Source organism: Scleropages formosus, chromosome 4, assembly GCF_900964775.1.
Source record: "Scleropages formosus chromosome 4, fSclFor1.1, whole genome shotgun sequence".
In the NCBI taxonomy this organism is placed as follows: domain Eukaryota; kingdom Metazoa; phylum Chordata; class Actinopteri; order Osteoglossiformes; family Osteoglossidae; genus Scleropages; species Scleropages formosus.
Genome location: NC_041809.1, coordinates 14,100,683 through 14,172,771, shown reverse-complemented (window position 1 = coordinate 14,172,771; position 72,089 = coordinate 14,100,683). Strand labels below are relative to the sequence as shown.

At 43.2% G+C, this 72,089-nt stretch overlaps 1 protein-coding gene and 1 pseudogene across 1 annotated transcript; both read left to right on the top strand.

Moving 5' to 3' along the window:
- The first annotated feature begins 17,755 nt into the window (after positions 1-17,755).
- On the top strand, positions 17,756-46,520 carry LOC108932719 (cholesterol 25-hydroxylase-like protein; annotated as a pseudogene).
- LOC108932828 (actin, aortic smooth muscle-like) lies at positions 45,674-51,480 on the top strand. Its single transcript, XM_018749439.1, has 9 exons — positions 45,674-45,733; positions 47,352-47,513; positions 47,742-47,870; positions 48,754-48,864; positions 49,045-49,129; positions 49,216-49,377; positions 49,493-49,684; positions 50,143-50,324; positions 50,957-51,480. The coding sequence occupies exons 2-9, from the start codon at positions 47,385-47,387 to the stop codon at positions 51,098-51,100; spliced, it is 1,134 nt and encodes a 377-aa protein (XP_018604955.1). The 5' UTR covers positions 45,674-45,733; positions 47,352-47,384; the 3' UTR covers positions 51,101-51,480.
- The last annotated feature ends 20,609 nt before the right edge of the window (positions 51,481-72,089 follow it).

Here is a 72,089-nt window from a genome sequence, read left to right as displayed (position 1 = left end):
TTCATGTTACAATAAATGGTGTAATATCTACATCCAATCTCTGTTTTAGTCCGTTTGAAATCTTTAATAAATATTGATGCGTATACACACACACACACACACACACACACACACACACACTTTCAGAGCCGCTTGTCCCATACAGGGTCGCGGGGAACCGGAGCCTACCCGGCAACTCAGGGCGTAAGGCTAGAGGGGGAGGGGACACACCCAGGACAGGACGCCAGTCCATCCCAAGACACCCCAAGTGGGACTCGAACCCCAGACCCACCGGAGAGGAGGACCCGGTCCAACCCACTGCGCCACTGCACCCCCTTGAGGCCTATATTCCTGTACAAAACATTACAGGAAACACAGGAAACAGTTTTGTGGAAAAACTTGTATACTTTCTTTTTAAAACACAGTATATTATTACTATACAATTTTATTGGGGAAAGCATATTTGGGCCTATCAGTGCTGCCTAAAGGCTACTGCTTAAAGGCAGCACTCATAATTATCCACTTATAATTCACAGTCATACTATGTTATGGGTATGTATCTGTATGTGTTCCTAATCTTTGTGAGACCAATGGGTCATGCACTCATACATCAGTGTTCAAATACAGTCATTTATCAGTACATCAGGAGAGTTACCATTGATTTACAATTTTCATAAATCATTGTAGATTTACTCAACATTTGAGTATTCTGGTTTTTGGTCCGCTACGAAGAACATTTTTACATATTTTTATTTGTAGTATATTATAGAATTAAAGTGCCTTGAAATTGAGTTATTTCTGGCAGCTATGCTGCAATAGTACCAGCTGATCTGTTCAAACATCCCACAAATTCCGAATACGGTGATTTTCACAGTGTGCGTGTTCCATTAATTGGAAGAATGAAGAATAATCTCTGCTTAAAAAACTCAGTTAAAACTCCAGGATAAGTAACCACAGGGGCAGCAAATCCATGCTAAGCAGTCTGTTTCTTTGTTCTCCTGCCTAGAGCTTAAATTGTTTTTACATATGCTGTTACAGTCCTTTTGGCTCTTGTACCCTCCCATCTTAGTGTTGTCGCTGCTGCTGTCATATTCCTCTCTCCATTGCCTTTCTAAAAGCCATCATTGTTGCAGGTCTTTTGAGAGGATGACTTGAAAAGTGAATTTTGTTTACTTATTTTATACCCTCTGACAGCAATGAGATTTGCCAAAAATAATATAAATGTGTATTGCATTTTATATGTGCCTGTAACTATTTGTGAGTAAACAACGCAACGCAAAGCAGAAAAAATTGAATATAATTTATGGGTGGGTACTGATGTAGCAATCGAGAAAAGTGAAGTGCAGTGGTCTTCATTCTAGAACACGGTCAACATTACACATTGTCTGACTCACTTGTCCCATATGGGGTCGCAGGGAGCCAGAGCCTAACCCGGCAACACAGAGCATGAAGTTGGAGGGGGAGGGGACACACCCAGGATGGGACGCCAGTCTGTCGCAAGGCACCCGAAGCGGGACTCGAACCCCAGGCCCACGGAAGAGCAGGACCCAGTCCAACCCACTGTGCCACCGCACCCCCCACATCAACATTACTATATTTATTTAAATATTTACAGTAGTATCTGAGAAAAAGATTTTCCTACCAATGACTGGCTTTAGATTTTTGGAGTAAAGCACTTGTTAATTATTATTTATATGCAGAATTGGCTGTGAACTGATTCAGAACATGGAGGGTGCTGTGGCGCAGCAGGTTTGGCTGGGTCCTGCACTCGGGTGGGTCTGGGGTTTGAGGCCTGCTTGGGGTGCCGTGCGATGGACTGGCGTTCCATCCTGGGTTGGAAATCATTATTATGATTTTCTAATGTGTAGATTTTCAGGTTCCAGTTTTAATATGAGGGTATTCACACATCAGCTGTGACTGGTGGTAGAATTACAGAAATTTCATCTTTGTATTCCAAATCGACAGTTAGCTGGTCATCTGTTCCATAGCTGTTCATCGGCTCTTTATTTTTGCATGGTATTAATAGTTAATGATAAAATGAAAAGTTTATAGTTTCATTACAGAATAATGTAATCTGCTAATATTTTTATTGCCTTAAGGCAATTTTAAATGTAACAGTAATGACTTTCATCGTAAACGTCACAGGCATTCCCACGAGAATAAACGCCTCCGTTTGTATTTCAAATGAGCGCAGCCTCGTCAAATCACTGAGCAGAACAGTTCGTCGCTCTTCGTTCATTGCGCAACTTCATTTTGGCGGGAACAGCCAGCCTGCTCCAAATTCAAGGAGCGGAGGCTTTTGCAGCGTTATCCGAGGAGGGTAAAACTTACAGAAACCAGTGGTTTTGTTACTTTGTTAAAAATGATTATGTTACATTTTTGCAGGAAAATATTGGAGACGTTGAGGGTTATGTACTGCATTGTTGTAGAGTTCATAGGAACGAACCCATCATTGCATTGTGTTTTCAAATGTGCTGGCGCTCATGCAATGCAAGCATTTTACACAGCTTTCAAAGCTCATTTGAGAGCTCTTATATATTTTAAATGTTCTATTTGCATTTCGCTGTGTGGGCGCCAATTTCACAGTGAACCAACTTATATCCCACAGCATATCTCAGACAGAGGGGCAACCTCGCCGAGGTCCTCGGCATGTGCAGTCAGTGGTGGTAAAAATACGTTCTGTGAACGATATGATTTACTGCTCATATGTCCAGGAAACATAGAGCATGTTGGTGAATAGCGTAAGTTACATGTACAGGTAAAGTAATTCTCAGTCTTCTGCAGTCTTTGCATGTGAAGAAATTTCCCAGAGCTCAATGAATGATGCAACAACAAATGAAAGCATTGAATTCCCACAGAATCAATCAATGAGACCTTTCTTAGGAATCATGTATGTTTATTCTACCTAAAATTGCAAGGGCAGCTCCTTCTTCCAGCTTCAACAACACATGACCGCTGGCCACCCAGGGTACAGTAAGACCCAGGCCCTTCTCAAAAGGGATTTCTGGTGGCTGTCTCTACCTGAGGACACACAGGATTACATTCGGGCTTGCCAGGTATGTGCACAAGCCAAACCCTCCAATCAGAAACCCGCTGGACTTCTGGAACCCTGCCAGTGCCGAATCGTCCCTGGTCCCACATTGCACTGATCATGTGCCTATTGAAGGATAGTGGCTCTCATGCTTGGGGGTACGTATTATTTCCCAGTGGGTTTACCTGGAGGTTTGGGTGCTGTGGCCTGGGCTCTGGCTAGGTCCTGGCTGAAGTCCCACTGTACTGGCGCCACAAAACAGGACTGGGGCAGGATGTACTCAGGTTCTCTCTCCTGGGGGGGGGTCTCGGTCATGCGTGAGAGAGCATCCGCTTTGGTGTTTTCACTACCTGGGCGATAAGACAGAGAAAAATTAAAACGAGCGAAGAAGAGAGCTCACCTGGCTTGTCGGGGGTTAAGGCGCTTCGCCTTCTGCAGGTATTCCAGGTTCTTGTGGTCTGTGAGGACCATGAATGGGTGCCGGGCCCCCTCCAGTCAGTGCCTCCATTCCTCGAGGGCCATCTTCACCGCTAGGAGTTCCCAATTCCCGATGTCGTAATTTCTCTTGGCTGGGGACATCTTGCGAGAGAAAAATGTGCATGGATGCAGTTTAGGTGGGTCTCCCAGGCGTTGAGACAGTATGGCTCCCACCCCAGTCTCTGAAGCATCCACCTCCACCACGAACGGGACCTTCGGCTCAAGATGGCGGAGGATGGGTGCGGTGGTGAACTTCTTGAGTAGATTGAAGGCCTGTTGTGCCCTCTCCGTCCAAGAGAACTGGGTTGTTTTTGAGGAGGTCAAGGCTGTCAGAGGTGCAGCCAGAGTACTAAAGCTTCGGATGAAGCGGCAATAGAAGTTAGCGAAACCCAGGAATCGTTCTAAGGCCTTTACTGTGGTTGGTTGAGGCCACTGGAGAATCGCCCTTACCTTCTCAGGATCCATAGCCACCGCCTCCCTGCTCAGGATGAACCCCAGGAAGGATACCTGGGTCTGGTAGAAAAGACATTTTTCCCCTTTAGCGTACAAACGATTCTGCAATAATCGTTGCAGGACCTGCCGAACCAGAGCCACATGTTCATTCATGGTTGACAAGTAGATCAATATGTCATCCAGGTAGACTAGGATCCCTCTATTGATGGGACATGGTTTACAAAAGCTTGGAAGACACTGGGGGCATTTGCGAGACCAAAAGGCATTACCAAATATTCATAATGTCCAAGGGTGGTGCTGAATGCTGTCTTCCATTCATTACCCTCACGTACACGCACCAGATTGTAGGCACTGCGCAGATCTAACTTGGTAAACCACTGGGCTCGGTGGATCTGTTCTAAGGCGGCGGTGATCAGGGGTAGCGGATGAGGACACTTTACCGTGATGTTGTTCAGACCTCGATAGTCGATACAGGGGCGGAGCCCTCCATCTTTCTTTTCCACAAAGGAGAACCCAGCAGCAGCAGGGGAGTTTGACGGTCGGATGATCCCTGCAGCAAGGGCCTCCTTGATGTACTGCTGCATGGCCTGTTGTTCCGGGATGGAGAGAGGATAGATCCATCCTCTAGGGGGCGTTGTTCCAGGGAGCAGGTCAATCGCACAATCCCACGGCCAATGTGGAGGCAGAACTGCAGCTTGTTCCTTACTGAACACCTCAGCCAGGTCTAGATGCTCGTGGGGGATGTGCACCTGTGAAGGAGAATCTGAGCACTCCACTGAAGTAGCTCTGCAGGGAACAGCTGGACAGGACTCACTACATTGTGCTCCCCAAGACACCAAGTCCCCAGTACTCCATGAAAAAACAGGGTCATGCTGGGCTAGCCAAGGAAACCCAAGAATTATGGGGCTCTCTGGGCAAGAGATCAGAAAAAATTAAAGTTGTTCTTGATGACAGGCACCAACCCCAACGTGGAGGGGTTCTGTCTGGGTGTCAACGTAACCTTTTCCTAAAGATTGCCCATCCAGGGTGATCACCTTCATCCGCATTTTACATTGTTGGTAAGGCAGATGGTGTGCGTGAGCAAAGCCGATAGCCATGAAACAGCCTGCAGCCCCTGAATCTACCAACGCTTGGGTTTTAATCAAATGCGGGCCCCAGGAGATGGCCATGGGCAGGGAAAGACGGTCACATTGGAGAGTTCCACTTACCCAGGGTTCCGGAAAAACGGGGCACTGGAGGTGACCGGGTTCTCCACAATAGAGGCAGAGATGATGTTGGACCTGGCACTGCCTTTCAATAGGGGTCAAATGACCCCGGGCGACATTGGTGCGAGGGACCCATTGCTCACAGGTTTCCCTGTCCCGAGTGGAACGGTCCAGAGCAATCACAGCTTCGATGTACTGATCCAGGGTCCCTTTCTCACCCCGGAATACCATCTCCCTACACAGTTTGGAATCCAAACCACACCGGAAACAGGCTAAGAGGGTGTTCTGATCCCAGCCGCTTTTCTCTGCTAGAATCCTAAAGTCCAGAGCATAATCAGCAGCAGGGCGCCGCCCTTGGGTCAGGACAAAAAGATGTTCACTGGCAGTCAAGTCAGAGCAAGGGATTCCAAACACGGAGCGGAAGTGGGCTTTAAAGTCCTCATAGGAGAGCCGAGAACAGCACCCCCATGTGGCTGTAGCCCAATCCAAAGCTCGGTCAGTCAAAAGGGAAATTACATAAACTATACGGCTGAAGTCCATGTAGTCCATGTAATATACGTGGGGCAAACTACAAAACATGAGCTTGCACTGTAGGAGAAAGTCCTCACAGTGAGCAGGAGTGCCATCAAACCTGGTAGGCGGGGCCAGACGCAGGTCTTGTTGGAAGCCCACTTCAGGGAAGAGAGAGGGAGGCGCACGTGTGAGGCGTCCTGTAACTGGCGTTCGGCGTTCGTTTCGGAACACGTCAGTGAGACCGTGCAGGCGAGAAAGGGATTGCGCATGTGCTCTTAACAGCGCGTCCTGAGCTGCGAACAAGCGACAGAGGCGCTTGGAATCTGCTGGATCTGATAATGAGGCGGAACCTTCTGTCAAGGTGTTACCCCAGCGCAGTTGCGTCGGACCAAAGTGCGGAGCACAGGAAGCTTGGTCATGAGGCGGTTCAGTAGACATTGTCGGAAAACAGGCAAAGGGTCACCGATATGCAAACAGAAACCAAAGGGGCAAATCCGAGAATCGTAATCCAAGAGACAGGCGAGTGATCGAGGCAAACCAAAGGGTCAGGGGCGAGGGGGCTGAACAAGGTTCCGCACCTGCGTGTGTTCCGGGCCGTCTTTTTATGCGATCGCTCCCTGAGCCACCGCAGGGGCTCCTTGTTGCACTGAGGGGGGCGTGACAGTCGGTACCATAATAACCCAAGTCCTCAAGAAGTATAGTTAGTTTTATTGAATACCTCTGATTACCTGCAGCAAAGTCATCCAGCTGATCAGTTTATATTAGATCATACGGTTAGTATCCATTACTATTGTATAGGTCTGGCTGTGGAGGGAATCAGATGTACATTTCAGCAATTATGACTTGTATATTGTACTGGGAACTGGATTAATTTTCTGATCTAATGTTTCCAGCCAGCAAACAAATGGACCTTTTTTCAGCTTCATAAAGTAATGTCACTATCAAAGTAGATTTACTAACTAAACTTTTTTAGTTTCCTCAGGTAAAGAGTCTGTAGTGTTGAAATGACACAGAGCTCTGCTGCCTTATCCTCACAAAACTGAACTAGAGCTATGTCTTCATAAAGATTTCTTCCCTAAAGATTTCTCCACTACATTAAACTACATATGGTGTAGGAGTTATACATTCAATATTATTATCAATATTTCAGCTTAATATTACATTATATTATGTGTCAGTGGCTACCCTAGAATGGACTGGCATCCTGTCCAAGGTAACCTTGTATCCTATGCTTTCGGATTCCACATGGACCATGACTTGGACAAGGAGAGTTTATGAGTGTGATTACCAGTCATGCTGGGAAGGACAGTTGTCAGGATTTAACTTCTATATGTATCTTATAGAGCACAGTTATATAGGACAGATTTATTTACATCAGGATGTTCCAGTTTTGGGAGAGAAGGTATCAACAGTTATTTGTATATAACTTTGTTGGGTGAATTTATTAAGTTAATTCAATTAACTAATAACATTGCATCCCAGTCACATGTGAGTCATATACAACTTTTACCTCTCATAAATATGGTTTATTTGATCATTGCCATAAGGCTTCATGACACCCTCTTTACTACACACACTTTCTGAACCGCTTGTCCCATACAGGGTCGCGGGGAGCTGGAGCCTACCCGGCAACACTGGGCGTAAGGCCAGAGGGGGAGGGGACACACCCAGGACAGGACGCCAGTCCGTCGCAAGGCACCCCCAGCGGGACTCGAACCCCAGACCCACTAGAGAGCAGGACCTGGTCCAACCCACTGCACCACCGCACACTCTCCTCCTTACTATCTGAACACAAATTAATCATCTTCTGTTTTCATTCAGTTCTAAGTAGTTTATTCACAGATTGTATTTCTGGTGTATCCATTCAAATCTGGCAAACCAGAGGAAATTACTGGGAGAGACTATAATAAAGGTCAAAGACTATCAAATGCCACATTCAGAAGTTCTCACACACATACACACACACACACACAAACGTACAAGGATGTATACATGAGCAGTATCATGCAGGTAAATGACATATGTAGACCATAATTTCCAACACGAAGTGCAGAATTTGTAGTAATGACTAGGAATTAAATCAGTTAAAAGGTGTAAACAACTTTAGGTGATTTTCTATGTTTCATATTTGCTCTGTGAACAATTATACTGTAATGAACTACCCAATTTTGGATGGGAGCACGATAAACAGAATGCGGTTTCAAACACAACTCAAGGGTTAAAATTTCCAGCTGCTCTTCTAATTTTACTGTTGGATATTTACATTATAATTACTGCTCTTTCATATGGTAAGTAAAAACCTATTGCCTAGCAACAGCTGTCACAGGTTATGTAACTCCTATTGGTCTTCCGTGCTGGCCAGGTTGGCTTGAGGACTGGACTGGTACCTACACTACAGTCTTCCTTCTCAGTGGGTTTTCCCTCATCTGCAGTTCCCTGTTGCTCAGTGCAGTGACACTGCTCTGATGGTGCTGGAAGAGATGCAACTATACAACAAGCTGGGTCCCAAAACTAGATCCCTGGAAGAAAGTGTTTTTTGTAACCTCAGAGTGAACTGTTGTTCTTGCATATCACAAAATAAATTCTAATGTTAAAAGTGCCACAAAATACCATAATGATTGAGGTTTCACTGAAAAAAGTACGCAACTTGAAGTTTTACCAGTTTTTAAAACACACCCACAAAATGAGAATGAGTTTTATTGGCCACGTGTGCTAACACACACAAGGAAGTTCTTGATGCTTCCAGTATTTACAGACAACAAACAGCTGACACAGAATAACAGAATACATATTTATGGAGTATACAAGCACGAGTATAAATAGAAGTATAAATACAAAAAAATGTAAATAAATAAGAAGTAAATTACAAAATTGATGAGATACTGTTGCATTGACCAGAGACCTACAGCGGAGTGTTAACTGTTCATAAGACTGATGGCCTGAGAGAAAAAAAACTGTTCTTGCAACGGGTCATTCTGGTTGACAATGCTCTGTAACGCCTGCCAGGAGGGAGAAGTGTAACGAATTTGTGCCCGGGGTGTGTGGGATCAGTGAAGATTTTGCTCGTGTAACCCTGTAAATATATTGCACAATATATTACATGATTAGCAGATATAACATAAATTAAGGGAAATAACTTTATGATAGAGAGGAATTATTTTTATTTTTTTTCCTCTTAATTTCTTGAGTTGATTGACTGGGTCAACCATCCAATAGGGTGAGAGCACAACTGGAAGTCCCGCCTTCCCACGTGGCAGTTCTGTGGGGAGCGCCGTTTTATTTCAGGCTTGTAACTGAACGTCGTTGAGTAGAGCACACGCGAAACTTTTTGACTGAGTGGGATAAAATTGAAGAATTTGAGGAAATCGTTCCACTGTTGTTTCTGTTGCACACGGATTCGGTCAGTTTTTATTTATTTTTCTGGCGCAACAACGAACTTTTATACGAAGACGTAGATGGCGAGCCACCCGAAGAACCGATGTGTGTGCGTGCCGTAACGAGAAGGCTCGAGGACATCGGTTGCGGGAAATCTGGAGCTTCAGCTGCAAAACAAAGCGGACAATTTTGACTTTTTCCCCTTGGCTTTGATGAGAGCAGTGATGTCCGCAACGCAGCCCAGTTACTCGTCTTTTGTACGTGGGATAACGAAGGAAAGTTTAAGGTTACGGAGGAGCTGGAAGCAATGCGGTCATTCAAAGGGACGACGACAGGAGGCAGGGAGGGAGGGATTTGTTCACGGAGGTAAATGCATAGTCGGACTGGAACTGAATGGGACAAACTGGCAGGTGTTACAGCAGATGGTTGTCCAAATCTGACGGGGAAAAATCTCGCACTTTTGAAGCGGATAAAAGTGACTGAAATTAACCCAGAAACTGGTATTTTTACAATGATTGTATTATATCAGGAGATGTTGTAAGTCAGTGTAAAAATTAATGATTTTGATGTTGTAACTAAAATAGTTAATTTCATCAGGGCATGAGCATTGAATCAGAGATAGTTTGTTGTACTTTCCTTTTTCCCCTGAAGTATGGATACTACACCCAGCGATGTTCAGCTCAAACTCATTTGACCTGCAGTCTGACAGACTATTGACAGAGCACTTTCAGTCAGTATCACTGCTGGATTTTTACTCTTCTCTCAAAGAGGAGAACTTTCCACACATGAGGAGTCATGCTCAGAAGATGTTTGTTCTCTTTGGATCTAGCTACATATGTGAACAAACATTCTCAGTGATGAAGTTCAACAAATCCAGATACAGATCCTCTCTCACTCATGATCACCTGTCTGCTGTCCTTCGCATATCCACCTCAGACATGCAACCAGACTTCAGTGCACTTGTTCAAACCCAAGACAGACTGGATTTTTCTCACTGAACATGAAAAAAGAACCAAAAAACATCAAAAGCACTTATTGCTTTTTGTATAAAGTTAATTAATTGTTGGTCTTTAACATACTGCAAAACATACACATTTTCAGAATTGTTTTTGTGAAGGTTAAAAATATGTTATGCTAAAAATAAAATGAAATAGTGGTGTAATAATTGGCTTTTCTATTTTTTTACTGCTCTATTTGACCTATTCCACATTTTCATACCCTTATTGTAACGTGTATTCTTATGCATAGCAGCTAATCAAAACCATACAATTTACTGCTTTTTATGAAGTGATAAAATTAGTATTGATCAGAATTAAGTTCAGTCTATTGGTTCAGCCCTCAACAACAGTCCTAGTTTTTCGTGTGGCCCCTGGGGAAATTAATTGCCCACCTCTTGTCTAACCCTTAGTTGCTACAATTTGTTTGGTGTGTATTGTAAGTAAATTTATTTTTTTTCCTTGTTGCTTTAAGTTATCAGAGTTCAGTTTCATGTTATTTAAGGTAATGTTTTACTGAAAATAATGTATATATGAGAAAACAAGAGAAACACAGTTTTTGGTAAAGTTTAATAGTTAATTTTAATAATTGCCCAAATCGAGTGGTTCTTTATTTACACCTCCACAGATGAACCTAGTGGCCTAAGAACAAAACATTACACCATGTGTTACACGTGTGTTACACTTGCCTGCTTCCTCATTCTGGACTTGTAAGGCATGAGTGCAGCAATGATTGTTTCAGCCATCTTGACTGTCCTTTGTAACCTATTTCTGTCCATTCTGTTAGCTGTGCCAAAGCAGACAGTTATAGCAGTGCACAGGACAAACTGAATGACAGCTGAGTAGAACTGGATCAGCAGTTCCTGTGGCAGGTTGAACTTCTTCAGTTGGCAAAGGAAGTACATCCGCTGTTGGGCCTTTTTCATGATGGAGTCAATATAGGTGTCCCACCTTAGCTCCTGGGAGATTGTAGGACACAGGAACCTGAATGACTCCACAGCTGACACGGTACTGTTGAGAATGGTGAGGGGGAGGAGTGCTGGGGAGGTCCTCCTGAGGTCCAGAATAATCTCCACTGTTTTGAGCGTGTTCAGCTCCAGGTTGTTTCGACTGCACCAGCAAGCCAGGTGTTCAGCCTCCCTCCTGTATGCAGATTTGTCACCATCCTGGATGAGGCTAACTGTAGTGTCATCTGCAAACTTCACAGAGGAGTCCTTGGAGGTGCAGTCATTTGTGTACAGGAAGAAGAATAGTGGGGAGAGCACACATCCCTGAAGAGCACCAGCACTGACTGTGCAGGTGCTGGAAGTGAATTTTCCCCAGCCTCACCAGTTGCTGTCTGCCTGTCATGAAGTTGGTGATCCACTGACAGATGGTAGCGGGCACAGAAAACTGCATCAGTTTGATCTGAAGGAGGTCTGGGATGATGGTGTTGAATGCCGAAATGAAGTCCACAAATAGGACCCTTGCATAAGTCCCTAGTCTGTCAAGGTGTTGCAGGAGAAAATGCAGTCCTGTGCTGACTGCATCATCCACTAACCTGTTTGCCCTCTAGACAAACTGGAGGGGATTCAGCAGGGGTCCAGTGATGTCATTCAGGTAGGCCAACATCAGTCTCTCAAAAGACTTCATGACCACAGATATCAAAGCAACATGTCTGAAGTCATTTAGCTCTGAGATTTTGGATTTCTTTGGGACTGGGATGATGGTGGAGCATTTGAAGCAGGAGGGGATTTTGCACTGCTCCAGTAATCTGTTGAAGATCTAGGTGAAGATGACTTTCAGACAGGCAGGAGAGATGCCGTCAGGGCCTGGTGCTTTCCTTGTCTTCTGTTTCTAGAAGACCCAGCATATATCCTCTTCACAGATCCTTAGAGTAGTTTGAGTAACAAGGGGTGGGAGGGCAGGAGATGTTGATGGTCATATGGAGAAAAAACGATGCTTTCAGTCCAAGGACCCCTTTTTCTGAAGGACCTGCATGTCAAGCCAGTCTGCTTAGCACCCCTCTGGCTTTTCAGGAAAATATACAACACAATGATTGTAAATATAAGAATATACATTTTAAGAATTGATTAGCCTACAGCTATATGTGTTGGTAAAAGTCACATTGTTACAACATTATTTAGTTCTTTAAACAAGAAATAATGTTAAAATGATATTGTGGAGGGGGCATGGTGGCGCAGTGGGTTGGACCGGGTCCTGCTCTCCGGTGGGTCTGGGGTTCAAGTCCCGCATGGGTTGCCTTGCGACGGACTGGCGTCCCGTCCTGGGTGTGTCCCCTCCCCCTCCAGCCTTACGCCCTCTGTTGCCGGGTAGGCTCCGGTTCCCCGCGACCCCGTATGGGACAAGCGGTTCAGAAAATGTGTGTGTGTGATATTGTGGATAGAACAGAGGGTATCTATAGCCGCAATGCACTATTAGGTCTGAAGATGGCAGTGTGACCTCAGGATAAATTCTGTTTCAGCCTCCTGTGTGTATTTTATGGATAATGCTGAGAAAAAAGCATTTGCCACCTATTCGACTTTCTCTGTTTTTGCACCTTTTGACATTAAATTTTAGCAGGTCTTTTCTGCAGTTCTTTTAATTCAGTTCAATTCAATTCATTTTTATAGAGCCCTCTTCTCACACAGTGACACAGAGCTTGAACACAGGCATAGAGCAAGGAAACAAAGGAACTACAGAACTAGCATAAAACATTATCAACGCTTTCATAAAGCTGTAAGTATGCCTACTGGCCATGGAGGAAAGGAACAAAAAACTCCCAACTGAAAGTCGAGGGAGAAAAAATACGTCTGGGGGTCCAGGTGCCAGTGGCTGCCCATCCCTCCTGATCATTCAAGATTAAATAGGACTTCTAAGTCAGTTTACAGATTACACTGGCATTGTTGCTGTATGGTAGCTTGATTTCCCAGTTCAGCAAAGTATGTCTTGTCCATCATGGTGGTTGGTCGTCATCTTCAGTCAGCATGGAATGCTTCTGTAACAGTCGGCCGGCCTCCTCAGGGCTTATTTTAGGGGAACAATGTTCAACAAGAAGAAATGGTTAGTAATTTATAACTTAAAGAAATACATTTAATATGTATTTTGATACAGAGGTGGGAAAAACTAAAACACAGCCAAATGAAATTACATTTTGTGGTGACATGCCCAAGTAAACATGCAAGTCTTTAGTCTGGATTTGAAGACTGATACAGACAGGGCATTTATAACACTAACAGGTAGAGTATTAGTTACTATTATGCCCAATCCTATATATTACGTGTACCCTATTAGTAGGCGATTACTATTATTAAGTTCTATTAGTATACAAATATAGCCCAAAAGAGGAAAGGTGTTATTTTTATGTCTTTTATGTAGTGTGCGAAATCATTTGTGTAATTGTAGGTATGAAACAGTAACTACTTCTTCACTGTACATAACTGTGACACCTTTAGCTGCAATGACTGCAACTAAATGCCTTCTATTGCTGTTGACCATGGTATCACATCACAACAGTTCTGGCCTACTCCTATATGCAAAACCTTTTTTGATTGCATGTAAATGCTTTGACTAAGTCGTGCTTCCTTCAGTTCAGAGGCATAGCTAAAATGCGGCAATTCCTTTGTAGACGGGATTCTGAGAAACTGGTTCATGCTTTTCTTTCCAGCAGGCTGGATTACTGTAATGCTTTATTGTCAGGTTGTCCATACCAGACTGTATCCAGGCTACAGCTGGTACAAAATGCTGCTGAGAGAATTGTCACTAGAACTAGTGTGACCATATAACACCTGTACTTAAATCGTTGCATTGGCTCCCGGTCGCTTATAGAGTTGATTATAAAATCCTACTTCTGACCTATAAGGCAATACATGGCATTGCTCCGGCTTACCTTCGTGAGATCATTAATTTTGACATCCCAGGACGATATCTTCGTTCATTAGATGCAGGTTACCTTAAAGTACCTGTGATCAGTAAGACCTCAGTAGGAGGTTGCGCCTTTAGTTATAGAGCACCTAAACTATGGAATAGTCTACCAGTTACTGTCAGAAATGCCCCGTCTGTTTCTGTTTTCAAATCCCGACTAAAGACTTACATGACTTAAGCACTTTGTGTCACTGCGTGAGAAAAGCGCTCTATAAAAAATAAAAGTAATAACAATAATGTTCACTCAGGCATTCCACCTCATAATGTAATTCCTCCTGCCTTGGTTGTTTATCACCTTTATAAAAATGCATATTAAATTTACTTAAGTAATAAATTACTCTGTTCTACCTTCTCGCTGAGCACTATCTCGCTACATAAGACCTGAGGAGGCTGGCCGGTGGTGACAGACAAATCCCGTGCTGACAGAGGATGATGTCCATCTGCCATGACGATCGAGACGTTCCGTGCCGAGCTGGGAATCCAAGATGCCATTTATCAACATTATCATTATTACTTGTTGCACACTGGCTTACAAACTGTTACTTTCTAGAATGCCCAGGAGGGGTGGGCAACCACTGGCCCATGGACCCCAGAATTTTTTTCTCCTCAACCTTCAGTTGGGAGTTTTTGTTCCTTTCCCGGTGTCCAGTAGGTATAATTATAGCTCTATAATAAGTTCTTCATTATGGTAGCCATTAGTCGACTGTCTTCTTTGTTTGTATCTGTTTTTCTTGCTTTATGCTTGAGTAAAGCGCTCTATGTCACTGCGTGAGAAGAGCGCTCTATAAAAATAAATAAATAAATTGCTCTATTTGCATGCTTTTGAGCAAAAGCTGCTCTTTCCAGGTCTTTCCACAACAATTCTGCCGGATTCAGGGTATGACTTAAACTAAGTAATGGAATATTCTAGTTCAGTTCAGCCATTCTGACGTTTACTTGCTTGTTTCATTGAGATCATTGTCTTACTGGATGACTCAGAGTTACTGCAAAGGGTTATATTACTCAGTGATTATAAAATGTTAACCCTGCCATTAAATTACCACATATTTTCAGGCTTATCATAAACCTGCATATCAAGGTGAAAACACACTAAATTAAGATGCACACACACACAGTCTGAAACCGCTCATCCTGAGCAGGGTCACAGCAAGCCAGAGCCTAACCTGACAACATAGGGCATAAGGCTGAAGGGGGAGGGGTCACACCCAGGACAGGATGCCAGTCTGTCACAAGGCACCCCAAGCAGGACTCAAACCCCATACCCACCAGAGAGCAGGACCCAGCCAAGCCCGCTGCGCCACTGCATCCCCCAAATTGATTTAAATCAGTAGAAAATATACAAACTATCTTGACATACAATGCAAAAATATATGACAAACTGAATAATGAAACTGGTGGATTAAACTAAATAGAGAGTGTCAGTTGGATGGAGGAATCACAGTTAGAACATTTGGGTAAAAGTTTTTTCTTTTGTTTCAAATATATTCACAATTTGTTAACAGCTACATGATTCTGACATCATAAGATATCCTAAATTAAGTCTAAATATTTCAGTCTGAAAGATTTATAGAAAAATGCATTTTCTTTGCAAGCTACAACTATACTGTGAATTTTTGTATTTTACGGTAAACAGTTTTGCAATACTGTCATACGATTATGCTATACCGTGGGAAACAATATTCTGTTCTTCTGTGCTGTTTATTTTTTGTACTGCCATTTTTTCTCCTGTATACTGAATTCTTTTTTCACAGAATTCTACAGTGGTTTTCGTCCGAACTACACTTTGAAATCGGGTCTTTTCTCGTGCTGCTCTCTTTTCCTACCTTTTTTGTAAGAAAGGAAATAAAGAAAAAAAGAAAAAAGTGTATGTGTAGAAACAATATGAAAGGGTAGGAGTTCTCCAGGCTCTCACTGGGGCCTGTGAAGTAATAATAGCAGAAGTATGCCACAGATGTTCCCATCACTCACAAAGGTTTTTCTCCACAGTTTAAAGAGAGGAAATCTGCTGTGATGTTCATTTAATCTGTTTCATGTTTACAATTCCTACTCAGTGATTCTTAATCATAAGATTTACTGTAAAGTCAAAGATGTGTGTGAAACATAATAAAACTTCTAAATACATAAACCAATAATGAGATATTAAGAAATAATACATACAGCCCTTAAAGTGAAAAAATGAACTAATCAACGATCTAATGATTTGATGTTCAATGTAATTGTGAGTGCTTGATTTTTCAGAATATATTGTCAATAAACACAATACAATAATCTAGCAGTTTTGTAGTTTTGAAATCTGTTGTGTAAAAAAAAAGTGTGATTCAATGTCACGTCCCTCGCAGCCAGCACATTGGTGACACCTGCCTTTTCCTAACAGAAACGAGTATAAAGAGGGACGCCGAGGAAGCCTGGATGTGGAACCTTGTTTGGTTACCCTTGTTGCCTCTCCGGTAGTGTTACAGCGAACCTTTTCCGATATCGACCTTTGTTTCGTATTTCCTGGTCACGCTCTTTGTCTAGCCGTCTGTGCTACGTTTGCTGATCGCCTGACCTACGCCTGTCCCACGACTTTTTTTGGATTACATTTGGCTTTGTTAAACATCTTTTCACGAAACTCTGCGCTCGAGTCCATCCTCGTTAAAGCGAAACCATGACATTCAATATGTCAAATGAATACAGAAAAACATACCACACGAAAAATGTCAGATCCAAACTGTTTACTGCCTTACACTTCAGTTGCTGAAATCCAGATTTCGAAACTGATCACCTGATTCTCAAATCTGTTATATTCTGTTTGCGAGCAATACTGAAAGCAAGAATGAGATGCCATACCTCTGTGTGAGTATTACATTTATCTTAGAGCACTGCTGTTTATTGAGCAGAGTAAATGCAACATGAAAAGTAGGTTTCCCATTGCTGTTTCCTCATCATGGTTTATATGTTTACTTCAGTAATTAAACAATACAAGTATTATTCCCCATGATTACATATTCATTAATAAAGCTGAGGTAAATTTAACAGAATGAAGTTAATGAGATGAAACATTATCATTATCATTCACTGAACAACTATATGTTCCTGGCCAGGGCAAGCAGTGCATGACATCTTGAAAGGTCACCATACTACTTTGTACATATAACCCATCTTGTTTTCCAGGCACACTTCAGCACCATATTTTCACAGCTCAAAAAAAAAAAAAACAGACCATGGGGGTTTAGAGGAGACTATGCGTGTTATCATTTGGAACAATGTGACAATATACAAATTTCTTCCAAGATTGGCTCAGTGGCCCTCCACTGTTACAACTTAGTAGCAGGTAGCAATTAGAGCCATTGCTTTGTGGTCTGAAGACTAGGTTTTCAGTCTGCAGTGATGTTTCAGTACCCTTGAGCAAGGTTCCTACCCTGAACTGATACAGTAAAAATGTCCTGAGTTATAAATAGGTAACTAACTGTAAGTAGCTTAGAACAATAAGCGCATCATGGTAAACTGCCTTGAACAAAAGCATCAGCTAAATATTGGGGGGGAAGTAATACATAATAAGACTATGTAATTTCAGTATTATTTATAACTGTACATTAATTCACAAAACTTGGTGGGAAAACTTTCATTATTAAAATGTCGTAGCTCATCTGTCTCCAGTGGCTTTGTGTAGCTGCTCATATCCAGTTCAAAACTCTGGTAAGAGCCTATAAGACAGTCAAAGAATCAGCACTCCAAATACTTAGAGAACCTGATCAGTTTCCACACCATAGCAGGAGTGCTGCAATTCTCCATCTGTGCTCACTTGCCTGACCCACTCAGAGGGGGTCCAGAATTCAAAGCCTATGGATCCTGGCCCCCAAATGAAGAAAGTAATCCCTCTCTCCTTCAGGACTGCTGAATCCCTTCCAGCATTGAAGAAGGGTTGCACAACCTATCTTTTCCAGACCCATTTCTGCCCTGACCTCTTTAAATCTACATAAATATATCGAACAGCAACTGCTATGAGTATCTATATATTTAATGTGTAACTCTTATTTCTGTAGACAGCTACAGTATGTGTTTAATGTGCTTAATAATGTGTACTAGGAAAACTGCTATGAAAATCTGTGCTTTAGAGAAAAGCTAAATAAATCAATGTAATGTAAATGTAAATATAAATAAATACAGGCACTCTAAGTGCCTTACTGTGGTGTGTAAAGGAGTCTGAAGTGGGATAATAAGGAAATCATTCCATTCTCTGGTGAAAGAATTAAGTGCTCGTTTAAATTTGGTGGGTTAGCCAGAGCTTAAAATAAACAGTTGGAAACAACTGCCTTGTTCTTTGATTCAGATTCACGTGCTGTAAGTAGTGCATCTAGCAGTGTAAGTCACCTTGGTGAATAAGGTGTGTGGGCTGATAACACTACATAGTATCCATTGGAAGTCGCTTTGCCATTGGAGGCGTTTTCCAAAATAAGTGTAATGTAAATGTAATGTGATGTAATGCTTCACAGTAGAATGATGCTGCAGAAACTCTGGGACTATATTTGAATATATAATGAGTATCTTAAATCTCCCTTTTTGCAGTCCTGTTTTCGCTTGCCTTCTACCTGAGCTTCTGTCTATATTTTGTGGTTTTGGGCATTCTCTCCTGTAAGGTAACATTTCTGAAGTAGTACAAGATACAGGTTTTCACATATGCCTCATGGACCTTGACATGAAGCTGTCTGAAGTGATCTCTCTACAACCACAGTGTTCATCTTCCCCGTGACCCTGCTGCATTGGTATCTGAGGTTGGCAATCTACCCTGCCGAAGCTCCTGGTCTCCTCCAACTCACCTGAGATTTGACAGCCTGCCTGTTGCTCTTTGACTTCCAGGATTTTGTCTGGCATTTGGTTCATTATATGTCTCCTGGCTATACAACACTTTCCACAGGGTCCACCACAAGTACACATCCATGTTTGCCTTCACCACGGAAAATGCTGGAGCCTGGGAGACTCTGTGCATGGGGTTTTTTTGCAGCAGTGAACCCCATGTTGCTTTGCTGTCATCCCCTAACAGAGATTCTATTCTATGTGTTAAATATTTTGCTCTTGATGAAGGACCACTCTGGCTATGACTTCCCTTGGTCCACTCAAAGACTGGCTCCATTTGGACTGTATGGAGGAGCAGTACACTACAGTATCCATCACCAGAAGTTTACGTACAATTATGCACCATGCTTTACACTTTGGGACAAACTATTTGGCACCTTATACTCTTACAGGAGACCTGCACAGCTGCGATCAAAAGCAGATACGCTAAACAGCAGATACACTAAAATATCAGGTTTAATTACATTTTTTCAATGTTTATAAACTTTACAAAGATCTGTTATTTATTAAATGGTAATGCTGAATTGTATTGAAATTATGGGTAATTCTTGAAGTGAACCTGAACTTTCCACTTTGTATTTTATATAGAGTAATACAGTATGTTACCATATCACAGTTAGAATGTGTGCATCTAATATGTAAAACCTTGGACTCCAGTGGGTCCAAGGTTCAAGTCCTGCTTGGGGTGCCTTGCGATGGACTGGCATCCTGTCCTGGGTGTGTCCCCTCCCCCTACAGCCTTTTGCCCTGCATTGCCACATTAGGCTCCGGCTCCTTGTGACCCCGTATGGGACAAGTGGTTCAGACAGTGTGTGTGTGTTTTGTCAAATCAAAGCCACCTGCAGCTAAGACACCACCAAAAAAATCAGCAGCATAATACAGCTTGATATCCATCCATCATCCACCCATTCTCAATAACTGCTTGCCCGATGTAGGGTCGAGGTGGTCCAGAGCCTATTCTGGAAAAATCAGTGCATAGATATAATCTGGACAGGATGACAGTCTTACACAGGGCAATCTCAAACACTCATTCCCTCATACCTGCAGATACTAAGGCCAAGTTACAGCCAACAATTCACCTGAAACAGGTCTTTAGACTGTAGGAAAATCCAGAGCGTAGAGGAAATGCACATGAACACTGGGAGGACATACAAATTCTGCACAAACTGAGCTGGATTTGAGACCATATCCAAATTCACCTATATTCCCAGAAATAACATGACAACCTAAGAGCAGACTCAGTTTGCAAAATGGAAAAAAATTAACATTTCACTATTTTTCCTTATTTTTTGAAATGCTTCAGAAAATGTATATATGATTGGTGTTACAACCAGAGATAAATTACTTTCTTACTGGAAAAATACTTAAAAGCATTTGTGTACATAAACATTTGTCCTTTTTGAGCATAATAATTAAGATTGATAAGGTCTCAAGAACTTGAATAAATTTTTAATAATTTTTACTTTTTTACAAACTACAGTTTATTATAAATTTATACAGATTCTGTATATCAAGGAGTGGGATGGGCCAAATACACACACACATATATTGTCTGAAACCACTTGTCCCATATGGCGTCGCGGGGAGCCAGAGCCGAACCTGGCAGCACAGGGTGTAAGCCTGGAGGGGGAAGGGGCACACCCAAAACGGGGCACCAGTCCGTCGCAAGGCACCCCAACCAGGACTCGAACCCCAGACCCACTGGAGAGCAGGACCCAGTCCCACCCACTGTGCCACTGCACCCCCTCCCTGGGCTAAATACATTTACATGAAAATACAGAGAAATCAGAGATTGTTAACTAACAACTTTGAATGACTACAAAAAAAAAAAAACGCAATATTGTATGTTTCAGGATACAGTGATCACACAGTATGATAACTATTGACAAAATCACACCAATTTTTACCACAAATGGTATAAGTTTCAAGCGTACAGATTGTGTCAAGGATTTGGGTGTCCTGTTAGATAGCTGTCATTTGTATCTCAAGTAAATGCTTTGACTAAGTTGTACTGTCTTCACTTAAGAAACATAGCTAAATTACAGCAATTCCTGTGTAGACAGGATGCTGAGAAATTGGTTCATGTTTTTGTTTCAAGCAGGCTAGACTACTGTAATGCTTTATTATCGTGTTTTCCATACCACACTGTATCCAGGCTGCGGTTGGTACAAAATGCTGCTGCGAGAATTGTCACTAGAACTAGGAAGTATGACCATATAACACCAGTACTTAAATCATTGGCTCCCAGTCACATTTAGAGTCAATTATAAAATCCTACTTTTGACCACAGTACATAGCATTGCTCCAGCTTACCATTGTGAGATTATTGATTGTAATATCCCAGGATGAAATCATCGTTCATTGGATGCAGGTTACCTTAAAGTACCTGTGATCAGTAAGACCTCAGTAGGAGGTCACACCTTTAGTTATCCATGCAACCATTCATTTTCTTACCCACTTGTCCTATTAGGGTCGCGGTGGCAATAAAGAGAGCGGAGCAGCCCAGATAAGTTCCCCGCAACTTCCTCCAGCTCAACCTGGGGGTTCCCCAGCTGCTCCCAGGCCAACTGGGAGATATAATCTGTCAAGCTGGTCCTGAGCCAACCTCCAGGTCTCATCCCAGTTGGCCGTGCCTGGTATACCCCCAAAGGGAGGCGCCGCATTACTGCTGCCACTGCACCCAGTCTGCAGCCAATCTCACGCTCCCTTCTCCCCTGACTAGTGAATAAGACCCCAAGATACTTAAACTCCTCCACCTGGGGCAGATTTTCTCCCCTTACCTGAAGGGGGCATACCATCCTTTTCTGAGAGAACCATGGACTCAGACTTGGAGGTGCTGATCCTCATACCAGCCACTTCAAAGTCTGCTGCAAACCATTTCAATGCATGCTGGAGGCATCCGTGTGACAGTGCCAGATGGACAACATCATCTGCAAAAAGCAAAGACATCACCTTCCAGCCCCCACGCAGAATGCCCTCCTGACCTCGGCTGCACCTTGATATCCTGTCTATGAAAACCACAAACAGGAATGAGGACAAAGCACAACCTTGCTGGAGTCCAACAACCACACTGAATGAGTTTGAGTTAATGCTAAGTATGCGGACACAGCTGTCACTCCGTGTGTACAAAGGCCGAATGGCCCACAATAGTGGCCCTAGCACCCCATGCTCCCGAAGCACCTTCCACAAATTTTTTTTCGGAGAACCCGGTCATAAGCCTTTTCCAAGTCCACAAAACACATATAGACTGAATTATCAAACTCCCATACCCCCTCAATTATCTGTGAGAGGGTAAAAAGCTAGTCCACTGTTACACGGCCAGGACAGAATCTGCATTGTTCCTCTTCAATCCGAGGTTCAACTATCGATCGGAGCTTCCTTTCCAGCACCCTGGCATAGACTTTCCCAGGGAGGATGAGAAATGTGACACCCGAGAGTTAGCACACACTCTCTGGTCCCCTTTCCTGAAGATAGGGAGCACCACCACAGTTCAATCCAAAGGCACTGTCCCTGAGGTCCATGCAACATTGCAGAGGCCTGCCAGCCATAACAGCCTCACAACATCCAGGGCCTTAAGCAGTTCCGGGCAAATCTCATCCATCTCCGGTGCCTTGCCACTGTGGAGCTTTCCAACTACCTCAGTGACTTCCACCAGGAAAATGGACTCTAATACCCCGGAAGCCTCTGGCCCTGACTTCTGTAAGGGAAGCATATCTGGGACACCAGTCCTCGCAAAAAGTTCTCTCAGCACTGTTATAGTCTGGGCAGTGGCTGTGGAAGACATGCTAAGCATTTCTGGTCACTTTGAACATGCATTGACAACCACCAGAAATGTAGTGCCCATGAAAGGTCCTGCAATGTGAACACGAATCCTTTGTCACGGCACAGCAGACCATTCCCAAGGGTGCAACGGTACAGGTTTTGGCATATTTTGACCCTATTGGCATCCTGGGCAATGCATGGCGAGCTACTCGATCTGCTGATCGATTCCTGGCAACCATACAAAACTTGTAGCGAGTGATTTCATCTTCACCACTAGGTGACCTAGGTGACCAGCATGAAGCTCTTCCAAGACTTGAGCTCACAACTTCGGAGGTATAATGACCCTTAATCCCCACATCCGTCTAGCGTCGTTTCATCTCAGCGCTGATAGAACTGCGGGAACTGCATTTTCTGTTCTACAGTCCAGCCAGTTTGAGTAGCTGTGTACACTCAGGACAACGTTGGATCTCTCCTGGTTTCCCTCTGAATCATTTCAGCTGTCACAGGGGAACTCTCAAGCTGAGCAAGAGTAAAAACATCCAGGGGAGTGCTTCCTTTTGCAGGATTTCCATCATCACCATCTATCTAATGGTAGACGTGATAGTCCATCAGCATTTACATGACTTTTGCACTCAATCTGGTATCTATGTCTTCCCAAAAACAATGCCCACCACTACATTTGTCGGTGCTGTGAAAAAAATATTTGCCCCTCCCTGATTTTTTATTTTTTTGCATATTTGTCACAGTTAAATGATTGAGATCATCAAACAAATTTTAATATTACACAAAAATAACCCGAGTAAATACAAAATGCAGTTTTTAAATGATGATTTCATTTATTAAGGGAAAAAAGCTGTCCAAACCTACCTGGCCCCATGTGAAAAAGTAATTCCCCCCCCCCCCCCCTTGTTAAATTATGAATGCACTGTGATTAACCACATTTTTTGGAAAGCTGAGTTAAATTTCACTTGCTGCACCCAGGCCTGATTACTGCCAGACCTGTTGAATCAAGAAATCACTTAAACAGAATCTGTCTGACAAAGTGAAGCATATCTCAAAAAGCAACACATCATGTCGCGATCTAAAGAAATTCAAGAACAGATGAGAAACAAAGAAATTGACATGTATCAATCTGGAAAGGGTACAAAGCCATTTCTAAGGCTTTGGGACTCCAGCGAACCACGGTGAGAGCCATTATCCACAAATGGAGAAAACTTGGAACAGTGGTGAACCATCCCAGGAGTGGCTGGCCTGCCAAAATTACTCCAAGAGCGCAACGACGACTCATCCAGGAGCTCATAAAAGAACCCAGAACAACATCTAAAGAACTGCAGGCCTCACTTGCCTCAGTTAAGGTCAGTGTTCATGATTCAACAATAAGAAAGAGACTGGGCAAAAATGGCATCCATGGATGAGTTCCAAGGCGACAGCCACTGCTGACCAAAAAGAAAACAAAGGCTTGTCTCACATTTGCCAAAAAACATCTTGATTATCCCCAAGACTTTTGGGCAAATATTCTGTGGACTGATGAGACAAAAGTTGAACTTTTTTGGAAGGTGTACGTCCCGTTACATCTGGCGTAAAACTTACACAAAATTTCATAAAAAGAACATTATACCAACAGTCAAACATGGTGGTGGTAGTGAGCTGGGGCTGCTTTGCAGCTTCAAGACCTGAACGACTTGCCATAACTGATGGAACCATGAATTCTGCGCTCTACCAGAAAATCCTGAAGGAGAATGTTCGGCCATCAGTTCGTGACCTCAAGCTCAAGTGCACTTGGATTATGCAGCAGGACAATGATCCGAAACACACCAGCAAGTGCACCTCTGAATGGCTCAAAAAAACACAAAATTAAGGTTTTGGAGTGGCCTAGTCCGGACTTAAATCTGATTGAGATGCTGTGGCACGACCTTAAACAGGTCGTTCATGTTCGAAAACCCTCCAATGTGGCTGAATTAAAACAATTCTGCAAAGAAGAGTGGGCCAAAATTCCTCCACAACGATGTGAAAGACTCATTGCCAGTTATCACAAACGCTTGATTGCAGTTGTTGCCGCTAAGGGTGGCACAACCAGTTTTTAGGTTTAGGGGGCAATTACTTTTTCACATAGGGCCAGGTAGGTTTGGACAGCTTTTTTCCCTTAATGAATGAAATCATCATTTAAAAACTGCATTTTTGTATTTACTCGAGTTATCTTTGTGTAATATTAAAATTTGATGATCTCAATCATTTAACTGTGACAAGCAAAAAAATAAAAAAAAAAAAAATCAGGAAGGGGGCAAATACTTTTTCACGGCACTGTAAGGCATGTAGAAAACCTAGTTAGGTCTTGTACTGTAGCTAACTATTTACTGTATTCAGCTTTACCTTATAACTTCAGTGTGTTACTCGTATATTCAGTTTTTAAAGTGAGCCAGATCCAAGAGTGGAGCAATACAGTTATTCAAAGATGAAGCTGAAATGGTCTTAGCACTTGACTTGAAACATAATGCACTGTTTCCATAAATAGCTAAAAGGCAAAAGCATGCATTTATAGTTCAAGTCTGAGGTTTATTGTCATAAGTACAAGTACCGTGTACAAAGTACTATGAAATTCTTGCTTGAGTACTTTACCACAGACTATAGAAACACAATAGATAGTACTACACAAAAAAATGCTAGTAACAATAACAAGAAATAATAATAAATAGCCAGAATACTTACAAGTGACAATGCAAGTGATGTGCTTAGAGGGATCAGTGCAAATTCTAGTTGCAAGAGGTGGCACATCAGTGAGTGTTGAACACTCTTACAGCAATGGGGTAAAAGCTGTTCCTGAACCTAGCACTGCAGGTTTGAATAGACCTAAACTGCTTTCCAGAGGGCAGAGAAAAGAAAAGTGCTCATGCAGGGTGACTGTGATCCTCCATGATTCATTTTGTCTTTCTGCAACAGCATGTGGGGTAGGTGTCCTATACTGCTGATAGCTGTGTTCCGATGATTTTCTGAGCTGTTTTGGCTACCCTCTGTAGGGCTTTCTTGTCCTGTATGGAGCAGCTGCCACACCAGGATGTAATACACCCTATGAGGATGGGCTCCACAGCACACCTGTAGAAAGTGGTAAGGACTGTAGTGGACATTCTGGCTTTCTTCAGACACCTGAGGAAGTGGAGACGTTGATGGGCCTTTTTGATGATGGATGCTGTGCTGTGTGCTCAATGTTATATGTGACTCACTATGTTATATGTGGCTCAGTATGTTATATTGTGACTGTTTATGGAAGAAGCAATGACAGGAATAGGTCTTATATGATTCCATCACATTTTTGCTTAGATAAATGCATTGTGTCTTTGTAAACCAACCCTCAGTAAAAGTACACATTCATATACATCTTAGATGTATCTTTTCATTTAGTACACTTTTTTCAGCCAAGTTCAGCATTGTCACATTTTCTGCTATATTAATAAATGAATGCATCACATCCTTAATATTTTGCAGTTAAATTCTTCCATAAGCATCTTAACTGTTGTAAATGCTACAAGGCTACATTCTGTCTTCTCTACTGTTCTCTCAGCAACTCTATGCATTGTCAAGAAGCTCTTGCCCTGAGTGGGGTCGTAGCGAGCCAGAGTCTACCCGGCAACACAGGGCACAAGGCTGAGCATACCCAGGATGGGACGCCAGTCCATTGCAAGGCACCCAAGCAGAGCTCAAACCCCAGACCCACCACAGCAGGCACTGGCTGAACCCACCCAACCATCATGCCACCCTCTGAGCAACTCAATCTTCTGAAGTTTTGTTGCCCATGTCTTAATCTAGGCAATACACTGCAAACATTGACACTTTTTCAAACACCTTCCTCCATCTCCCTGGAAATGAAGGCTTTGGGACTGTGTAGTTGGTAGAGGTTAGCACTATTGCCTTGGGACCTAAAGGTTGTCAGTTTAAATCCCTCTTCCTACTGTAGTACCTTTGAGCACCATTCTTACCTTAAATTGTTCCAGTGGAGTTACCAGCTGTATAAATGGGTAAACAACTGTAAGTATTTAACATTGGAAGTTGCTTTGGAGAAAAGTGTGAGCTAAATGAATAAATGTTTCTCTTTAAGTTCATGTGGCTCTCCAGTAAACATCTTGTTAACACTAAAATGGTATGATAGCAGTAAAACCATCATGCAAATACTTCCTCCACTATTTTCTTGTGAAGTTCCACAGAGACAACAGTCTAAGCATCACCAAATTGTCCAGCACTCATTTCGCAACTTAAGGGCAAACTACAGCTTGTTAATACATCAGAAGAGAAAGATGATCTACTGTCTGCTGAGAATGTACACATTTTTAGAGCATGTTAGTATGTTTGTTGTTGACTTTTTTGACTCAGGAATTACTTTTGTCAGAACACTCAAGAAAATGCAGGATAAGATAAAAGCTGCCCACCACCCAAAACTGTCTTCCTGAGTATGCTACTGTAGGGAAGAAGACCTCCATCTGAAATTTCAGTTTCCAGCTGGTTTGTCTCTACTTCTACAGAGGGAAAAAGAAATAAAAAGTGGTGAAATTTTTTTTGATTTTTGTCTGCTGTATAGCTGATAGTGCATACACTAGAGCTCAAATCCAAAAACTTTTGTGTGTAAAAAAAGTAGCATTTGTCTTTTTTTTATTTCCCTGGTAGGAAATTCCAAAACAAAGCATTGCTCAGCTAAAGAATAATTTTGTGATATTGTTTCTAATTCCATTGTTGTTTATTGTTCTGAGATAGTTTACTTTTGCATTATGAATAATCCACACTGAGGGATCTGGATGTACTGAAGACATGTAGAGGAGAAACACACACATACACATTTTCAGAACCACTCATCCCATACGGGGTCACGGGGAACCGGAGCCTAACCCGGCAACTCAGGGCGTAAGGGACACACCCAGGACGGGACGCCAGTCTGTCGCAAGGCACCCCAAGCAGGACTCGAACCCCAGACCCACCGAAGAGCAGGACTGTGGTCCAACCCACTGCGCCACCTCACCCCCGCTAGAGTAGAAACAGATATTTCAATTCAGTTCAATTTATTTTTATAGAGCGCTCTTCTCACACAGTGACACAGAACGATTTGACACAGGCTTAAGGCAAGAAAAATAAATACATCAGATTAAGAAATAAAAAGACAGTGGACTACCAGCTATCATAATACAGTGGGTTGGACCGGATCCTGCTCTCTGGTGGGTCTGGGGTTTGAGTCCTGCTTGGGGTGCCTTGTGACGGACTCGTGTCCCATCCTGGGTGTGTCCCCTCCCTCTCCAGCCTTACGCCCTGAGTTGCTGGGTTAGGCTCCGGCTCCCCATGACCCCGTATGGGACAAGCGGTTCAGAAAGTGTGTGTGTGTGTGTGTGTGTGTGTGTGTGTGTGTGAGTGTGTGTGTGAGTGAGTGAGTGAGAGTGAGTGAGCGAGCGAGCGAGCGTAGACATTGATCAAACTATTTTTGAGTATAATTCAGTTCTAAAATTCACCCTAGACTCTGCGGACCACCAAAAACTAAACTTATTTGAACTGTAAGAAACATGCCGTGGTTCAACGAATCAACTTGTGCAATAAAGTCAGAATGTCATAAAATAGAGCGTAAATAGTGTTCAACTAAATAATCTTTCATGATGAAGCTTGGTCCGATTGCCTAAAAAATATGAAAAGCACAAATTCCTTGAGAAAAGGGGACTCTCCGGTTCCCTTTCTTAAAGATAGGAACCACCACCTTAGTTTGCCAATCCAAGGGCACAATCCCCGAGGTCCATGCAACATTGCAGAGGCGTGTCAACCATGACAGCCCTGCAACATCCAGGGCCTTAAGCATTTACGGGCAGATCTCATCCACCCCCGGTGCTTTGCCACTGTGGAGCTTACCAACTACTTCAGTGACTTCCACCAGGGAAATGGACTCTGACAGCCTGAAAGCCTCTGGCCCTGACTCCTGTAAGGGAGGCATATCACTCGGGTTTAAGAGTTCTTCAAAGTGGTCCTTCCACCTCCTGACAATGTCCTCATCAGAGGTCAGAGTTTCTCCACTCCTGCTAAACACAGCCTGAGCGAAACTCCTCCAACCCCTTCTGAGCTGCCGGATGTTCTCCAGAACCTCTTTGAAGCCGACCGATAGTCGTTTTCCATGGCCTCTCCAAACTCCTCCCGTGCCCGGGATTTTGCTTCTGCAACTGCAGCCGCTGCTGCCTTTTTCGCCTGCCGGTACTTGTCTGCTGAGTCAGGAGTCCCCAGAGCCAACCAGGCCCTAAAGGCCTCCTTCTTCAGCTTGACGGCTTCCCTCACCACCGGTGTCCACCAGTGGGATCTCGGGTTGCTGCCCTGGCTGGCACCAACAAGCTTTTGGCCACAGCTGTGCCTGGTTGTTTCCACAATGGAGGTTTTGAACAGGGACTGTTCAGACTCCATATCCCCTACCTCCTCCGGGACATGGGAGAAGCTCTCATGGAGGTGTGAGTTAAAATCATTCCGGACAAGGTCCTCTGACAGTCGTTCCCAGCACACCCTCATTAAACATCTGGACCTACCGGGTCTGTCCATCAGTTTTCCCCGCCATCTGATCCAACTCACCACCAGATGTTGATCAGTTGATAGCTCAGCACCTCTCTTCACCTGAGTGTCCAGAACATGTGGATTCAAGTCAGAAGAAATGACTACAAAGTCCATCATTGACCTTTGGCCCAAGGAGCTCTGGTACCAAGTACACTTATGAGCATCCTTGTGTTCAAACATGGTGTTCGTTATGGACAAACCATGACTAACACAGAAGTCCAATAACATTTCACCATTCAGGTTCGGATCAGGCAGGCCGTTCTTTCCAGTCACTCCCCTCCAGATTTCCCAGTCATTGCCAACGTGAGCGTTGAAGTCCCCCAGCAGGACTATGGAGTCTGTAGGTGGGGCCCTGTCCAAAACCCCTCCCACCTTCTCCAAGAAGGCCAAATACTCTGAACTGCTGTTTGGTGCATACGCACACACAACAGTCAAAGTTTTCCTCTCTGCGACCCTAAGTCGTATTGAGGCAACCCTTTCATTCACCGGGGCAAGCTCCAACTGTATGGCAGCCAGCTGGGGGCTTGTGAGTATCCCCACACCCGCACAGCGCCTCTTTCCTCATGCAACTCCTGAGTAGGAGAGGGACCACCCCTTATCGAGGAGTTTGGTTCCAGAGCCAACACTGTGAGTGGAGATGAGCCCAACTATATCTGGTTGGTATTTCTCAACCTCCCGCACCAGTTCCGGCTCCTTCCCTCCAAGTGAGGTGACATTCCACGTACCAAGAGCCAGTTTTCTTCGTGAGGGGCTGTGACACCATGCGCTACCCCGCCCCCTCCCACCACCAGGTATACATAGCACCGGACCCCCATGCTGGACCTTGCAGGTGGTGAGACCACATGGCCCCCCCACGATGCCTTTTCGGGCTGAGCCCGGCCAGGCTACGTGGGCTGCCCGGCAACTAGGTGCTCGCCTAGGAACACTACCCCCAGGCCTGGCTCCAGGGGTAGGCCCTGGTGACCCTATTCCGGGCAGAGTAAACGTTCTCTTGTTTACTTTTTTCATGGAGGTTTTTGGATCGTGTTAGTCTGGATCTTCACTCCAGACCTGTTTGCCTTGGGAGACCCTACCAGGAGCATAATGCTCCCGATGACATAGCTCTGGAGATCCCTAGATCATACAAGCCCTTCCGCCACGCCAAGGCCCCGATCCAGGAAGGGCTTATGTGATCTAGGGATCTTACAACTGTGGTGTTTTACACCAAGAACGAATCCTTGAGAGTTTTGTAAAAGAAAGGTTCCTGCCAGCCTGTAGGGTGTAAGTTGACAAAGGATAATTGTTATTGGTTAGTTCCTAAAAGAAGCGGGAACCGTTATTGGCGGCACTATATATAACGGGGGTGTTTTCGCGCAAAAAAAGCAGATGAGGTTCCGCGGTGTGAAGTGAGTTTGTGACGCGAGCTACTGTTCTTAATAAACTCTTTGTTTTCCACACTTCAAGTGTTCCAGTGCTTTGTTTCAGGGAAACCTCCAAAGAACGGTGTACCTTCCTTTTCGGACACCACAGTTTTGGCGACGAGGATGGGATGTTTTACCGTAAAGAAACAGAGTTATGAGTAATGCCAGTGAAGCCTGGGACAGAGATATTAGTGCGGAAGAGTGACGACGGACAGAGCTGGTCGAAAATGACTTTTGGGAAGCCCGAGGATTTCCACTTCGACGAAAGTGAGGAACAATTCGATGCTTATTTGGAAAGGCTCGAGCAGTATTTTGCGGCAAACGGATTGGAAGACACCGAAGAAAAGACAAAAGCGGTATTTCTGACGATTGTGGGGAAAAGGACTCACAGTCTGCTAATGGACTTATGCACACCCTTAAAACCCGTGCAAAAGACTTTCACGGAGATGATTGAGCTGCTGAAAAACCACTATGTCCCCCGGACAAATTTCATTGCGGACAGATGCAAGTTTCACTCCAGGAATCAACGGGATGGCGAATCGATAAGTGAGTACGTTGCGAATTTGAGAAAATTGTCAGCGACATGCAAGTTTGGACAGTTTTTAGATGAGGCTTTACGCGATAGATTCGTGTGTGGCATGAAAAGTGCTGAGCTCAGAGACCGTCTTTTAAATGCAGCACATTCTAAAGACGTACCCTTTGCACTTGCAATAGAAATGGGGCTGGCATTTGAAGTGACTGTAAAGAGTTCGCAACAGTTTTCCCAAAACACTTTTAAAACACATGGACTAGTGGAAAAGAAGGGTTCCAGAAAGGCAAAAGATGCCATTGTGGAACTGTGCTACAGATGTAACGGTAAGGGGCACAAGCCCGATGCTTGCAGGTTCAAAGATGTTAATTGCCACGTGTGTGGAAAAAGGGGACATGTTGCGCGAGCCTGCCGAACGCGTTCGGAAGGGCAAGATGACGCCAAGCAAGCCATGTTGAAGCGGACGAAGCACCTGGATGCCGCCACGTTGCAGGACCACGTTTCACCGTATCCGAGATCGCCGCTCACCGCGAGGAGCAATGAACTCGGTGCATCGGATTGCATCGCACACGAGCGCGGACACGGAGGAGGAGATTACCACGCACTCCAACTACAGGAAGCCGAACTTGCCCGCACTGCTACGGAGTCACGAGTCAGTGATGGTCCCAAAGAAAGTGACATACAAGGGACAGAATTGTTTGCTATTGACACGAATGTGCACAAAGTAAACAAGGCTTACTGTGTTTATGTCCGAATTAATAATGTGCGAGTGAAAATGGAGGTAGATACGGGGGCAGCTGTTTCTGTCATTTCAGAGAAATTGTACCACCGTAGATTTTACAAGGTGAAACTAGCTCCAGCTAACTGTGTTTTGAAAACATACAGTAAAGAGTCCTTAGAGCTTAAGGGTAAAATCACAGTGAGAGTGAAAAGTAAGGAACAAACACACATGCTAGACTTGATGGTTGGAAAAGGTAATGGGCCTTCTCTAATGGGTAGAGACTGGATTTGTCACCTGAATCTGGATTGGTCACGCATAAACAAAGTGACTAGTGAGACCGTGGAGCAGTTGTGTGACAGATATTCGTCTGTGTTTCAACCAAATTTAGGGATGCTTAAGGGAATCAGTGCTAAACTCCATGTAGTGAAAGAGGCGGTGCCAAAATTTTGCAAGCCACGCACTGTGCCCTATGCTTTGCGGGATAGCGTTGAACAGGAGTTATGTAAGCTAGAAGCAGAAGGTGTAATCTCTCCTGTCAGTTACAGTGAATGGGCAGCACCCATTGTGTGTATTCCCAAAAAGGACAATAGTGTAAGGATATGTGGAGACTACAAGGTTACTATTAACCCTTGGTTGGAAGTAGAGCAGTATCCTTTACCTCGAACACAGGATTTGTTTGCTAAGTTGTCAGGAGGTCAAAGATTCACTAAATTAGATTTGTCTCAAGCTTATCAACAAGTACCACTAGAGGAAAGCTCCAAAAGATACCTTACCATAAATACACCAAAAGGGTTGTATACCTATAATAGGCTACCTTATGGGGTTGCTAGTGCTCCAGCCATTTTTCAGAAAATTATGGATCAAGTACTACAGGGCATGGATGGTGTAATATGTTATCTTGATGATATCTTGATCACAGGAAGTGATACGGAAAAGCACATGACAGCTTTGGAAGGAGTTTTAAAGAGATTGAAAGCATATAATCTCAGAGTCAGACAAGAAAAATGCTCTTTTTTCCAAAGCAGTGTATCCTACTTAGGGCATGTCATTGATATGGAGGGTATTCACCCCATGAAAGAAAAGATTGATGCCATAGAAAGGGCTGCTGTTCCCACAAATGTGACAGAACTCAGGTCTTTCTTAGCGTTGTTAAATTATTATGGCAAGTTCATTCCTAATCTTTCCACCATCATACAGCCCATGACAGAGTTGTTGCATAAAGATGTGAACTGGGAATGGTCAAAGAAATGTCAGGCAGCTTTTGAGAATGCAAAAAGACATTTAATGTCCCATCAAGTTCTGATTCATTTCAACGCTGAGTTACCTTTAGTCTTATCGTGTGATGCATCTCCTGTAGGAGTGGGTGCACTACTCTCCCACAGAATGCGTGATGGTGGTAAGAGGCCTATTGCCTTTGCTTCAAGGATGCTGACAAAAACTGAGCGCAACTACTCGCAAATCGAAAAAGAGGCTTTAGGATTGGTATTTGGAGTAATGAAATTCCATGATTATCTGTTTGGAAGACAGTTTACCTTAGTAACAGATCATAAGCCCCTGCTGAAAATTCTAGGTCCTAAAACAGGGATACCTACTCTCGCTGCAGCTAGAATGCAAAGATGGTCTTTGATCTTGTCTGCATACAAGTATGAAATCCAGTACAAGAGATCAGAACAGCATGGAAATGCTGATGCCTTGTCGAGGTTACCCATGAACGATGATAATGCTATTAGGTCTAATCCAGTGTATAGGGTGTCTTATCTCGAAGAATTACCTGTCACTGCAAACGAAATAGCCCAAGAAACGGAGGCTGACCCTGTGCTCAAAAGGGTTAAGGAACATGTAATGTGTGGGTGGCCAAAGCATATATCTGAAGAAGTACTAAAGCCATACTTTTCCAAGAAATTTGACCTGTCCGTGGAAAATGGTTGTCTTCTTTGGGGGTATCGTGTAGTAATACCTGAAAAATTGCGTGACAGATTACTGGCAGAACTTCATGACAGTCATTGGGGTATGGTAAAGATGAAATCGTTGACCAGAAGTTTTTTTTGGTGGCCTGCTCTTGATATGGACATTGAAAATGTAGTTAGTCAGTGTGACGTGTGTTAGCAGCAGCGTAGCATGCCTGCTCCTGTTCCTGTACATACATGGAAATGGTCATCGGGACCCTGGGAGCGAATCCACTTAGATTTTGCTGAGGATCACCAGCAGTTGTTTTTGGTAGTAATGGATGCTTATGCTAGATGGCCTGAGATTGTTCCTATGCAATCAACTACTTTTTAAAATTGTGTGTTGGTTGTTTTGTTGGCGGTTGATAAGTATTGTAAATATTTTGTTCTCTTAAGGGTAGTAAGAGATTGGAAGCTACAGGGGAGGCGCTGTGGTGTTTTACACCAAGAACGAATCCTTGAGAGTTTTGTAAAAGAAAGGCTCCTGCCAGCCTGTAGGGTGTAAGTTGACAAAGGATAATTGTTATTGGTTAGTTCCTAAAAGAAGCGGGAACCGTTATTGGCGGCACTATATATAACGGGGGTGTTTTCGCGCAAAAAAAGCAGATGAGGTTCCGCGGTGTGAAGTGAGTTTGTGACGCGAGCTACTGTTCTTAATAAACTCTTTGTTTTCCACACTTCAAGTGTTCCAATGCTTTGTTTCAGGGAAACCTCCAAAGAACGGTGTACCTTCCTTTTCGGACACCACAACAACTTACAACATGTTTAACTCTTTCTTTTACATTGACAAACACTGAGTCATTAATTATCTTATACAACACAAAAACACATAACATGTGCTGCTAGTATCATTCATTAGTCACTGCTGCTAACTAGTGTGGTGGGAGAAATAAACAAACACTCCAAAGAATCAGACAGAGACTGAATGCTTTATTATCGAATGCATGCACACGGGTGAGCCTCTCTAATAGAGTCACACCTTAGCATCTAAGCAAGCAGATATTATACAGCTTTTGTCACGCACACCAGGCAGGACCCCCTTCCTTTAGGCAAAACAACCGAATCTGCTTCTCCCCGCTTCTCAGGGAGAGCAGGAAGCAGCCCTCCCGGTGAGTACAGTTTCACAATACAGCTATAAGTCTTAGGGAACCTTCCTATATCACTCTGACCTGTCTTCTTCCTTCCTTGCACACAGTACATATCATATATTCTGTAAGCAGCTGCATAAGCATAAACACAGACTTAGTTTGACGCAATCGCAATCCATAATCACACAGGAGCACATATGCTAGGTCACAGTGACCTTGCACAACAGTTTCAATACAAGCAAAATAACTGGAACAAAGATAACAAATTTAAATTTTCATTCCACACTAGCGATTAACTTTAATGCTAACTTAACATTGAAAATGCTAGACAGGCTAACGCTGTTAGCATCACCTGTTTTCTTTTTTAAGTTTACCACACACTTAGCAACCGTTGCAAATAACCACTACATGTAAGTTTAAGAGTGAGTATTACTTAGAGAGGTATGTTCCTTAGAGTTCAGCAGAGAAAGAAAAATGAGTGAGGAGTGGAAAACCACAGCTTTGCTTCTAAACTTTCTTCAGTACATAACTACGGTAAGTCTACATGAACGAATGAACAAACACACAAACACTTTCTGAACCGCTCGTCCCATACGGGGTCGCGGGGTGCCGGAGCCTAACCCGGCAACTCAGGGCGTAAGGATGGAGGGGGAGGGGACACACCCAGGACGGGACGCCAGTCCATCGCGAGGCACCCCAAGCAGAACTTGAACCCCAGACCCACGGGAGAGCAGGACCTGGTCCAACCCACTGCGCCACTGCGCCCCCCTCATGAACAAACAGCGCAACACAATCAACATTCAAACAACTCTCTTAAAGAGACAGCACACTCCCTGCCTGGTATAACGTACTATACCACTATGTTCCTTTTAGAAGCAACACTACTCCTGAGACGGGTCTTGAATACATCCTGGGGGAGCCACCTTTAACCACTCTCACTTCCACTTTACTGACCTTATTGTCTTGACCAGGAAAGGTATTTACTACAAGTCCCATAGGCCATTCATTCCTTTTGGCCAGGAACATAACGTCTCCAACTTGTAGGTTAGATTGGTCCGCTTGCCATTTCCTTCTTGGCTGGAATGTTGCAAGGTACTCTTGACGTCATCTCTCCAGAATGAATCAGCAAGGCTCTGGACTTGCTTCCACTGACTCTGGTAGAGAACCTTAAGGTCAAAGTCTCCTGAAGGAGCGGACACGGAGTCGATCTTTTGTGTTAAAAGCATGGCAGGAGTGAGCACAGTGGACATGTCTGGATCCGATGATACAGGAACTATTGGCCGTGCATTCATTATGGCCGCAACATCTGCTAACAACGTAACGAGAACTTCATATGAAAGACTGGGTGAATGCACCTTAAGCAGCATGGCATCTAAAATGTGACGGGCGATCCCTATCATTCTTTCCCACACTCCCCCCATGTGGGAAGAGTGTAGAAGATTGAAGTCCCAAGTACAGCCCTGGTCTTTGAGGTAAGACTGAAGCTCTGCATTCTCTGGTGTTATACCAAGTTCCTTGCATGCACCAATGAAGTTTGTCCCACGGTCCGAATGAAAGAGCTTTGCTGAACCTCTGATTGCAGTGAATCTTCTAAGTGCATTTATGAAGCTTGATGTAGATAAAGATTCATCTACCTCCATATGTACTGCTCTTGTGAACAGATAAACATGATGGCCCAGCGCCTACTTTCTGAGAGACCTCCTCTGGTACGGCGAGCACAGATGGTCCATGGCCTAAATACACCTAACCCAACTTGTGTGAATGCAGGAGCTTGAGTGAGACGATCCGCAGGTAAGTCAAACATTTTTTGTTTTTCTATGTCTCCTCTTAACCTCCTACTGATAACACATTTGTGTATGATACTCAATACCAGTCTTTTTCCTCCCAGGATCCACAGCCTGGCAGACTTGATGGCCCCTTCAGTGATGTGCCTACTCTGGTGTGCAACTCGTCCATGGTAATACTGCACCAGCAAGATAGTGATCTGGTTGTTCTTAGGAATAATTATGGGATGTTTCTCCTGACAAGGAATTCCAGCTAAGGACATGCGACCACCAGTCCTCACCACACTGTCTGTATCCAAGATAGGATCCAGCTTTCTGAGAGGGCTGTGTTTTGGGATAATCCCTCCTTTGGACATTTTCTTGATTTCCTCTTTAAAGGCCTCTTGTTGTACACTCCGGACAATCACTGTCCTTGTCTGCATAAGCCTATCTGCTTTTGGTGTCTCTCCCTCTGGGGCTCTTGAACAGGATTTGACCTTCTGAATAAGCTTGGATATTCCATGTGTAAGTAACTTCCAGCTGGAAAAGCATTCAAATCTGTGTGAACCAAACAGAGTACCATACCATCTTCCTCCGCTATCCGGGGCCAGGTTGTGGGGGCAGCAGTCCAAGCAGAGTCCTCCAGACTTCCCTCTCCCCGCACACCTCCTCCAGTTCCCCTGGGGAAACCCCAAGGCATTCCCAGGACAGTCAGGAGACGTAGTCTCTCCAACGTGTCCTGGGTCTGCCCCGAGGCCTCCTCCCAGTGGGACATGCCCGGAACACCTCACCAGGGAGGCGTCCAGGAGGCATCCGGAACAGATGCCCGAGCCACCTCAACTGGCTCCTCTTGATGCGGAGGAGCAGCGGCTCTATTCCGAGCTCCTCCCGGGTGACTGAGCTCCTCACCCTATCCCTAAGGGTGAGCCCAGCCACTCTGCGGAGGAAACTCATTTCTGCCGCTTGTATCCACGATCTCATTCTTTCGGTCATGATCCAGAGCTCATGACCATAGGTGAGGGTAGGAACGTAGATCGACCGGTAAATTGAGAGCTTCGCCTTAAGACTCAGCTCCCTCTTCACCACAACAGACCGGTACAATGACCGCATTACTGCGGACGCCGCACCGATCTGTCCGTCAACCTGCCGCTCCATTTTTCCCCTCACTCGTGAACAAGACCCCGAGATACTTAAACTCCTCCACTTGAGGGAGCGGCTCCCCCCTAACCCGGAGGGGGCAATCCACCTTTTTCCAACTGAGAACCATGGCCTCGGATTTGGAGGTGCTGATTCTCATCCCCGCCGCTTCGCACTCGGCTGCAAACCTCCCCAGTGCACGCTGCAAGTCTTGATTTGATGAAGCCAACAGGACCACATTGTCCGCAAAAAGCAGAGACGAGATCCCGCGGCCACCAAAACAGACACCCTCCGTTCCCTGGCTGCGCACATAAATTCTGTCCATGAAGATAATGAACAGAATCGGTGACAAAGGGCAGCCCTGGCGGAGTCCAACATGCACCGGGAACAGGTCTGACTTACTGCCGGCAATGCGAACCAAGCTCCTGCTCTGGTCATACAGGGAACGGACAGCCCGTAGCAGCGAGCCCCGAACGCCATAATCCCGAAGCACCTCCCACAGGATGCCACGAGGGACACGGTCAAATGCCTTCTCCAGGTCCACAAAACACATATGGACTGGTTGGGCAAACTCCCACGAACCCTCCAACACCCTAGTGAGGGTATAGAGCTGGTCCAGTGTTGCACGGCCAGGGCGAAAACCGCATTGCTCCTCCTGGATCCGAGGTTCGACTATCGGTCGGATTCTCCTTTTCAGTACCCTGGCATAGACTTTCCCAGGAGGCTAAGGAGTGTGATCCCCCTATAGTTGGAACACAATCTCCGGTCCCCCTTCTTAAAAAGAGGGACCACCATCCCGGTCTGCCAGTCCAGAGGCACGGTTCCCGAGTTCCACGCAATGCTGTAGAGGCATGTCAGCCAAAGACAGCCCCACAACATCCAGAGACTTGAGAAACTCGGGGCGGATCTCATCCACCCCCGGAGCCTTGCCACCGAGGAGTTTTTTGACTACCTCAGCAACTTCAGCCAGGGTAATGGACGAGTCCCCCTCCAAGTTCCCAGCCTCAGCTTCCTCTATGGAAGGCGTGTCGGAGAGATTGAGGAGATCCTCAAAGTACTCTTTCCACCGCCTGAGGACATCCTCAGCTGAGGTCAGCAACGCACCACTTCCACTGTAAACAGTGTTTGTGGAACACCGCTTCCCCCTTCTGAGTCGCCGGATGGTTTGCCAGAATCTCTTTGAGGCCACACCGAACTCTTCCCAAGCCCGAGTTTTTGCCGCGGTGACTGCCAGAGCCGCGCTCCGTTTGGCCCGTCCGTACCCGTCAGCTGCTTCAGGAGTCCCATGAGCCAGCCAGGCCCGATAGAACTCCTTCTTCAGCTTGAGGGCATCCCCTACCTCCGGTGTCCACCACCGTGTTCGGGGATTGCCGCCGCGACAGGCGCCGGAGACCTTACGGCGCAGCTCCAAACCACCGCCCCGGCAGTGGAGGTGTGGAACATAGTCCATTTGGATATTGAGCACTGGTGCCAAGTGCACTGATGGACACCCTTATGCATGAACATGGTGTTCGTTATGGATAAACCGTGACTTGCACAGAAATCCAATACCAACTCACCACTCGGGTTCAGATCAGGGAGGCCATTCCTCCCAGTCACGCCCCTCCAGGTGTCACTGTCGCTGCCCACGTGGGCGTTCAAGTCCCCCCAGTAGAACGACAGAGTCCCCAGTGGGAGCGCTTTCCAGCACTCCCAGGGACTCCAAAAAGGCCGGGTACTCTACACTGCCGCTAGGCACACAAGCACAAACGACAGTGAGAGACCGTTCCCTGACCCGAAGACGCAGGGAGATGACCCTCTCATTCACCGGGATAGACTCCAACACATGGCGGCTGAACTGGGGGCCTACTAATAAGCTCACACCCGCGCGCCGCCTCTCACCCTGGGCAACGTCAGAATAGTGGAGAGTCCACCCTGAAACAGCACTTACACGTGTTGTTAATGACATTCTCATTTCTTCTGATGCTGGTCAGATCTCTATTCTTATGTTACTAGACTTGAGTGCTGCGTTTGATACTGTAGAGCATAGTATCCTACTGAGTAGACTTGGAAACCTGGTTGGACTAAGAGATACCGTTCTGAAGTGGTTTGAATCGTATTTAGCTAACCGTGAACAATTTGTATTGAAATCTGACGACTGCACCCCCTCCATCTCTACTATGGTTCAGGATGGTGTGCCACAGAGCTCTGTGTTGGGTACATTACTGTTCTCACTTTATGTGTTACCACTGGGTGACATTATTTGCAAACACAATGTGAATTTCCATTCATATGTCGATGACACACAGCTTTATGTATCGTTAAGCCTGATGATCAATCACATGTGGTGTCTGTAACTCATTGTTTTAGCAATATAAAATTATGGATGAGTAAAATTGTTTTTATCTCTAAATGCCAGTAAAACAGAGGTACTTGTGGTGGGTGGTGATGCTAAAACTCTCGACATAATCATGCCAGTCTTTACAACAAATGGTATTACCTTCAAGCGTTGTGTCAAGGATTTGGGTGTCCTGCTGGATGGAAAACTGTCATTTGTATCTCATGTAAATGCTTTGACTAAGTCATGCTTCCTTCAGTTAAGGAGCATAGCTAAAATGCGGCGATTCCTTTGTAGATGGGATTCTGAGAAACTGGTCCATGCTTTTGTTTCAAGCAGGCTGGATTACTGTAATGCTTTATTGTCAGGTTGTCCATACCAGGCTACAGTTGGTACAAAATGCTGCTGAGAGAATTGTCACTAGAATTAGTGTGACCATATAACACCTGTACTTGAATTGTTGCATTGGCTCCCGGTCGCTTATAGAGTTGATGATAAAATGCTACTTCTGACCTATAAGGCAATACATGGCATTGCTCCGGCTTACCTTTGTGAGATCATTAATTTTGACATCCCAGGACGATATCTTCGTTCATTAGATGCAGGTTAGCTTAAAGTACCTGTGATCAATAAGACCTCAGTAGGAGGTTGCGCCTTTAGTTATAGAGCACCTAAACTATGGAATAGTCTACCAGTTACTGTCAGAAATGCCCCATCTGTTTCTGTTTTCAAATCCCGACTGAAGACTTACATGTTCACTCAGGCATTCCACCTCGTAATTTAATTCCTCCTGCCTTGGTTGTTTTTTATCACCTTTATAAAAATGCATATTAAATTTACTTAAAAAATTACTAACTCTGTTCTACCATCTTGTTGAGCACTACCTCGCTACATAAGACCTGAGGAGGCTGGCCAGTGGTGACAGACGAATCCTGTGCTGACAGAGGATGATGTCCATCTGCCATGACGATCGAGATGTTCCATGCCAAGCTGGGGATCCAAGATGCCGTTTATCAACATGATCATTATTGCTTGTTACACACTGGCTTACAAACTGTTACTTTCTAGAATGCCCAGGAGGGGTGGGCAACCACTGGCCTGTGGACCCCCAGAGGTTTTTTTCTCTCTCAACCTTCAGTCGGGAGTTTTTGTTCCTTTCCCCGGTGGCCGGTAGGTATATTTATAGCTTTATAACATGGTCTTCTTCATGGTAGCCATTAGTCGACTGTTTTTTTTGTTTGTATCTGTTTTTCTTGCTTTATGCCTGTGTTAAAGCACTCTGTGTCACTGCTTGAGAAGAGTGCTCTATAAAAATAAATTGAATTGAATTGAATATTCTTTTTAGTCTGTTGTTTTGAAATTGCTGCATGGTCTCCCAGTTACACTTAGAGCTGATTTTAAAATCCTACTTCTGACTTATAAGGTAGTACATGGCATTGCGCCGGTTTTCATTTGTGAGATTATAGATTCTTACATTCCAAGACGATATCTTCACTCATTGGATGCGGGTTATCTTAAAGTACCCGTGATCAATAAGACCTCAGTAGGAGGGCGTGCCTTTAGCTATAGAGCACCTAAACTGTGGAATAGTCTACCAGTTACTCTCAGGAAGTGATTCTGGAAGTGATGAGTTTTCAGACCCTTTTTAAATCTTGTTTCAGCAGTTCTGAGTGAGAGGGGGAGGTCATTTCACCACAATGGAGCCAGAACCAAGAACCTCCATGCTTTACCTTTCATGCATGGGGCCACCAGATGAGAAGATGTAGAAAAGTGTAGAAGTCTGGTTAGGGTGTAGCAGTTGATCAGGTCTTGTAGATAGCTGGAAGTAGTTCTTCAGCATAATATACCATTTGTCCAACAACAGCTCATAGTGCTTCAGATCTATCCTAGAAGGAAGGAAGGAAGGGCTACAGGGAACTATAGAATCCTGAATGTGTGCAGACCATCTTTAACTTATGGTTAAAGTGGTTTCCATGCTCTTGGTAAAATCACTTACTGTAGGTATTTCCAACATAAAACCCCTTACTGTATATGTTGTATATTACATGACTGTTAAATTACATGAGTGTTAAAGCCAGAACCTCAAGGCTGAAAAACAATTTTTACCCACAGGCCATCAGGCTTGTGAACAACACCCATCCACTGCTCCTCCACCTATCACAGCAGACACAGTTCACCCTCTGATCCTGAGAGGTGTCAACTACCCCCCATCCCTCCCACACACACATACACATCCGCATTGCCAATAACATCAGAGACCACAGGCAACCTCCCCATACCTTGTGTACACAAATACACACCCCCCTTCAACTGTGAATAGATCCAATCTACCTCTGCAGGACTTTGCACATTTACGACTTCCATGTTTACATTGCGCACTGCACACTTTATATATGTAAAAAACCTGATTTCTTAGATTTTTGCACTAATAGTAATTTTTGTAATTTGTGACTTTGCACTAATAGTAATTTTTGTAAATTTGTGATTTATGCCTTGTGTTTTCCTTGTTTTCCTTGTGTTTTTCTTTCCTTATGTCCTTCTAATTTATGTCATAGGCTGCTGAGAGGATTCACAGAGTAAGAATCTCATTGTATGGTGTAACGAACTGTTTACTGTACACATGACAATAAACTCTTGAATCTTGAATCTTGACTATGCTATTTTACACCACAAATGGTATTTCTTGGCAGATATCACATACCTGATTTAACGCAATGCTTTACAAACTTAGAGGAAGGGTAATATTATTACTTGCTTCAACAAAACAACATTTCAAAATTACATTATTTTGTTATCATAAAATAATACTGACACAGTTATACTCAAAACACTGGTCTTGAATTATAACTTGGCAAACATCCCATTACTTGGTTTTCAGTTAAATGCCCCATCTAGGGATTAACAGTAAATGAGAAAAACAATGAGGTCCCACACACATAGGTAGAAAAAAGAAAGCTCCCAGGCGAAGATCCCTGTTGTCAGAAGATGGGAGAAATTCCAGTGTGAGTTGAGTCGGGCAGTTGGACGATGCCTGAGCTGCATTGGGGCTGAGGCTGCAGGAGTCCTAGTACTCAGCTGCTTTTCCATTTTCGGTCATGCCAATCGTGCATTTTTGGCAAACATCCATCCACTCTTTGCCTTTCTGAACCGCTACTGATTTTACCAGTAACGACAATACTGGGTCAGAAGAAACACAAAAAAATTACAATTTATAGTTACTGATGCAGAAAAACACTGCAAGACTGCTACACTAGAGCTATTTGTTCCAAAATTGTGGTCTTGGATTTGTGAATCTTAAACTCAGACTCACACACAGGGTCATATACATGTGAGATGTCAAATAATAAGGGTGCTCTACTGAATGGATGCCCTAGTGATTAAATTTTATTAATTAAGAGTAAATGCTATAATTGCAAAACCTAGCAGGACATTTTTGTTATATTGAGCCATTTATTAACCCTGGAATTGCTCTAGAAAAACAGTGACCTAATAGATGAAATGCCAAAAAATATCTTAAAAGACAGCTAAAGCTACTCTCCTGACAAAACACAAAGATAATAAGCAGACTACAACTATGCACCTTTAAACATAACAAGCAAATAAATAAATCTCAAAATTATTTTGGGGATTTCTGCCAGTTTGTCAAATGAGAGGTGATAGTTCATGGTCCAATTTTATGTTAGTTATAATCTTAAAGTTTTTTAATCCAAAAGCAAATTGGTTCCAAATTTTATGTAATACATTATCACACCTCTGTTATTGCCCAGTAGAATATAGATTACAATTCGTGTAAAGAAAAAAAAAAAAAACTATTTTTTGCTGTATGATCTTTGAGATTATCATTACTTACTATATGTAAATCAATATACAACAACTTTCTTATGAGTTGCTATAATATGAACAGAATAAACTGCATTCCAATATTACACTTTCTGTCAGCAATCAGTTTCCCTTGCCTTAAAATGCCTTGAAAAGAAAAAGGAGTCCACCCTGATTCCCATCATTAATGGACAGGTCCTTTTTAGGAATAGACCTAAAGCTGACGCACACATTTTAAGTGGGAGTTTTCCTTTGAAATGAAGATATTGTTGTATATGCTAATTAACTTCTCTTCATTAAATTTTAATAACTAATGTAAAAAATATATATTTTCCCTTGAATGAAAACAGTATTTTAAGAATATGGTATTATTGTCATCAATATAAATTACTGAGTATCATCAGGAGTACCTGGTATAAAGAATGTACAGGCTTCCAGAAATAGCAAACTATGAAAACAGCTTGCCTAACAGGGTATAAGGAGAGATTCATTATAATGATAAAGTAAGGTAATGTTGGTGATGTCTGGCATCAGCTAACTTTTCCTCATGTATGGGTTCTGGCTGGTGAGACAGTAGACACTTTGGAACAGAGCAGGGCTATGCAAGTCAGTAGAGGGTGTGGCAGTTGTACAGTGCTCCAGTCCTGTGCTGGTAGTGTTTCTTGTTCTACCTTAACTGAAATCTTGTAAGGTCCCCCAGCTAAACTGCACACGTATTTTTAAATATATATGTTTATTAAAAAAAAAAAAACTAGGAAGGTGATTAGGAATCGGCAATACTCTGATAAAGTTTTACACAGCTACTTGTGTGATGACGGAGCTTATGGAGAATGAAACAAACTAACTGTACTTAAGAATCACACATCTGCAGCTATGTCTCCTTCTCCTAAGGTAATGCACAAATTGTATTTCCTATGAAATGTACGTCACTTTAGGGAAAAGCATCTGCTAAATAAATGTAAATGTAAATGTTACAGTATTACTTTTATATGACTAATATTGGAACCAAAACTTAATGCAAGTATAGTTTCTGTAACTAAATGTAGTCTTTTAATCCAGTCAAAACTGTAATGCTACTAAATTAATTACAATATATTCCCTTTTATGCTGTTTCATATTTTAAAAACTTTTTATCACTGGTCACAGAGTTCAAATTTACACTTATTGAATCCAGTTCCATCTTCTTAAGATCTGTCAGAAAGCCAGCATGAAGATTTTTTCATACCTAAACCAAAAGGAGTATCATGGGTGGGGGCTCTGTGGACCTTGTAAGTCTTTCCACAATGACATCAGTCTGGCGTGTGCTCACGTTGTTTAGAGTATCCCTCCAATTGCCATACATTGCCTTTAAGAGGGTATTCTTATGATGATCATGACTAAACACATTATTCCATTGATTGTTGCAAACTTTCACTTAATCACCCTTACTCTCAAAAATAAAGGTGTTTTACCAAAACCTTGTGTCCTGGTTCATAGGAAACATTGAGTATACAAACAATGTTTTGTGTATTATCATTAGACTTGGGCTTCATTGAACCTGAAACACCTATTCTGATTAGCACTGAGTGTTCAGTTATCATACTCAAGTGATGTTAACATTTAGTCTGTAAGTGCAATTTGCTGTATGCTGAAATGATGAGTCCCCAAGTAGATGAGAAGTGTCAGTAGTTTTGGGATACAAGGCTGTTGTTGCATGTTTATATTCCAGTAATGGTGAGATTCCCTGCTCCTACATTAAAAAGCCACTGGAATGCATTGGGTGAAAGACTTGGGATATTCACTCAACAGCCCTATAAGGTATTGCTGGATGGAACCTCCTTGTTTGGGATATGGGAGGAGAGTGAGGGAGCAGAGAGCTACATAAACAGTACCCTGGCAGATGTTCCATACACCATCCCAGAGCAGCAAGCCCCGGCCAAGCACTTTGAGGTAGGTGTCACATACCTTGGTCTTGTAGCTTGCATTAAAGCTGAAAAAAATTCACCTGCAGTGCTGTTTGATTTTGCACTTCTTAAACCTCCAGCTCAGTAAGAGCCTTTCCTTTAACGCAGGCTTCTTTTCACAATACGTTTGATTTCATTGCTGCATTTAGTAGTTTTAAAATCATGTCAGGCTGTTACCTGAGGATGTAGTACACTTAATGCATGCAGTTTTTTGTCCATGCAAGACTGGTCATTATGTGTGTTTAGGTACTTGTTCATTTGTGACATTTTTCTAATTTATTACACTGAAAAAGGTTTCCTGTGAGTTTCTTTGGCAGAGCAAATTGTACAATGTTAATGTTAAATTTTGGCAACTATTAAGCTCATAGATCAAAGGTTACTTTCCCTTTGTTACTAAATGTGCAGGTTATATTCTTTTCATATCTATTATGGGTTGTCAAAAGATATTTTGGCAATCTTTGCTTGTACTGAAATATGCTAACCAGAAGTTGGTAATAATTATGGTGATTTTCAGTATGTTCTGTAAACAAAGAATGCATTTTAAGATGCATTTTAAAATTCACTTTAATATTAATATTATTATTACTGTTATATATTTAACTGGGTCCTTTGTCAAATGCTACTTAAAGTTTCAGGATTGTTACATTTGGCTGCAATTTTCCAGAGCAGTGTTTGCACCGAAATGTTATGAAGACAGCACACTTCAGGGTGGGAATCCTGAGGATCTAAGGACTGTTTGCTCTTGGCAGGCAGAAGCTGTTCAGCTGGTATAGGACACAATGTTGCTTGGATGTTTTGGCTTACACGGGGTTACACTGCAGGGTTTATCACTAAATATGGTTCTTCAGCATTCCTGTTAGCGTTTTTGCTCTCCCAGCCTCTTTTTTTCATTTTTTTTTTTTTTGGTGTGCTGGAAGAAAGCAGGGCCAAAAGGAGGGAGAGTGCATCCAGCCAAAAAAAAAGAGCAGACCACAGCATTCCCAAATTAGGAAGTTTTCCCATGTTACAAAATCATTCATTCGGGAGAAGGACAGTCTGTCTTGTACTAGCAGCATACTGAAACCACATTTATGGAACAACTGGAAAAATGTATAAAGCAAAGATATACATTTTCTAATTACAAAAAAACTCAACTAGACAGTTTGTATATCCTAATTTATATACTAAATTACATCTTATGGAGACTTTCAATATACCTCATTATAGAATACATTGAAGTATTCTAAAAGATGTGCTGTGTCTTAACATGTCTCAATTCAAATTCAAAGCTTCTATGAAATTCATATCACTATCATATAACAAATACAATTAATAGACTCATCAATAGAAATTATTTACTGATATTTCAAGGAAAACATTGTATTTTAATTCACTAAGCATTGGGTTTGTATATTTAATAACTTGTAGGAATAAGAATTTGTTTTAAAGTGAGTGAAGATTTGTTCCAGGAGTACACTTTCTTTTGGGGTAATAAGGCAGTGCTGCTGAGGAGTATCTAAGGCCTTTGCACCATTTTTACAAAGCCAGACTCAAAGAAATGTCCTTGTACTGTCACACAAAGTGCAGGGTGAGAGTAACTTGGTGGGACTATGATTCCATTTCAGATTGTTTGTGGCTGAGCAAGGAGCGAAGTAACAATGTGCGACGAGGAAGAGAGCACAGCAATTGTGTGTGACAATGGATCAGGTCTCTGTAAGGCTGGCTTCGCCGGGGATGATGCCCCCAGAGCTGTGTTCCCCTCCATCGTGGGGCGCCCCAGACATCAGGTGGGAACTTGTGGGTGCCCATTATGGGAAGATTTTATGATAGTGCTCCTAAGGAATGTTTCCAGTTAGTACCCAAGTACATTTTTACTGTCAGGCCTTTCCACCATGCATTTTGTTGTGTTTTATATGATTAGCATGGAACCCTCTTCTATTACATTTCCAAGTGCCCTTTTCATCTGACTCCAAGGTACCTGGTTTAAGTAATTTCTGAACTCTGTCTCTCTTCAGGGTGTGATGGTGGGAATGGGTCAAAAAGACAGTTATGTAGGTGACGAAGCACAGAGCAAAAGAGGTATCCTGACCCTGAAGTATCCCATTGAACATGGCATCATTACAAACTGGGACGATATGGAAAAAGTATGTTCACTATTGCTTGTGTTCTGCTAACTGGCTTAATTTAGCTGGCTTCTCAAGGCAACATGAGGAGGAAATGCCATGAAAAAAATGACAATAGATGTTCCCCATGAGACAGGAATGAGAAACAAATTGGTATTTCAAATGGGAACAATTGAAAGGTTTTTATTTTTTGTAAGGAAGATAATATTAGCAAGAGTGGTTCTAATAAATATATTTAAAGTAGTTTTCCAAATGCAGAAACTATCATTAAGAAGAGCAATTTACATTTTATTTTTAATGCAATCGATATATAGCTTGACACTTTGGAGAAAACATATTTATTGATACTTGATACTAGGCAGCATGGTGGTGCTGTGGCATGTGGGACTTGGCTGGATCCCGCTCTCTGGTGGGTCTGGGGTTTGAGTACTGCTTAGGGTGCCTTACAACAGGCTGGCGTCCCGTCCTGGGTGTGTCCCCTCCCCCTTCGGCCTTGCACCCTGTGTTGCTGGGTTATGCTCCAGTTCGTTGCAACCCTGCTCAGGATAAGCAGTTTCAGCATGTGTGTGTGAATATTTGATACTATCAGAAAGTTTTTGTGTATATAGAACAGTGAGAGTAAGACTTTACATTAGCAGATCATATACTGAGAGGAAAATGTTTGACTTACATCATGGAAAACAAATGCTGAACATGTAGAATATATAAGAATGAGGTTACTGCGGCGTGTAACTTGAGGTGTTTTTAAAAATGTATATTCCAATAATTGTAGTTCTAAAGTACATGTGAGGATTCAGATTTCCAAAAAAGACAAATATGTCTTCACCAAGATTTCTCACACTCTGCAGTTTTCCTCTGATCCTTGGTTTTATTGCTCAACACATGTGTTTGTGCTGACTGTCAGATCTGGCACCACTCATTTTACAATGAGCTCCGTGTTGCCCCTGAGGAGCACCCCACTCTACTCACAGAGGCCCCCCTGAACCCTAAAGCTAACAGGGAGAAGATGACACAGGTATTTATTTCTCTCAGAAGGATTTTGTACACATTTCACATTTATTTTCCTCTAAATAGTATATTTAAAAGTTGTTATTGTACATTGCATTAGTATGAATAACTTTGTCACAGGAATTTGAACAGTTTTGTGTTGAAATTAATTGTTTGTAGCTCATATAGATATGGGTGCTTGTTTCAGATTATGTTTGAGACCTTCAACGTACCAGCCATGTATGTGGCCATTCAGGCAGTGCTGTCCTTGTACGCCTCTGGCCGCACCACAGGTGAGCCTAGCCTTGGCCATGGACATACCAGTCTGTCTTTCATCGGTCATTCAAAAACTCACAAGACTGTGGGACTTTCTCAACAGGCATTGTCCTTGACTCTGGTGATGGTGTCACCCACAATGTTCCCATTTACGAGGGGTATGCTCTGCCCCATGCCATCATGCGTCTGGATCTGGCTGGCCGTGATCTCACAGACTACCTCATGAAGATCCTGACTGAACGGGGCTACTCATTTGTAACCACAGGTAAGTAAGATCTTTGTGGAAATATCAGAACCAGATGAGGAGTGCAAAGTGTAGCCCAGCAGCCGTTATGTACTGGGTGTCTTCTAACAGTTCTTATGTTCTCTCCTGCATACAGCGGAAAGAGAAATTGTCCGTGACATCAAGGAGAAGCTGTGCTATGTTGCTTTGGATTTTGAGAATGAGATGGCAACTGCTGCCACCTCGTCCTCCCTGGAGAAGAGTTATGAGTTGCCTGATGGTCAGGTCATCACCATTGGCAACGAGAGGTTCCGCTGTCCGGAGACCCTCTTCCAGCCATCTTTCATTGGTACAGATTCTTTTCAACGTTCAGTACACAGCTGTGAATGTTACTATTAAACGTTGTTAAAGGTTATGAAAGTATTCTAGAATTATTTTATATAAAACAATTTTTGTACAAAGCAGAACATTTTAAAAAGACTAAAGATTTTCAGGTAGCTTGAAGAAGAGGATCTGTTTTAAGTTACCTTATGGCCAGATTATAAAGCATTTAATAGGCCTGTTGGTGACCAGGTCTGAAAATTTCTCTGGCAATGATTGGACACTTAGTTTTACATTAATGTCTAAGGATAAAATGAATGATGTGATGCTCATGTAATTTTAAACTGTGGTTATATTATGAATAATACAAAAACTGTGAGTCAAAGTTTTGGACAGAAATTCCACAAACATGCATTGATGTGAACATGTCTGTAACTTTCAGTTTTAAATTCCTGATATTGGTTTGTTTTTTTTTGTGATCACCAGGTATGGAATCTGCAGGAATTCATGAAACCACTTACAACAGCATTATGAAGTGTGATATTGACATCCGTAAGGATCTCTATGCCAACAACGTCCTGTCTGGAGGTACCACTATGTACCCAGGAATTGCTGACAGGATGCAGAAGGAAATCACTGCTCTGGCCCCCAGCACTATGAAGATCAAGGCATGTATTTACACATCCTACAGTTTTACAAACAGACACACTTGCTGAAGCTGCTTGTAACAAGTGGGGTGGCAGCAAGCTGGAGCCTAACCCAGCAACAGAGGGCGTAGGGCTGGAAGGGGAGGGGACACACCTAGGATGGGACACCAGTCCATCACAAGGCACTCCAAGTGGGACTCAAACCCCAGACCCACCAGAAAGGAAGACCTGGCCAAACCTGCTGTGCCACCTCACCCCCAAGTTTTACACCCCCAAAGGAAATAATACTCATATTTGTATTGTGGAATTGCAGCAGCAGCAGCTATGTAAAACCACTTGATTCAAAGCAATTTAAATAGCAGAAATATTATTATATATTTATAATAATATAATAAAATACATCTTACACATTTAGACTGCTGGGACAAGCAGTTCAGAGAAAGTACTTTGCTTGGTGACCCATTAGTTGATCACGTTGATGAACTTGAATAAATAGAATTTTTACTTAAATAATTTCAAAATGAGTGTAAGGTATTGTAAAAGTTATGCACCACATTATAAAAATAAGTAGTAAGGATTTGTCCGTATGAGTCTTTCAAAATGTAACAACCAATGCCTAAAACTTACCTTGAATGGCCTTTTTATAATCCTAGATCATCGCTCCACCTGAGCGCAAGTATTCTGTCTGGATTGGTGGTTCCATCCTGGCCTCCCTCTCCACCTTTCAGCAGATGTGGATTAGCAAACAAGAGTACGACGAAGCCGGTCCTTCCATTGTCCACCGCAAATGCTTTTAAAAAGAATGGCCAAAAGCCTTGCTTTATTTGCGCCCATTATCTTGCTCTGTTGCCTGTAAACTGAATGTACCTTTTGTTCCTGTCTTCCATTCCAATGTCTATGCACTGCCTGCGACTTAATGTTTTTGATGAATAAAGTTTGAAAGTACTGGCATTATGAAACCTACATGCCATTTCAGTGGGAAAGTTTATAGTAGAGTCACTGCTCTTGCTTCCTCACTTATGAGAAAAAAAGATCACTATGTCTGTATTATGTAAAAAGTCCATGGACTTGCAAGTCCTGCATGTCTTCTGTCACTGCTATACACGGTCAGTTATGGATTTAATGGATGGAAACATTGTGAGCATCCCAAGAAGGAATAAAATTATTCTAAAAATGAGCTATGATTTTTTTAATGCTATTATAATATTCATATGTCCTTTAAAAATCACAATGTAATTGTAACACAAACCATTTCTTCTAAACAGTACACAATTAATCAAAACAGCACTTCTTTCACTGACGAATCCTCATTTGTTAATTTATCAGAGAAGGAACAAGCATGTACTTTTAACATACACAAAGTATAGCAGCAACCATGCTGTCAGTGGAGTTACTGAAAAAAGGCTCCAGAGACAGAACGGTAGAAAAACACTCACTGAGGACACGCACTCAGCCAAAGATCTAGAACAAGTAGAACAACAAGGAGGTCAGCAATAACGCCACAATTCCCCCCAGCGGTTTACAACTTAACTATGTACACTCACAGCAACTGCAGTATATCATGGGAAGCTGTAGCTTGCCCTCACTGTTGCTACATTGCCCCCGCCAAGGATTGACCATACTTGCGATTCATAGCCAGTTCACCAAGGCTCTATGTCAAGGGTGTCTGTTTCGCTACCATTTCGATACTGATGTATGCAGGATCTCAGATCTGTGTGCTGCCACCTCACACCATGCAAGTCATTCAGTCCTTTGCTGGAGTTGTATATCCATGTGGTCCAGACCTGGGTCCTGTTCTGCAGTGCTGTCTGGTGCCCTTCCTGGTTGGGTCCTTGTCCAGGTGCCCCAGCATGGGAATGATCACACATATCACCAGGGTGACTCCCCAAGTCTCATGGGGTCTGCTCTGCCCCCGCAACCTCTGTGCCTGTACTTTCTCTCTCACTTGCTGCCTTCAGTGCCTGGCAACAGTGCATGTGCTTGGCTGTCAGCGTAAGCAGCTCACAATGCGACTATGGTCTGATGTCCAGCAGGACCATCAGCACCTTGCCTTTCAATGCAAGGCCCAGCTACCATTGCTGCACCCCAGCCTCTTTAACCTTTACTATAACTAAATCTAAAGAATGTAAGTGAAACTGAATTTACCAAAAATTAGCAAAAGCTAATGCATATCACCTACTGCAGTCAAAGGCAGGTTGTTGATGTTCTATACATCATATTATATATCAAAGTCGGAATGAGCTGCTGTGGCTACATACTGGTAGGACAGCTATAAGCAAGTTGCAGCAGATAAGGGAAGAGATTATTGTGGTGTGATGAGATTGATATATTTGAGAAATTGGCAGGATCTGGTACCAAAACGACAGGAAAAGAAAGGTAATAGTTTTGGTAGCAGATGATGTCAAGGTTCTTCCTGCTTTCACAACTGTGCAACAGACAGGGATTCTCTTAAACCTGCCTTTATTGGCTGTACATACAACAAAACAAAAAAAAAAAAAGTACGGTAGACAAAGTACTGTTGGATACTTAGAAAAGTTTTGCTACAAAAACGGATACTACTGCTTCTGTGAAATTGGTTTTATTTCACTAACAGTGATACAAACATTTCATTACCTAAAACACTGAAGAGGAAATGTCATTTATAGCACCTACAGAGTAACAGTCACATTTTGTGAAAAGTATTGTTATCCATAGGACTTCTACACTGAGTTGACTTTTTTAAGGAATAAAATAACCTGGAAAATTAAAACATTCCACAGAAATAAATATATTTCAATGATACATCCATGTTTAGTAAGAACCTAAGTAACTAATACAGGGTTATATTTATTTATTTGTTTAGCTGGCACTTTTCTCCACAGCAACTTACAATGTTAAGCTACCTGCAATTATTTACCCACTTATAAATCTGGGTGGTTTTAACAGATCAATTAAGAGGACAGTTATCTTGTCCAAGGCCATTACAGCTGGAGGGGAGATTCAAACCCACAACCTTTGGGTCCAAAAACAGCAGCCATAACAATTAGACTACCAGCTACCCCCTAGTCCTGCTGTTCTAAAGCCTATCCCAGGAGACATAGGGTGTTAGGCAGTTTACACAGCGGAGAGGACACCATCGCCCATCTCAGTCAAATCACACACACACACAAATACACAGAAAAAAGGCAATTTAGAGCCACTAATTCACCTACATCACATGACTTTGGACTGTGAAAGGAAACCAGGGCACTTGGAGGACACCAGTGCAAACACAAAGAGTACGTGGAAAATTTTCAAAAATCGTAAATATAAATTGGTGGTGTGGCATTTTTAAATCAGTATATTCTTCAGCCGGGGGGAGCGGTGGTGCAGCAGGCTTGTCTGGATTCACTCTCTGGTGGGTGTGAGGTTTGATTCCTGCTTGGAGGTGCCTTGCAATGGACTGGTGTCCTGTCCTGGGTGTGTCCCCTCCCCCTCCAGCATTGCACCCTGTGTTGCCAGGCTAGGCTCCGGTTCACTGCAACCCCACATGAGACAAGCAGTTTCAGACAATGTGTGTGTGTATGTTCTTCAGTACAACACTTGCATATAATTACTGTATTTACCATTCTTTAAAAAAAAAGAAACACTGAAAAAAGAATATTAGAACTTTGCAAATCATGTTTTTTTTTTTTTTTTTTACTTATTCGAGTTTAATTGCTCCTTTAAAGGACATAAAACAGGCAAAGGTAGGACAAAGAAGGAAGATATAGGCCTGTAGTGTGTCAGGCTGGCCAACAGGGAGCGACATCTAGGTGTACAGTGTGGAAATATGGCAGACCAAAGTAATCTGGAAGCAATTTAAATAGCCATACAGCACAAAGTATGCATCTTCTAATACATACTTCACATATCTTCTTTTTCTCAACATAACTCTAATGTCTTTGTTGGAAAAAGTGCACCCTGCCTGTCAATGAATATATACATTATATTACATTTTATATACATTTGTTTAGTTTAGTTTTAGTTTAGTTTCAACTTTATTGTCATAGGTACAAGTACCGTGTACAAGTATCATGAAATTCTTCTTGAATGCTTCTCCAGAGACTATGGATAGACAGAGACAATAGAAATACTGCACAAACAAAACAATGTCAATGACAGTGAGTAAAGCAATAGCAATAACAATAAATAACAGTAACGGTAATAACAATAATATCAGCAGACAGCCAGAGAACTCAGAACAAGAGAATGAGAATGAGAATACTTAAGTGACAGTGTAATTTACCAGTGTGCTTGGGAGGAACAGTCTAGCTCTAGTTACTAAAGGTGGCACATTGGTGAGTGTTGCATACTCTTACAGCAGTGGGGTAAAAGCTGTTCCTGTACCTAGCAGTGCGGGTTTTAATAGACCTGAGCCGCTTTGCAGATGGTAGAGAAGAAAAAAGTGCCCGTGCGGGGTGACTGTGATTTTTCATGATGCGCATTGTCTTTCTGAGGCAGTGTGTGGTGTAGGTGTCCTGGACTGCTGGTAGCTGTGTGCCGATGATTTCCTGAGCTGTTTTGACCACCCTCTCTAGGGCTTTCTTGTCCAGTATGGAGCAGCTGCCACACCAGGATGTAATACACCCTGTGAGGACGGACTCCACAGCACACCTGTAGAAAGTGGTGAGGACTGTAGTGGACATCCAGGCTTTCTTCAGACACCTGAGGAAGTGGAGGCGTTGATGGGTCTTTTTGATGGTTGATGCTGTGTGCTCAGTCCATGTGAGTTTCGCAGTGAGTGTGACCCTTAGGAATCTGAAGGTGTTGACCCTCTCTACAATGTCCCCTCCTATGCAGATAGGTGCTTGAACCGTATCCTGTCTCCTAAAGTCAATCACCAGCTCCTTAGTTTTACTGACATTGAAAGACAGATTGTTGTCCTGGCACCACTCCGCCAAGAGTGTCACCTACTCTCTGTAGGATCTCTCATCGTTGTTGGTGATCAGACCCACAATGGTGGTATTGTCAGCAAACTTTATGATGGTGTTGGAGCTGTGACTGGCCACACAGTCATGTGTAAACAAGGAATACAGAACTGGGCTCAGGATGCTTCCCTGTGGAGTGCCAGTGTTGAGGATCAGTGGGGAGGAGGTATTTTTGCCAATCTGCACACGCTGGGGTCTGTTGGTGAGAAAATCCGGGATCCAGGTGCACAATGTTGCACTCAGCCCCAGACCTAGCAGTTTCTGGATCAGCTCAGTCAGGATGACAGCGTTAAATGCCGAGCTATAGTCTACAAATAATACCTTGCATAGCAGTTTTTATTGTCCAGGTGAGCCAGAGTGGTGTGAAGGGTGCGTGATATTTCGTTTTCAGTGGATCTGTTGTGGTGGTAGGCAAACTGCAGTGGGTCCAAAATGTCTGTGATGGTATCCTTAATGTGTCCCAACACCAGCCTCTCAAAGCATTTCATTGCAGTGGGGGTCAGTGCCACTGGGCGACAGTCATTAAGGCAGCTTACTTTGTTTTTCTTAGGAACGGGGATAATGGTGGTGTTTTTGAAACAGATGGGTAGAATTGAGCTTTTTAAGGAGGTGTTAAATATCTCCGTGAAGATAGCAGCCAGTTGCTCACTGCATGTTTTTAAAACTCGCCCTGAAATTCCGTCTGGACCAGCAGCTTTGCAGATATTGACACGGCTAAAAGTTTTTCTCACTTGTGCTGCAGAGATGGTGAGACTAGCATTATCATGCAGCGCCGTAGGGATTCACACCGGTGGGTCTTCGTTCGCGAGCTCGCAATGGCCATAAAACGTGTTCAGTTCGTCAGGGAGAGACGCAGCGGCACCTGTCAATGTCTGCGTCTGTGGTTTATAATCTGTTAAAGTTTAGATTCCCTGCCACATCCTACGTGTGTCTTGAGTGCAGTTAAACTGTGATTCCACCTTCCTCCTGCATTCCCGTTTCGTGCTGGCGATGGCTTTGTGGAGCTAATACTGACTCTTCTTGTACGCGTCCATGTCTCTGGACTGAAACATGCAGGTACGTGCACGGATCTTATTTCGGATTTCGGCGGCAATCCACGGTTTTTGGTTGGGGAATGAGTGGATTGTTTTATGTGGTATGCAGACACTTACATAGTACCGGATGAAGTCCGTGACCACTGTGGCATCCTCATCCAGATTGGAGGATGAGTTTTTGAACATGTCCCAGTCCACGGAGTCAAAGCAGTCCTGGAGCCTTTCCTCCACTTCTGGTGTCCAGCGCATTTGGGTATAATAGCAACCTAAAAATAGCAACCTGATACATTACTTGCTAACAGGACCAAACTCCGGACTGCATACTGACAATGATGAAAATCCAAGACTCACATGAACCTGGATGTCTACAGGATGTCACCACTGGCACGGTGGCACTGTGAGTAGCACTACTGTCTCACAGTTCCTGGGTGGTGTGAGAAGACATGGGTTTGATAACTGCTCAGTCTGTGTGGAGTTTGCATGTTTTCACTGTGTGGGTTTCCTCCCACAGTCCAAATACATGCTGTTCAGGTTCACCCATAGTATGTGAGTGACAGAGAGAGTGTGTTCCACTGGTGTATGGATGAGCAACCCATTGTAAGTAGTGTATCTAACAGTGTAAGTCACCTTAGTGAGTAAGGTGTTTGGGCTGATAACACTACATAAAGTTTCTCTCAACATATTGAAGCCACAATCTGGACCTCCAGATAATTCCTGCATAACATCCACAGGATCCATCATTACCACCCAACTACTTGTCCAGGCTATGGAGACATCCCGTCTGGACTACTGCAAATCTTTCTTGTGTGGCCTTCATGCTACTGCCATCAAACTGCTACAGTTGATACAGAATGCTGCCGCCTGAGTTTTGCCTGACTTGCCGAAGCGTTCCCATGTAGCTCCTCCACTCATTTCTCTGCACTGGCTTCCTATAACTGCCCAGATAAAATTTAAGACCCTGGTTATGGCCTACAAATGCATCAGTAGAACTGCTCCTAGCTATTTACAAGACCTGATCAATCGCTACACTCCAACCAGACTGCTTTGTTCTTCTACTTCTGCTTGGTGGTCCCGTGCATGAAAAGTAAAGCACAGAGGTTTTCGGTTCTGGCTCTGTTGTGGTGGAACTATCTCCCCCTCTCACTCGGAACTGCTGAAAATCTGTCCACATTTTAAAAGGGTCTGAAAACTCACCTCTTCCAGAGTCACTTTGCCCATGATGTCTTAAGCTCATGTAAGGTGCAAATGTTTATGCACCATAACTTTATGATCATGTGGATAAGCCTTTACACAGCCGCTACTCCTGTATTGTACATAAATGCTTGTGTATCTCAAAAAAAAATGTGCAATTAAATTTACTTAAGAATCACACGCCTGCAGCTTTGTTTCTCTTTCTCCGAATGTAATGCACAAATTGTATTCTCTGAGATGTACGTTGCTGTGGAGAAAAGCATCTGCTAAATGAATAATGTAAATGCAATACATTTAGTGCTTTCCTTTAGAATTATATTCACAGCTGGGTAACTTTACCAGAGCAATTTAGGGAGTATACCTTGCTCAAGAGTACCACAACTAGAGGTTGGACTCAGGCTTGTAGCCTTTACACAGACTGCATCAGGGGAGGGGGTTGCGGTGGTGCAGTGGCACAGCGGGTTTGGCTGGGCCTTGCTCTCTGGTGGATCTGGGGTTTGAGTCCTTCTTGGGGTACCTTGCAATGTACTGGTGTCCCACCCTGGGTATGTCCTCTCCCCCTACAGCCTTGCACCCTGTGTTGCTAGGTTAGGCTCCGGCTTGCTGTGACAGTGCTCAGGACAAGTGGTTTCAGTCAATGTGTGTGTGCATCGGGGAGGAGGTTGCAGTGGCGGTGGTGCGGTGGTGCATCAGCGCAGCAAGTTGGGCAGGGTGTTGTTCTCTGGTGGGTCTGGGGTTCAATTCCTGCTTGCAGTACCTTGCAATAGACTGCTGTCCCATCTTGGGTGTGTCCTCTTCCCCTCCAGCCTTTTGCCCTGTGTTGGCACGTTGAGGCTCCGGTTTGCCGCAACCCTGCTCAGGACGTGTGTGTGTGTGTATGTGTGTATGTCATGGGATTGAGATTGGATGAGACAAGGTGGAGCTTTTTCTTGGTAGACTTTTAGATGCGTTCCTCTTAGGAACACGCCCCATGTTAAAAAGTTACCTGGAAGGCCCATACATCTCTAGTCAGTGTTCATTCAACTGTCCAGAAATATGCATCCCACAGTGTAGAAAATATCTCTCAGCTAGTTAGGCTGTGAAACTGCTCCTCTGCTGCTTTCTGAGTTGTAATATTGTTAAGTATGCTATGCTATGCCTAAACCCATAACAAAACAGGACAGGAAAATACACAGATATTTTTTCCACATCATGCACTAACAACTCTGAAGTCATCAGCTGTTCCCCTTGAACACCCCATGCAGATGTTATTGCAGGATTGCCGTCAAAACTAGAACATGTAGTGTCAACTTTTAATATTTGACAGTACTTTAAATTAAAAATTTAAAAAGATTAATAAATTGTACCGGAAAGAATTTATGGCCTTTTGAATAGCTGTGGAATCACACACACACACACACACACACACACACACACACATTTTCGGAACCGCTTGTCCCATACAGGGTCGCGGGGAACCGGAGCCTAACCCGGCAACACAGGGCAAAGGGCCGGAGGAAGAAGGGACACACCGAGGACGGGATGCTAGTCTGTCGCAAGGCACCCCAAGCAGGACTCGAACCCCAGACCCACCAGAGAGCAGGACCTGGTCCAACCCACTGCTCCACTGTGCCCCCCTTCAATTTGTTGGATAGTATAATTTTTCAAATATCAGTGACCCCAGTTAGTATTCACATTCCTGATAAACATATCAATGCATTCTTCAGGCCTCTTAGTTCCACTCGTTTTTGAACACGTAATTGCACTGGTTTCCTGGAGCAACAGTTCAGTACAGACGTACATTTTCTAAAATTTAGTCTTTCATCTGTTTTTCAAGTACTTTTTTCACCCTTATAGTCAATATCTATGCCTTGTTGGTTTTCTCCATATTGATTTTCCTTTCCATTTTAATGTAAATGTGGACTCATGAAATGCAAATGTTGTAGTCCATTTTCATTAACAACACACACTGTCTGAAACCACTTGCCCCAAGCAGGGTCACAGCAAACGAGCCTAACACGGCAACACAGGACACAAGACTGAAGGGGACACACCCAAGATGGGATGCCAGTCTGTCACAAGGTACTTCAAGCAGGACTCAAACCCCAGAGCCATCAGAAAACAGGACTCTGCCAAGCCTGCTGTGCCACCACTCATTAACAACAGTCCTGTTGTAATCAGTTCTACTGTTAAACCCATTAACTACCAGCCTCACAAGCTGTCCCTCGCAGGCTATAAATCTGCATTCCTTCTGCCCTCAGTGTGAAGCATAGCACATCTAGATGTTGAACCATGTTATATTTTGTATGCTGTCAATGTACCATTCATTTCACAAATCCTTTCTCGTGTCCTTTTATGGATGAAATCCATTCATCCTTCTTGGATGAAATGAATGAGAATATACAAACTGCACTGAACTAACTTTTTATCATAGCTGGTCTGCCACTACAGGGCCTTTTGCAGCATTAAAAAGGATTTTTGTTTGTAGCACAAAATAAATCAAATTGCATTCTATTTTCCTGTTTCAAATCCCACTAAAAGAAAAAGTATGAACTACAACCTTGTAAATTGCTGATGTTTCCATGGCTAAATAAAATGTTGTACCTACACTCTTTACTGGCTAATTGGCTGACTTTTAAATACACACACACACACACACACTGTCTGAACCGCTTGCCCCATACGGGGTCACAGGGAGCTGAAGCCTAACCCAGCAACACAGGGCGTAAGGTTGGAGGGGGAGGGGATACACCCAGGATGGGACGCCAGTCCATCGCAAGGCACCCCAAGCGGGACTCAAACCCCAAACCCACCAGAGAGCAGGACCTGGTCCAACCCACTGCACCACTGACTTTTAAATAAGATTCATTATTACCATAATGGGGGTGCGGTGGCGCAGTGGGTTGGACCGCAGTCCTGCTTTCCGGTGGGTCTGGGGTTCAAGTCCCGCTTGGGGTGCCTTGTGACGGACTGGCGTCCCATCCTGGGTGTGTCCCCTCCCCCTCCGGCCTTACGCCCTGTGTTACCGGGTAGGCTCCGGTTCCCCGTGACCCCGTATGGGACTAGCGGTTCTGAAAATGTGTGTGTGTGTGTATTACCATAATTTGTCTTATTCAATAAATAAGTGAATAAATAATCAAAAGATTAAGATATGTTGAATACTTGCTCAGAGACAGTAACACAGTTCCTACAAATAAATTGTCACAATTCAAAAAGAAATCCCGAATATAAAAGTAACAATGTGAGAATTATCAAATGGTAAAGTGAAATCAACAGTATCATGACACTATTATTCCATAGCAGAGAATAACTGCAGAGTCAGAATCATATTTAGTTCTTGGAATTATACTGGGATGGTGATATTGCATTATTGAATTCCTGCACAGAAATCTGTTTTCTTGTCCGGGATCTGTGATTTCCTCGACATTGACTATTAAGATGTTAAATTTCAGTGTATTTTAACAGTAATTGTTTTGTACTTGGGGGTGCGGTGGCGCAGTGGGTTGGACTGGGTCCTCCTCTCTGGTGGGTCTGGGGTTTGAATCCCACTTGGGGTGCCTTGTGGCGGACTGGCGTCCCGTCCTGGGTGTGTCCCTTCCCCCTCCCGCCTTACGCCCTGAGTTGCCGGGTAGGCTCCGGTTCCCTGCAACCCCGTATGGGACAAGCGGTTCAGAAAGTGTGCGTGCGTGTTTTGTACTTCCTGTTGTCTTCTGGTCTGCATTTATAATTTATAAATAAGTATGTCATTAAAATGTATTATTCAGACACTGACAATAAAACAGAACTACCAATTCATTAGTTGATTCCATGGTGATTTTAGCACACTAACATGTGTAAATAGTGTTTAAAATTAAATTCAAAGAATTCACAAAGGGGGGGAGGTATGGTGGCGCAGTGGGTTGGACCGGGTCCTACTCTCCAGTGGGTCTGGGGTTCAAGTCCCGCTTGGGGTGCCTTGCGACGGACTGGTGTCCCATCCTGGGTGTGTTCTCTCCCCCTCTGGCCTTACGCCCTGTGTTGCTGGGTAGGCTCCGGTTCCCCGTAACCCCATGTGGGACAAGCGGTTCAGAAAGTGTGTGTGTGAATTCACATGGACTGAGGTTAGGAATAATTTGCACAAGTCACCGTATTCCATTTACAGGTGTTTTCTGACTTGTCAAACCAGTTCGCTACAGATTGTTGTGATCAAGAAAAATGCTCCCTCTGCGCTCCAGGGTGCCAAGTTCAAACTAATTTGGGAATTCTATACCAAGCTGTGAATTTTCATCTCAAATTCACCTGGCTGCTTTCAGTGTTTACTGATGCCCTCAGGAGTAAAGTCTGTCCTCCTCATTTATATCGGCATTTGGCCCCAGAGGTTTTCATATTCCTTCAGTCGTTAACTGTAATCTCTGAGCAGTAATTTTGCAAATTACACAGGTGAACTGGCACCTTTAACAGAATTAGCAGTTTATGGCAGCTGTACAAACCTTGCGTCCTGGGTGCCTCATTATAGCAAAGGTTATACCACACTTTACAATGTCAGCATTTGCTCAGTTGACCAGGGGACCCTTACCCAGCACATGCAATCAATATGGTGCCCAAAGAAGTGTGAGGGTGATGCTTTTTGCAGAAGTGTAGATGTTCAAGTTCATAATAAGTTCTGCAAAGAAGTGTTTGGTGCATTCTTGCTGGTCTCAAAGGAAACAGACTTCATCCCTCTTGATGCTTGCATGCTACTAGCTTTTAAGTGTGAGTTTATAAAGAGGTTTATTAATGTCTCTGCTAGAGGGATTTGTTCTGTGCACAAGGCATAGTAGGAGGCTTTTTGAAGCAAAAGCAAATAAAACTAGGGCCACTGTAATGTCAGACTTCTGCAGGGTAGAAATAATTCAATTTGTTTTAGATACGTTTTCCATTCAAATACAGTAGGTAGCCATCTCTTTAGTAACTCTGTGAGTTCAGAAGCAAAGTGAAAAGTAAGATATTGTTTATAGCAGTAGGTCAAGGATAGCATGCAACTCCAAACTTGAGTATTGCTTTTATCACCGGTTAACATCAGGACAGTGTTCAGCTGGAACACAAAGAGAAGATACACTGGGACATTTTGTGAATGCAAATTTGTAAAGCCAGATTTTCTTAACATAGACTGAAATTGTGGTGTTTTACTAACATGTGTCAGTAAAAATAATTTTAACTGAAAGGCAAAACTAGGGTGGCATGATAGCATTGGTACCTCATAGCTCTTGAGGTGTGGTTTAGGTGAACTGCTTGCAGTGTGTGTCTGTGTGATTGACTGGTGATGGACTGATCTAGGGTGTACCCTGTCTCGTGCCCTATACTTCTGGGCTAGCCTCTGGACCACATAGACTCTGCTTTGGATAAGCAGTTAATGATGATGGATGGATGCAAAGATTCAAACTGTAAATAAGGAACTGTGCAGTTAATAATGGCAGTCAGTAGTTGATAGATCCTAAATAATCAGTCTGCTAAAGTGGTATGTACAAAAGTGCAATTATTCTTCCAGTTTTTCTGATAAACCGTTTAACTGAAAACCCCTTTTAAAGAATAAGTTTACTTCCATCAAGAAAACTACTGGAATCAGGCAGTACACAGGGGAGTTTTTCGAAAACTCTTCTATCCAAAGTAACTTAATAGTGTAGTTTTATACTGTACATAATCTGTTTTTAAACCTGCTGTTTAAAAGCTGTGCTACAGTATGTTGTATTTAAAAAACTCCTGGCACTTAGCCACCAAAGCACTTGCTGTAAAGCAATGGCTTGACAGTAAACTTTGAAATTTGAAATCACGTAAGGAATATAACTTAAATGAGGGACAACTATAAAGTGAAAAAAATTAACATTGTGCATATAATTTAGTGTTAAGATGCATGCTGTTCTTGCGTATTTAATCATAACCCTGTGAACTTTATAGCATTAGTTTATATTTTAAGAGTTGCAGTGTAGTTGACTCCAAAGCAACTCCCAAGGTTACTTTACAGTGATTTATCCATTTGTACAGCTACGTTATTTTGGAGCAAATCAAGGGAATTTCCTTCCTCCCTTTTTTATTTTTTCCCTGTTTGTTTGTTTTTTGCCTAGACTTGCATTGTGTGTAATTTGCTATCAGTTCAGGGAAGTTACGCCAGCTGATGTGTGTTTGTTTCAGGTCTCTGTGAATTCAGATTTTCTTTCAAACTTGACAGTGATACAGAATCTAGAAAAACCTTTGGGACAGATCCAAACGCTAAAAGAAAATGCAGTTGTGATCCTGTCAAACCCTCCCCTCCACAATTGCTGTCTCAGTTCTCTTTAGGAACACCTCCTTCCAAACAGAAAAGGCTATCTTGTTTATGTTGCTAAAAGCAGAAATACTTTTATAATCTTGAGCAGAGCACTTTGGGCAAATGGCTGTGGAATTCAAGTGAATAAATGGATAGTGTGTTATTAGTGCATGAATTAATTAAATATTTGTAATGAACTGTATGACCTTACAGTTATAATTCCTAGTTGTCTGTTTCAAGAGGTCATGTTTTATACATTATGTTGTCAGGTATTGGTAGGATCTTTGCAGAAAGTGTCTACTCTAGCAAAATGCTTTGCTGTGTGAAGTCAAGGTCAGATGATTTACTGTGCAAAATACTATGCAGTGTTGCCCTGAGGGACATACTAACTGAGGTTGCCTCTAAGAGTGCAGAGGATTCTGAAAATTATTCCTCTGATTGCACAGTGTCTCAGCTGTCTCCACTATTCTTTTTATGGACATCTGGGTCTCATTGTCTTTCATATAGCAACAGTTCACCCAGCTATCTTTATCATCAGTTGTTCATCTCCACACACACACACTTTCAGAACCACTCGTCCCACACAGGGTTGCGGAGCCTACCCGGTAACACAAGGCGTAGGGCCAGAGGGGGAGGGGACACACCCAGGATGGGAAGCCAGTCCGTCACAAGGCACCCCAAGCAGGACTCGAACCCCAGACCCACTGGAAAGCAGAACTGTGGTCCAACCCACTGTGCCACCGCACCCCCATTGTTCATCCAGTCATAAGAAAATACATTAAAAATGAGGTTTTAGACATTAAAGTCATTTTGTTTTATCTCACTGGTTTCATATTGTATGTGCACAAACAAAGAAATTTGAAAAAAGCACATCTAGACAATATGGTACGTATTTTCATTAATGTGTTCAGGAGTAGATAGGGGTGCGGTGGCGCAGTGGGTTGGACCGCAGTCCTACTCTCCGGTGGGTCTGGGGTTCGAGTCCCGCTTGGGGTGCCTTGTGACGGACTGGCGTCCCGTCCTGGGTGTGTCCCCTTCCCTCTCCGGCCTTACGCCCTGTGTTGCCGGGTAGGCTCCGGTTCCCCGTGACCCCGTAAGGGACAAGCGGTTCTGAAAATGTGTGTGTGTGTGTGTGTGTTCAGGAGTAGCAAAAACAAGTGAAATTCCATAGTTTTCAGAAAAGTGTAAAGTAGTGTGCAAGAAAGCTAATCTAACCACATTCATGTGACAGTGAAGATGGCTGAATTCAATCTGCTTATACATGTTAAAGGACTGCAGCAAAGTTGCACAAATGAGACTGAGCTGAAGGCTTCATCTGTTAGATATTCCATTGAGCACTGCATGGAATTTGGATGAATAATCTTTTTGAATATGCCAGGGCAGTGGATTTACTAGAAAAAGGCTGCAGCAATTCATATTGCTTAAATCCTGTAACTGCTTCAGTCAGAGAAGAGATGATGTTCCAGAATGTGCACTTCTCCTCACCTTGAGCTGCCTGTTTTGAAGAGGGCATGATTTTTAACATCATCCTCAGCATGCAACAATACAAGATGAACTCAAACATAACCCTTTCTCAAGGTTGCAGAGGAGGCCACCTTCTAAGACTTGAGTCAGCCATGTCTGTTCAGAATTTTGGTGTCTTTTGCTACAGTGTTACCTGCCACCTTGTGGAAAAAGTTGCTTCTTCATTTAGATATTCTTAATCACAGTTTTAGTCTCCCAATGGAAATGGTTTTGGTCAGTTGTATTAAAACGGGTTCTTTCAGTGTCAATGGAGTTGTTGACACTTGGGTGGTGCACGTTACTCTCCAATTTGAGTTATTTCATACTGAATCAATTAATTTTTACATAATCAAGTCTTCCTATAATACTAGGCCTTCCCTGGCTCTCAGCTCATGATGCTGTATTGTCATGGAGCACAGGTGAACATTTTTCCACAGGAAAATAGTTTTCATAAATGCCTTAGGGTTACGTGTGGCGCCACTTTTATTGAAAGCTGACATGCAGAAACCCCTTTTGAGATTCCTGCTGAGTACCATGACTTATTGCAGCTCTTCAGTGACATACAGGCGTCAGAACTTCCCCCACATTGGTCTTGGGATTGTACTATTGACTTATGGCCTAGTACCACACCCTCTAGGGGAAGAGTGTATCCACTCTCCCAACTGGAATAAGAAGCCATGGACAGTTATATTACTGAAGCTTTAAAATTCAGCCTTCCACTTCCTCTGCATGCGTTTTTTTTCCCTTTTGTCGAAAGAAAGACTGTGCCATTCAGCCATCTATTGACTACAGGGGATTAAATGCCAGAACGGTCAAATATCCTCATACCCTGTCCCTGATTACCTCTGCACTCAAACAGATTCACCATTTACTCTTTTACAGTTACCACTGGGTGACATTATTCGCAAACACAATGTGAGTTTCCATTTGTATGTCGATGACTCACAGCTATATGTTTTGTTTAAGCCTGATGATCCATCACATGTGGTGTCTTTAACTAATTGTTCTACCAACATAAAATTATGGGTGAGTAAAAACTTTTTATCTCTAAATGCCAGTAAAGCAGAGGTACTTGTGGTGGATGGTGATTCAATTTATTTTCAATTCATTTTATTTTTATAGAGCGCTCTTCTCACGCAGTGACACAGAGTGCTTAAAAACTCTCGACGATGCCAAAACTCTCAATGCAATCACACCAATCTTAATCACAAATGTATTAGTTTCAAGCATACAAATTGTGTCAAGAATTTAGGTGTCCTGTTAGATGGAAAGCTGTCATTTCTATCTCAAGTAAATGCTTTGACTAAGTCGTGTTTCCTTCAGTTAAGAAAAATAGCTAAATTACAGCAATTCCTAAGTAGACAGGATGCTGAGAAATTAGTTCATGCTTTTGTTTCAAGCAGGCTGGACTATTGTAATGCTTTTTATCAGGTTGTCCATACCGGATTTTATCAAGGCTACAGTTGAAAAAAAGGCTTCTGCGAGAATAGTCACTAGAACTAGGAGGTATGACCACATAAAATAATTAAATCATTGCATTGGGTTCCAGTCACATTTACAGTCGATAATAAAATCCTACTTTTGATCTATAAGGCAGTACATGGCATTGCTCCAGCTTACCTTTGTGAGATTATTGATTCTTATATCCCAGGACAATATCTTCATTTATTGGAAGCAGCTTACCTTAAAGTACCTGTGATCAGTAAGACCTCAGTAGGAAGTCAAACCTGTAGTTATAGAGCACCTAAACTGTGGAATAGTCTACCAGTTACTGTCAGAAATACCTCATCTGTATCAGTCTTCAAATCTAGTCTAAAGACATACATATTTACACAGGCATTCCACCTTAAAATGTAATTCCACTTGGCTGTGTTTATTTTTCCCAGCTTTATACCAAAGCAAATTAAATTTACTTCTTTAAATTACAAATTACTAACAATTTCTTCTCGTTGAACATTATTTCCCTACATACGACCTCAGGGAGCTGGCCGACGATCACAAACGCACTTCTCTATGCCGACTTAAGATGATGACCAACTGCTACGATGGACGAGACGTTCCATGCTGAGCTGGGAATTCAAGCTACCATACCGCAATAATATCATTACTACTTGTAAACTGGCTTGGAATTGTTACTTAATCTAGAATGTCAGGAGGGGTGGGGACCCCCAGATGTTTTTTCTCCCTCAATTTTTGTTTGGGAGTTTTTGTTCCTTTCCTCTGTGGCCAGTATGCATACTTATAGCTGTATGAAAGCATCATATTATGATAGTCAGTAATCAGCTGTTTTTTGTGTTTCTTTATCTGATGTATTTGTTTTTCTTGTCTTATGCCTGTGTTAAAGCACTCTGTGTAACTGTATGAGAAGAGCACTCTATAAAAATAAATTGAGTTGAACTGAATTGAATTGCCTTTCCTGGGTGTGTCCCCTCCCCCTCCAGCCTTCCGTCCTGTGTTGCCGGCTCCAGTTCACTACGACCCCACTTGAAACAAGTGGCTTCACACAATGTTTGTGTGCGAATTGAATTGAATTGAATTTATGGTTCAACCATCTTTAATAAGATGAACCTCTGGAGTGCCTACAATCTGATTAGAATTAGACAAGGGAGCAAAATGACAATCGTCTTTAGCATTGCATTGGGCCATTATGAATATCTCATTATGCCTTTTGGTCATGACAATGCACCCTCTGTGTTTCAGGCATTTATGGATGAGGTACTCAGGGATATGATACATAGGTATAGCTAGGCATACCTGGATGATATTCTAATCTTTTTCTGGTCATATGAGAAACATGTTTCACATGTCAGGGAAGTTTTAAAATGGTTATTGGACCACCAGCTCTTTAAGGGTGAAATGTGTCAATTTCACAAGGACAAAGTGGAATTCCTGGGGTTTGTTTTGAGTCAATGGGGTGTGGCCATGGACCCTAAGAAAACTGGAGCAGTGTCTTCCTAGTCACAGATTTTTGGTTTTGCTAATTTCTGTACGTAGGCATTTCATTAGGCGTTTTAGTAGTATTGCTGCGCCCCTGATGGCCCTGCTTAAGGGCACCCCCGCATGCCTTAATTGGAACCAGGAGGTGGTACAGACTTACAAAGACCTATAGAGGTGCTTTACTACAGTCCCTGTCTTAAAACACCCTGACCCCACCTTACCCTTTGTCGTGGAAGTAGATGCTTCAGAGGTGGGTGTGGGTTTGGTCCTCTCCCAGCAACAAGGTAATACTCCAAACTGTTTTCTTGTGTGTTATTTTCATGCAAATTGCCACCAAAATAAAGGAATTGTGATGCAGGGAAGTGGGACTTGTTAGCAATTAAGTTGGCACTAGAGAAATGGAGGCATTAGTTAGAGGGCGCCACTCACCTGTTCCTGATGTTGACTGATCATCAGAGATTAGAATACTTAGCAAAGGCAAAAAGGCTAAATTACAGGCATAATGGATTTTTTTATCTGCTACAATTTTAGTATCACCTATTGTTCAGGTTCCAAAAATAACAAGGCTCACACCCTGTCAAGACTGCATGAGGTTGCCAGAAGACCGCAGAAGAAGGAGTGGAAGGATCTACTATCTGGTAGACTGGGAGGAGTATGGGCCAGAGGAGCAGTGCTGGGTTCTTGCTTGTGATATTCTGAACCAGGCCCTCATCAAGAAGTTCCACAGGCTTCACCCCTACCAACCCGTGCCTTGCCTAAGGGGTCATCCTCCCTCCTGGTATAGAAGTGCGGCTGGAGCCGCCCCTAAAGGTCGGGGTACCGTCATGACTTCAGGGAGATTACACCAGAGGACCACAGGAGAAGTTCATCAGCGCAAATTCCATATACATGACAAACACCTGCACTTCATTAAAACACTGTTGAAAAGAAGACCACCTACCCGCAGTGTAGTCTCCATATTTGAATAACGGCTCATTGGATAACAACTCTTGCTCTTCGGGCCACAACTCCTTGGACTACGATCCTCCCTCTGAACAGTGATCTCCATACTTGCATTCTAACTGATATCTCACAAAAAACATGACATGCACCTAACAATGAATTGATTTAAGTAAACAAAATGATTGGACATTTTCAAAAATCATTACAAGCACAGGAATTGAAAACCCTAGAAAATATACAATCACTTGTGAAGGTAAATTGGCTAGATCTAAGACATATAGACTGAATGGGTGTATGGGGAAAAAGAAACATATAAAAATGTACCTGCCACTTTTTGATGTACCCCAGCCCTCTAAAAGTAGCATCATTATTAGATGGTCCATTAAACAGCATTTTCATCTAGTTTTTTTCTAAGGCTGTATTTTCATTTGTTTAATGCTTCTTAGTGTCATTCAAGGGCTACAGTCACCATAATCAATCATGAAAGGGCTTCAATGAAAGCTTTGAAGCAGGAGTGTATAATAGATATCAATGTTTGCATATCTTCAACCACACTCTGCCAGTGGCTAGGGGTACTTCCAAATAGCCAGACCATCCAGCAGGCCAAGGGGCTAGTGAAGAAGACCCCAGCCAGGGGTTTCACTACAGTCACAAGTGTGAATAAAGAATGCTTGGGGGCCTCCACTTCACCTAACTTCAGTACTGCTAGTCAGAGAACATGTCTATTTTTTCTTAAGCAATTCTTGCATTTAAGGCAGCATAGTGGCACAGCAAGCAGTACTGGTGTGGTTGTAGGTTTGAACCAGTTCAGGTTGTGTGAACTTTGCATGTTCTCACCGTGTTTACATGGGTTTCCTTCACATGCTCTAGTTTCTTCCCTGAATCTAAAGATGTGTTTCAGGTGCTTGTGACTGTGGATTGCCCTTGGTGTGTGACTCAATGAGTGTGTGTGGAGTGCCTAGTACTGCACCCTGTACATCTGCAAGAGACTCCTGACCTCTGCAACATGATATTACAACAAGTGGTTATTAATAATGAATAAACAAGTTGTGAACTGCTGGGAAAACAATGTAACTAATAATATAACTTGTAATGTAAATGTTTATATAAAACACTTACATTCCAAGTTATGTTATCTTGTAACATTTACAACATAATATAACTTTTTTTGCAAGGTCCATGACCCTAATTACTTAATTGGGGCTTAATAGCAATTAGAAGTTGGCACCTGTTGACAAATGCAGAGCTTAATATGTTCCCTGATGCTCCAAACTTTGGGCTGTCACTCAACAACCATGGGCTCCTGTAAGCAAATGAGAGAGGACCTGAAAATAAAGCTAATGATGCCTACAAAACCAGAAGGCTAGAAAAAAAAATTTTAAAATGCTGCCAGCTTACAATTTCCACTGTCTGTAATATCATCAGTAAATGGCAGTTAAGGGGAACTGTGGAAGTCAAGACAAGATCTGGAAGAGCAAGAAAACTTTGAGAGGATTGCTCATATGCTGGCCAAACAGGCAAAGGCAAAACCTCATATGAGTGCAAAGGACCTTCAGAATGGTTTGGCTAACACAGGAGTGGTCGTACACTGTTCCACATGCAGCGTTGCTTGCACAAACATGATCTACATGGAAGAGTCATGAGGAGGAAGCCTCACCTGTGATCTCATTACAAAAGTCAATGTCTGAGGTATACAAAACAACCAGAGGCATATGGAAACAAGTGCTGTGGACTGATGAAGTAAAAATTGAACTAATTGGCTACAAACAAAGGTTTTTTGTAGAAAAGAAGGAGCAGCATTTCATGAAAAAACACCTTGCCAGCTGTTAAACATGGGGTGTATCCATTATACTTCTGGGTTTTGTGGCAGCCAGTAGCACAGGAAACATTGTGCAGGTACAGGGTAGAATGGATTCCACTAAATATCTGCAAATTCTGCATGCCAATATTAAACAGTCAGCCAAGAAGCTGAAGTTGAAAGGAGGATGGCTTCTACAACTAGGATATGATCCCAAACATATCTCAAAATCCACCATGAGCCACTTGAAGAAAAGCAAGCTGAAGGTCTTGTAATGGCCCCCACAGTCCCCTGACTTAAACGTCATTGAAAATCTGTAGGTACATCTTAAACATCCTGTGCATGCCAGACAGCCCAAGAATATTTTTGAATTAGATGTATCTGCAGGAAAGAGTGGGCAAAAATCCCTACAACAAGAACTGAAAGACTCTTAGCTGTACACAAAAGGTACTACAAGCTGTGATATCTACTAAAGACAGTGTTACTAAATACTGACTCGGCATGTGTTCAAACATTTTCACATACCGCAATTACTTTTTCTTTATTCCTATGTTTTAAAGTTCATGAAATAATAAGTAATTGTATATTAACAATTGCAAATATGTTGTTTTTTCACACAGTTTTTTTTTTTTGCAGAAGTTGTTTACTATGTAGGGGTGCGGTGGCGCAGTGGGTTGGACCACAGTCCTGCTCTCCCGTGGGTCTGGGGTTCGAGTCCCGCTTGGGGTGCCTTGCGACGGACTGGCGTCCCGTCCTGGGTGTGTCCCCTCCCCCTCTGGCCTTGCGCCCTGTGTTACCGGGTAGGCTCCGGTTCCCCGTGACCCCGTATGGGACAAGCGGTTCTGAAAATGTGTGTGTGTGTGTTTACTATGTAAAAGGGGGTGCGGTGGTGCAGTGGGTTGGACCAGAGTCCTGCTCTCCGGTGGGTCTGGGGTTCAAGTCCCGCTTGGGGTGCCTTGCGACGGACTGGCGTCCCGTCCTGGGTGTGTCCCCTCCCCCTCTGGCCTTATGCCCTGTGTTACCGGGTAGGCTCCGGTTCCCCGCGACCCTGTATGGGACAAGTGGTTCTGAAAATGTGTGTGTGTGTGTTTACTATGTGGTGCAGTGGGTTGGACCGGGTCCTGCTCTCAGGTGGGTCTGGGGTTCGAGTCTCACTCGGGGTGCCTTGCAACAGACTGGCATCCTGTCCTGGGTGTGTCTCCTCCCCCTCAA

What these genes read in the sequence shown, in the direction of transcription:
- LOC108932828 (XM_018749439.1), top strand. Translation starts at nt 47,385, where the DNA reads ATGTGCGACGAGGAAGAGAGCACAGCAATTGTGTGTGACAATGGATCA. An exon ending in ACTGGGACGATATGGAAAAA is followed by an intron (nt 47,871 to 48,753) that starts GTATGTTCACTA and finishes GCTGACTGTCAG; the next exon opens with ATCTGGCACCACTCATTTTA. An exon ending in CTACTCATTTGTAACCACAG is followed by an intron (nt 49,378 to 49,492) that starts GTAAGTAAGATC and finishes TCCTGCATACAG; the next exon opens with CGGAAAGAGAAATTGTCCGT.